This window comes from Vicugna pacos, chromosome 15 (assembly GCF_048564905.1).
Source record: "Vicugna pacos chromosome 15, VicPac4, whole genome shotgun sequence".
NCBI classification, from domain to species: Eukaryota; Metazoa; Chordata; class Mammalia; order Artiodactyla; family Camelidae; genus Vicugna; species Vicugna pacos.
Window position 1 is genome coordinate 6,160,964 of NC_133001.1, and position 64,991 is coordinate 6,225,954.

Consider the following 64,991-nt stretch of genomic DNA (forward strand, 5'->3'; position numbering starts at 1 on the left):
CTTCGCACCCTCTGCGCAGACACACTGGCCTCCTGGTGCTCCTCGATGGCGCCTGCTGTTTCCTCTGCCTGGAAAGTCTTCCCCCAACATGTACACCTGACTCTCCCTTTATCTGCAAGGGATTTCTTCTCCCCTTTGTATAAAACAGCCACACTGCCCCACACCTTCATCCGCGACTCTCTTACCTTGCTGGTTTTGTCTTTAGAGAGCCAACCATATGTGACACAATACATGTTAGGCATCAAGTCTGCACTACAAGGGTACAAGGCAAGGGTTTATCTATTTTGCTCACTGTCATATCCCTAGCGTCAAAAACAACGGTCCTAGCAGTAGTTCAACCAATATTTCTTGAGCGACTGAATGAGTGAGTGAGCTGAGGTGAGAGGGCAGGGAACATTTAGAGACGAGATTGGGCATCTGAGGTAATTTGCTGGTTGTGGAGTTCCGGGGGGCCCAGAGGAAGGGCTGAGAGGAGGGATGGTGATTAGATCAGAGGAAGGCAGTGCTGGGCCGAGGTTCCTGGGGCTGGAGAAGAGAGAAGGCCCCCAGGGAAGGGATGCTTGCACACCGTCTGATGGAATCAGAGTTGTCATGTCACATGTGCTTTCCCACCGGCCCTCTGCAGGGTGGGTGCTGGAGCTAATGAACAAGATTTGGCTCCACCTACTTGGGGTGCTCTCTGCCCAGCGATGGTGAACTTGTGCAGTGAGGGGCCTGGAGGCCTCTCCTTTAGTTTTTGACAGAGGCGGTGCTGATCACAGACCTCAATGTACCCAGTGATGTGCTGTCGATGGCAAAATTACATAGCCCTCCTGGTTCCACACTCTGATTTAATGTCCCTTCTTAGCCTTCTACAAAGGTATCCTTCATCCAATTTACAGATGATTTATAATCAGGATTTAGCACTGAAACATGAGAAAAAAATGTATTCTGGAGAGCCAGAAAAGAAAATAATATAAAGACAAAAGAAACAGTGTGAACAGGAGAAAAATCAGCACACTAGGACTTCCATTAACACAAGAGAAGAGAGAACCTGGAAGTGTCTGAATTCAAAACGAAGCTAGGCAGGGCCCCAAGCAACCCGGTGAGAAGTGAGGCTACCCAGATGCTCACTTCAGAGAGCACACTTCTTCAGAGCCAGTCTGCTCTCTGCTCCATAGCACTTAGGTGGGAAATCTAAATTACTGATGCACAATAAACCTAACTGACTATTGAGTTACTAGACTATTGGTTTATAGACTGCGCAGGGTGAACCGCCTGCCTTGGGAAGTCTGGCCATCTCTTTAAGACATGCAGCTCTCTCTAGTGGTAGACTGGTGCTTTTGAAGGTGTTGCCATGATTAGGTTTCTTGTCTCCTCACAGAAAGAATTCAGAGATGAGAGTCTGAGAAGGTAAAGCAAGGATTTATTAAGGGATGGATAGCACACTCTCAAGGGGAGGGCAGGCAGACTCAGGTGAGCAGCTGCCCTGAGTTTCTTTGGCAAGCTGGTTACATAGGGTGTAAAAATGAATGGGCAGAACATTCACTGGGGAGGGAAGGGTCTGGGGTCAGAGTCCCTGATTTTCATCCCAACTCCACCTTCCTGAAGGAAGGGGGGATTTTTGTCCTTATTTAGTCTGGATCAGAAGGCTCATGGCATCAGTGCATGACAGGTACTTCTACTCTGCAAGATTCATTTGATTGTAACGAGGGCACAATGAGCAAAAAGTTACATTCAGACTCTGGAAATTCCTGCCTTTTCTCGCCTTTCTTTGTCGGCCCCCAGGCCACTTGTTGCCCAAAATGTGTGACCGCATGTCAGCCCAGAGGTTCCTACTTTCCCTTCTCTGTCCAGGAGACACTGTTGTTTACATAAGGTGTGGTTTCCCACATTTGGCCTGTGTCCCCCTTTCTCTGCTCATATCTAGCTGTCTGTCTGCTCTAACAAGGGCACCAGTACAGGATGGTCTATGCAAGATGGGAACCCAGAGGTGCTAGGGTTGATGGCAGAGTAAGGTCAGGGTGCACCGTGCCCTGAACACACATGCCAGACAAAGCCCCCTGCCCCTTCTCCCTACACCTCATCACTCTCACCTGGAGGGGACAAGCCTTCTTAGCAACTCCTTCCTCCCTCTTCCCTTTCCTTTTCCCTCCTTTGGAACATTGTCTACAGTGTAGGAAACAAAGGGAAACATGATTTTAAACTATTCTGCTTGTTTTGGGGGAATCTAAATGAAAAGTATCCATCCGGTGCTGTGTGGTCAGCCGACTCAAGGTGACTGTTCTCTTGCTCTCTGTACCTCCCCTGCTGGACCAGTGCCTGCTTCACCTACACCTGTTTGGGACTGACCTTCCAACATAATTACCCCAGGCCCCAGCTAGTGATTGTTCTTATCAAAGGGGTGGGTGACGGGTGTGCCCTTCTGATGGTTTCCCTGGTAACTGATAAGCCAACCTGATGTCAATCCCTACTATGACTTCCAACCTCCCCCTGCCCCTGGGAGCAAAGGCTGCTGCCAGGTCCTGCCCACTACCCACTGCACACAGTGGGAGAGTTGCTCCATTACAGCAGGCAGGTAGCTAGACATGAGCAGAGAAAGGGGGTGCAGGCCAAATGCAGGAAATCATACATCATGTAAACCACAGGGGCCCTGGGCAGAGAAGGAAAAGTAGGAACCTCTAGGCTGATATGTGGTCACACGTTTTGAGGTGACAAGCGGCCTGGGGGCCAACAAAGAAAGGTGGGAAAAGGCAGGAATTTCCAGTGTCCAAATGTAACTTTTTGCTTATTATGGCTTCATTTCAATCTAATTAGCCTTGAAGATTAGAAGTATCCGTCATGATCCTTCTGATCCAGACTAAATAGGGACAAAAATCCCTTCTTCCTTCAGGAAGGTGGAGTTGGGATGAAAATCAGGGACTCTGACCCCAGACCCTTCCCTCCCCAGTGAATGTTCTGCCCATTCATATTTACACCCTATGTAACCAACTTGCCAAAGAAACTTAGGGTAGCTGCTCACCTGAGTCCGCCCACTCTCCCCTTGAGAGTGCTCTATCCATCCCTTAATAAATCCTCACTTTACTTTCTTAACCTCCATGTCCCATCTCTGAATTCTTTCTGCAATGGGAAAAGGACCTAGTCACCAGCAACAGCTTCAGGACCTTGCTTCAGACTTGTAAGACACCCCCCCCCCACGACTACCCATTAAACCATTGATTTCTCTGCCACTGACTCCAGGCTTTTTCTTAGGTCTTGAAGCTGAGTGACTACTGGAGGCTGGAGCAGCCTCCAGTCTTCAAAGTGAATCAGAGACTCAAAGACAAGTTTGGGGACAGGGATAATCAAGACACAAACATGGGGATGGTTCTTGCATAGGATGCAATTCCCATGTGCAATCACACAGGGTGCCCCTTAGGCAGAGCTCCTGGCAGCCCAGGGATGGGATGCCAGTGCCATCTCCTTAGCAGGGTCTGGGGAGTGTCTGGTGTCAGGTGGGATGGATACCTGGGCAGAGGCCACAGCAGGCTCTGGGGAGCAGGGGATCTTCAACAGGCCACCTGGGCTCAGAAAACAGGAGGACCACAATGTGCTGAAGACTGGAGGCCTTTTCTCAGGAGCCACTGGACTGTACCACTTCCAGAGACTCCCACTCCATCCTGGGACATAACGCCCAGTGTTGGACATCTCGTTCTCCCTGATGAGGGGAGGCTCAGAGCTAATATCGGTACTGTGACATTTCTTGCATCCAAATGTTGCGAAGCAAATTCATACTTGTTTCATGCATAATGTACATAAATTGAATAGGACACAAGTTCAAATGCCATTTTCGCAATGTTTTCATTCTATGGAGCATAAGGAAATTACCTTACAGCAACATTCAGGGCTAGAAAGTTGCCAAGGAAAGCATCACTTGGTCCTGCTTGAGCCGGCCCAGACAGAAGACAGAGCTGGTACCCTGGGGCAACTCCGGCACCTGAGATAAGGATATGTCTGGCATGACTGAGTAAACTAAAAATGGAAGCTTAGAAGCCCACTGGTACCCCCTTCCCAGTCCCCAAGGTCAGCAGGCTGCCATACTTTCTGAGGCAGGAGGGAAAGGGGCAGGGCACAGCCATTCAAGGAATGACAGCAATTAACAACAAAATGGTGGAAGATTCAACTCCCAGTTGGCTTTGAGGATTAAGATGGCGGGAGGTTTGACTTCTAGTAGACCTTGAGCTTCATTATGTGCTCACTGTAATATATTAGTATGATAAATGACATGCCCGCAGGTGCCATGAGAGTCCCAAGGCTAACCACAAAAGGTCAAAGAGTGGGCGGTGGCCCAGTTCCTGGGAATCCCAGCCCCTTCCGCAGGGTAGTTGGAATGATCCTCCCACTTGTAGGCATGTGAAGCTACTGAGCGCATAAAAACGGGCAGCACCATGCCTCGCGGCTGCTCTCTTTTCTGAATCAGATGGACCACACTCTATGTGGTCTGTGGCGTGTGTACCTACTTTTACTTTAAGCACCCAACCCCCACACCTCGTGGCCTTTCTCTGGCCTTCTAAAAGGGCCTGCACTCTGTCTATGGAGTATGCATCTCTATAAATAAGTCTGCCTTTACTCAACAGTGGCTGGCTCTTGAATTCTTTCCTATGTGAAGCCAAGGACCCACACTTGGCGGGGTGCGCCCCAGGGACTCAACTGAGACCTGGGGCACAGCCACCCTCTCGCCCCACATTCATTTTTCCTGTATCAGGACCACGGGTAGGAAAACAGAGTGCATGCACACAAGGATATTTATGCATTAACTAGAAGTAATGAATCAGATGTGCATAACGGCACCATTCATGAGTCTTTTTTTAAAAAACCAAAAAGTGACTTTTAGCCAGTAGCATTTTGTAAATTAAAAAAAGCATACACACGAAACAGTGTATGCTTCACAAAGACGTACAAATAATTTGCACATCAGCACGATAAGATGGTTGCCTCTTGTTGAGTGGAGAATGGGAAAGAGGATAAAAGGCAACACGAATACTAAAAACCAAGAGAAGTCCTTGCAAAGACTAGAAAATGCCCTGAATTGAGGAGGAGTGTGTGTAATCTAGTCTTCTGCCCCTGAGGCCCAAACCACAGAAAACAAAGCAACGACAAAGGAAGTGAAAGGTGAGACAGGGTGACAGAGGCTGGAAAATCTATTTCCAAGCTGGAAGCAACCTGGGTGCACATCACTGAAGGCAAGTTCACGTGCCCGCCGCACCGTGAGGCCAAACCGAAACATGAGCTTGGAGCTGAAAAAAGGTTTATTGCAGGACGAGGGGGCTTATGCCCAAGAAAACCCCAAACTCCTCGAAGGGTTCAGCAAAGTATATTAAAGGCCAAGTAAGGGGGTGGGGTCACAGGTTACAGGGTCAGCTCCTGCACAGTTCTGACTGGTTGATGTTGAAGTAACAGGGTGGTCAGCACCATCAACCCCTACGCACCAGCAGGTCTGGGGGCCGCATGCGCCCAGCCATCAGGTAATTCATTTCTTCCCTCTGGTGGTGGTTTTAAGCATCTGAAAAACTCAGGAAATACACATGAGGTACAATTATCAGGGTACTTCAGGGAGGAGCTAAAGCAAAGGATATGGGGGCGGGGTCTGACCCCGGAAGGCCCCACAGGGTCGTGCTGAGTCACATGCAGACTGCCCGCTCGTTTGGAGGGAACAGCTTGCCCCGTGGTGAGGAGCCCCACGGAAGAGCTGGGAGTTGGGCAGGGTCAGCCCGAGGGAAACCTGTGAGCACGGGCATCCTAAACACTTTCAGGGCCTCCGAGAGCAGGAAACCGTTTTAAAGTCTACAGTGAAAAAACTCCCTTCTGAGTATCTTGTCCAGTATTTAGTCTATGTGGACTTAAGGGTCTACATCCCCTGGGAGCTCAGTGAGAAGAGAGGAAAGCAGCTCTTTCCCAAGGCTTTGTGACGGTGTTAGCGAGTCCAAACTCGTTCTGCGACACTGTTTTACAAAAGCTGCGGAACGAGCAGGACTAAGCCCAGGAAACAGGGCACAGGGTTAAAGCCAAAGGAACAGATCGAATCTGCAGTCAGATTTGTTCTTTGCTATTACAGTGGGGCAGCAAGGCCCTAGGGAGGGCGGTGCTGCCGAAGTTGTCCTGAGCAGCCTGCTGGCCCCCCAGGGCTTAGCGAGGGTACCCGAGTCCCAGAGAAATCTGAGCGGGAGCCACTAGAGAATGGGCTGGGCCCCCATACTCTTCTGTAATGGGAGACACTGCAGAAAATGAGAGGGTTGGAGGCAGAAGCCAGGGTATTTCTAACCACTCCTCACCCCAGCTCTGTGGTTCCAGCTTCTGCACCTCCTCCCCGGCTTTTGGGCTCTGGCCCAGCCAGGGGGACTGAAGTGGCTTCTTTTGACGTGGCTAATCTCTGAGATGCTTCTCCATACTGTGGGACTTCTCAGCTCTTCCATCACCAAGAATATAACCAAGTCCCTGTGTTAAAATCTGTTTGAAATAACTAGAGATTTGTCTTCATAACCAGACCTTGGCCTGCGATAGACAGACCCATTGTATGGAGTTTCTGTCCTGTTATTATAAGTCAGACAGTAGCCAATACCCTTAAAGCTAAATCTTGATCTCCAACTGGACTTTTTTTTTTTTGTACATCTGAATCCAACTAGATGTATTATCTGCACAAATCTCTAGAAAATTACACAAAACATGTATTTGATTAGGGATATCAAATACACACAGAACATGTATTTCCCTCCTAAATGATTGTACCATTTGCATTTCCACCAACAGTATATGAGAATGTTGCCATAATCTTGAGAGAGATGATTAAGCAGGCTTACTGACACTGGCTGATTAACAAGGGAGAGAAAGTGCCAGACTGTTAAAAAAAAACCAAAAATCACAAGTTTTTCCTCTTGTCCCACATCTGGCTCCTTGATTCCAAGGACATAGCCATACAACAAGACATTTTGTTTCCCAACTGCTGCATTAATCCCAAAGACATACCCCGGTACCCCTCTTTCCTTGTTGTCTTTTGTCCTGCCGAGTTTCTGCTTTGGGGCTGAGCCCCATGGGAGGAAAGAGCCAGTAACAGGTGATCGGCTCCAGCAGAATAAAGATAAAGATGGCAGAGCCTTGCAGTCAGACCCCACAGGCCGATCCCGGGCCAGAGCTGTCTCAACAGGCTACCTGCTTCAGTGTTTTCTTTCTTTCTTCTTTTCCGCCTTTTTTCCCTTCTCTCTCTGAGCAATAAAGAAGCTTTTTTTTTTTTTCACTTTGTTGCTCTGCCTCTATCGAGAATTCTTTCTCAATCGGCAGGCAAGGACCCACACATTTGGTGGGCTTTCCAATTTGGGGTCTTTATCTGCTAACAGTCTCAGAAACAGTAAGTCAGAAAAACATGATCTAATTTATTTATTTTTAAAGAGGACACTTTTCGTTTGTGGGAGAGGTAATTTGGTTTGATTATTTATTTGTTTGTTTATTTATTTAGTGGAGGTACTGGGGATTGAACCCAAGAGCTCATGCATGCTAAGTGTACACTCTACCACTGAGCTATACCTCTCCCTATGGGATCCCCCAATGGGATCTAATTTAAACGTCCTTTCCTTCACCAACTAGCAAGGCAGGATTTTGCATCCTGGCTATCGTCAGCATCCTAGTAGCCTTGATCTGTCTCTTCCCTCAGTTATTGTCAAGCAGGGCCATGTCAATGTCAGTGAGCATCACAGGGGATTTGTGAGTTTATTTCCCAGGTTTGTATTTTGCTTATTAGGGAGAGGGTTTGAAAGACTGGCAAGGAGAGGACAGAGGTGTTTTTCAGATGTTCATGTAAGGGCTTTATATTCTGAATGCGAATCACACATGCCCACAGAGACTAGCCAGAGTCCCTGAGGGTTCTGCTACATCTCAGCTGAGCTGCTTTAGCAGCAGACTGCTGGGCCACTCATGGTGCTTCAGTTTAGGGGCTTCATGTTTGAGGTTTAGGGGCTCAAAGGCGGCCTAGAAAAGTTGCTTATCTCCCACTTCCATTGGGACTGAGTTTCTGGAGTAAGAAATATCTGAAGTCAAGACGACATCTTGGCCACACGCCTATCAAGCACATACAGTCAAAATCAAGACACTCATCAACTACTCAGATGGGCCAGAAAGTGCTAATATGCTCAAAAGATGACTACACTTTTGAAAATGCTCATGAATCACACACTGAGTATTTTGAAAAATGTTAAAATTTATTAATAATAGTTAACATCACACAGTTAATTCAACTAGTTCTTTACTGTACACAACAAGGTCTTCACTAAACCGAGTGCTCGAAGATTTGAGATGATCTGCCATTGAGCACATTTCCAGGCAAAGACTGACATGGGCAAAGCAGCATCTGCAAGGAACTGTCACCTAAGTGAGAACACAAACATTCAAAATGCATTTTCCAGCATTCCTTTTTGGAAAACCAACAGCACATCTTAAATAGCAAAACACACACATACACACACACAGCTCTACCTTTTAAAAATGTACAAGTTCATAGACGGTGCCTAATTTTCAAGTTTAAGTTCATCTCTGTTTCTTGGGCATCCCTTAGTGACACACAAATCTAGACACTGTTCTCAGGACAAGTTTGATAAATGTGCAAAAACTGGGTGCTACTGCGTTATGCAGTTCCATCTTTCGATTTTGAACCTGGTATCCTACTCAACAGGGTTACAAGGCCATTCCCTCTTTACTGCGAAGTATTCAGGTGTAATGTGTGTGCATATTTTAGGGCAGAAGTGGGCTTTCAGATTCAGAATGAACCGCGCTCTCAAAGCAGAGTAAGAAAGGTTTTAATGTCCCTCTCCCTGCCCCTCAAAGGAGTCTGAAATCCTTGTTAAAACAGCTCAGCCTAGGGAGGTCTGTGGACAACACCTCTTGCACAACATTTACAAAACAAATCCGAGGTGAAATTTGCCAGGAGGGCACACAAATCCAGCAGTGTTGCCCCTGAGGTTTTGTTTGTTGGTTTGACTGTTGAATTGTTTTGGTTTGCTAGCAACAATTGGACATTGTTTCCATGTGTTTGGTGGCTTCCTTTATCTTGTTAGGGAGGGTAATACGGCTCCAGGAAACTCTTGCCGGAGCAGCCAGGTGGTGTGGTTTCTTCAGTCCATAGCCCCAGCCTCCTTCCAAGCTGCTGACTCCGCAGGGAGAGGACGAGGTGGGGACAGCTGCTTGACCATTCACTCACCTCAAAGAGGCTTTCTTCTCTTCTGGCAAGTGAATGAGGTATTTCTAGTAACCAGTCAGTATCTTCATCTTCCACCCTTTAAACTACACTGATCTACTAATGAGGCTGAGTCTGAGATCCTGTGGATTTATATACATACCAAATTGACGTATAAATACATTACATACAACCGATCGGGTACGTACAGTGTCAGGATAAAGGAACAGATGTACTTCATGAACTAAATACATTTCAAATATAAATTAAAATGAAAATACAGTGTTTCCACTTCTGCAGGAAAAACAAAATTTTTTTTTAACAGACCCTCTGCCAAAGATCCAATGCTGATGGATGACTTGCGACCCCACGAGGAGATGTGATGACAAGCCCACTCATGGTATGCGTCAATTCCTGGCTTTGGTTTTGTTCGCTCAGACTCAGGATGCTTTAGTTCGGGAACAGCATCCACCGGTACCCACTGGGCAAATGCTTGTAGATGAGGTTGAAGAGGGGCTGCCGCATGGCTACCCGTGGGTTTCCCCTCCCTTGCCACCTCTCCTCCCTGCAATGGTCTGCCTGTGGGAGAATCCGGCTGGAGTTGGTGGAGACCCCCCAGGTCCCTGGGAGGAGGAACAGCATCAGCCTTCTTGCTGGACGATGCTCTCCACCTGGAAATGTCACGCGCAGGCTCCAAGGTGAAGCAACCGCATCTTGTCATTAGTGTCCCCATCCGGTAGGATGATACAGCGACATGGAATTTGGCCAGGGGATTACTACTGGTCAATTTCTTTTCTTTTTTTTTCAAGTTTTAAAAGAACCAGTGGTAATGGTTGTGAAGACTGTGAATAAATCCTAACTTCAAATTGCATTTATCTTGGGAGGGGCAATGCTTGGGCACCAAACTCTACGGCTGAGTTGACAGAGACAAAACTTAGTTCAGTAAGGTCCTCTCTGCCAAGGAAGAGCCAAGGGGTCCATCTCTGACACAGGGGGTGGCATCTTACAATTTAAGGCAGGAAAGAGGGGAAACCAGAGGAAGTCCTTCCAACTTCAGCGGCTCTACCGCTGCCCAGCCTCCCGGATGCGGCAGGCCACAGCAGTGATGAGAGCCGCCCCCTTCCCGCTGCCGTCCTCTGACTCCAGGAAGGACACGTCACACTTTGGAGCCAGGTCCTTCACCGTCTCGTGCATGACTTTGGCAAAGCTGGAAAAGTTGGGAGAAAGACAGAGGGGGGAAAAAAAACCTTATTCATGATTGGTTTATGTCCTCAGAGATGGGACCCTAAGAAGTGATCCTGGAAACTAGGTATTGTGTTTCAGAAATCTGAGGCTTGGAGAGACCAGCAACTTATCCAAATTCTATGTCACAGTGGGCGGGCGGGAAGGCAAGATTCAACTCTAGCACAAAAGTCTGAGATTCTGGCAAGCTCTGCTCTTAAAACTAAGTAGTGAAAGAGTAGTTTAATACTTGTGGGTGCCCCAAGCATGCCTTGGCAGAAGTGTATAACCTGTTTGTCAACTCTGGAGCGGAGGGCTACGCCCCACACATGTGACAGTCTACTTCCCAGAGGTACTGACTGACATCAGACCCATGTCTAACCCAAAATGTCATCAAAGGCAAAAGGCGCAGACTTAAGAGAGGTGCTCTTGGGAGTTTACAGGGGTCTCACACTCTCCCTGATATGGGACTAGAGAAAGATCATTCAGCATCTGTCCCACCACAGCAGGGTCAAGCTGCTCCTCGCCAGCTGCAAAGCTGGGGACAGAGGTTCCCAACGCCAAGCACCAGCGCTGGTGGCGGGACTTCCGCCTGCCTCCTGACCCTCATGCGGGACTCAGGTTCTTATTTTCACGACACTGATCAGCAAGAGAAACTTGGAACTTCTCAAGGCCCACTCCTTTCACTCAAGCTGTGTAGACTCTGGGCAAGTTCCTCAACTCCCTGTAACAATCATGGTGACAGCAGGTAACCATCCAGTCGATGAGTCTCTCCGCCCTGCGCACTGCCCAGGCAAGGGGCACAGCTCTGTCCTTTCAACCTGTAGCTGAGAAGCTTCCAGAGGAGGACTGAGGAACTTCCTGAGTTTAAAATAATTTATTCAAAACATACGTAGGTGAGGGAAGAAAAGAGAAGAGAAATAGTGATGAGAGGAGACAAAGGGGAAGAGATGGAGACAGATAGGGAACAGTGAAAAGAAAAGAGAATTCAGTATTTCCATACAGGGGGTGAGTGTGGCAAACTTCTACAAAAGGTCAGAAAATAAAATACTTTGAACTTGGTGGGTCTTATGGTCCGCTGCAACTACTCTGCTATTATAGTTGACAACAGTCATAGACAACACGTGAACAAAAGGGGGAGGGTGTAGCTCAGTGGTAGAGTGCATGCCTAGCATGCACAAGGTCCTGGGTTCAATCCCCAGTTCCTCCATTAAAAATAAATAAGCCTTCCCACATAGTAAGCTGACTATACCTCAATTTAAAAATAAGAAATAAATAAAAATATTAAAAAAAATAAGCTCAATTACCTGCCCCCCAACAAAATTTTAAAAAATAAATAAAATTTAAATAAAAAAAAAAACAAATGTGGATGCATCTCAAAACCGTGAGTGCTGTGTGAGAAGAGCCACTCACAAAAGGGAAGGTGCCATATGATTCCCCTGTAAGTCCGAAATTAAGTAAAACTAAACAATGTGGATGCATACATAGATATATGGGGGGTGGGGGTGGTGAAAGCAAGGGCCTTAGTCACCATGGCACTTTCTCCTGGTGAGGGATGTGATTCTGTGGATGTGAAGGCTGCAGCTGGGAGGGGCTTGCAGGGGCTTCCAAGCCGGGTGGCGAAACCCAGCCCTACTTCTGGTCATTAATCTTTAAACTATAATATAGACATTATATACACTCTTCGGAATGCCTGATAATTCACCATCAAATAGAGAGAGAGAGAGAGAGAAAACAGTAAGGAAAGAATGGAGAGCTGGAGGGAGACAGATGGGCAGGAGGAGTGGACATCAGGCACTCACTGAGGATGTAGCTTGTAGAGGGTCCCGTCCACGCCCACAGTCACTTTGAGGGTGTCCAGCCCACGGTTTTCTCGTATTTTGTCCACCACAGCAGCCATGCCGGCACCACAGAGCTGGGCTGCCCGCCGTGCCACCACGGTGCACACCTCCTTGACAATGATGCTGTCATCACAGGTGCTCTCGAGCCCCAGGTGGTGCAGGATGGCGTGGACCTGCAGCAGGGCCAGGCAGTCACTGGGGCGGGGGGAGACAGCGAGTGGTCAGGCATGTACCAAGAAGGCCGGATGGCCCACCAACCCTGAGAGGTGGGTCCTGTTCTTTTATTTTTATTTATTTTTTTAGTGGGGGAGGCAATCTGGTTTATTTGTAGAGGAGGTACTGGGGATTGAACCCACTGCATGCTAAGCATGTGCTCTACCACTTGACCTATAACCTCCCCTCAATGGCTCCTGTTCTTAAACTCAGTTCAGGAACTACTGGCCCACATGGACAGGAACACAAAGAAACAGCTCCCTGTGCCACTCTGTCCAAGCAACGTAACCCACTGCTGCTACAAAACTGACACTCAAGGCAGGGAGGGCACAGCTCAAGCAGTAGAGCGCGTGCTTAGCCTGCACAAGGTCCTTGGTTCAATCCCCAGCACCTCCTCTAAAAATAAATAAACAAACCTAATTATCACTCCCCACCAAAAAAAAAAAATCTGACATTCAAAACAAGAGGACATTCACTGTCCATGTGTTCCACTTGCTTGGAAATGGTAAAGGCAGGGATGATGCTCACAGGTGACAAGTTTTCAGCTGCAAAGCCCTTTCCTCTCCAGGCTCTCATTGTTGGAAGCATCACCAACCGCCATCAGACCCCTGTTCTACTTCTGCTCTCCCAGCTGGGGTGGTCTGAAATCTCCATGTGCACGAAGTGCAAATGACACTCCAAGGAGAAAAGAAACAAGACGTGCAAGCCAGAACATACTTTGCCTATTCACTAGTGCAGATACCCTCGGTCCCCACTCAGTGGGCCATCCAGTTCCCATTTTTCTATATGCCTGAGAGTAATAACACAGTATCAACTTTTAAAAGGCTCTGAAATTCAGCATTCTAATTTGGAGCAGACTTTCCCACCATTAGACTGGAGGAAGCAGGCTTTGCTCTAATGAGCTGCCACAAAACAGGTTTCTGTATTGCCTGACTTAATCCTGATTGCCTTGTTACTGGAGCCAGCAGTTAAGAAGGACCTTCGCGCCGAGCATAAGTGCTTTAGTGGATTACCTTCCTCTGTGCATCCCAGTCTACATTCTATGGGCAGCTCTCTTTCTTTCTGCCTTTGAAATTGGTCTAAAACCCAACAATACTGCTTTGCACAGGCACATGCCAGCTTCACGTGGTTTTTCAAAAGAATATTATATATTTTCGCTTAAAATGCCAACTGTCCATAAAGTGCTTTAAAACGGCACTATGGAATGTGTTAGCTACTAAACTGGCCTTTAAGTAAGCCACACCCTGATCCTACCTGAGCTGTGGAAATCCTTCAGCTCGCCAGTCTGTGAAAAGGAGGAGGTAAGTGGCCCCGCCCTATTCCAGGCCCTAAATTCTCACCTCTCAATCTGAGACAGGAACTTGGTTTCAAAGATTCCCCTTGTCTTGAGTCGCTCTGAGATGCGGCCACGGAAGAGCAGCCCACGCTTGGTGAAATCAATGACGAACAATCTCGCCCAAGTACATGCCACTGATCATTTTCTCAAACCTGCAGTGAGGGTAATGTTCATGGAGGTTAAGGAGGAAGGTGGTAGGTAGGATGTGCTGAGATAAACCAGCTCGGTCCCCTCCCCACTGCATTAGAAGGTGGAGGGCAGACAGATTTCCCTTGGTGGGAAAGGAAACGCCACTTGACTCACTGGGGCAGGATTCCTGGTGTCCACACATACTGCCTGATGCACAGACTGAGGTCCACGAGGTTCCCTGAGACTGACCCCACCTTGTGGGTTCATGACCCTTCCAAGACTCCTCAAGAAGGAATGCACATCCAACCCCCACACTTCCAGAAGGCTAGGATGCGGTGTCTCAATCCCTAACGTTGCTGAGAATTTAGCATGCTTTCTCTTCGACCTAAGCAGCTATCACTCAGGAAGCCAGTGCCAGCTGAAGCCCCCCAACCCCCCCATCCTGGCCACGAGAACTAAACATGGCTACTCAGTGAGTTGAGGGTCTTCTGGCTCTGCACAGTGACTTTTCAAAAAAGTCAACGTTCCCAGTTTCAATCAAGACCCCATCAACAGAAACAGACCCACAGACGTAGAATAAAAACATGTGGTTGCCGGGGAGAGCGGGGTGGGAGGGGGCAGACTGGGAGTTCGAGGTTGGTGGATACTGACAGGCATATGCAGAACAGATAAACAAGTTTATACTGCACAGCACAGGGAAATATATACAAGATCTTGTGGTTGCTCATGGTGAAAAAGAATATGGAAATGAGCACAAGTATATTCATGTGACTGAAACATTGTGCTGTGCACCGGAACTTGACATAACACTGTAAACTGACTATAACTCAATTTTAAAAAAAAAACCACCACTCAATCTGTCTCGTTCCAGTCTCTTTCATTAATGCTTCCTGCCTAACCCCTGGAGGCATTTCTCTGTGTCTGTGACCTCTACTACAGAGAAATATTTTGCAAAGAAGGCTCTGCAGAACTCTGGTCCCTGGTTAATCCAGTTAGGAAACACTACATGCAACCTCTTGCTCATGGGATGTGTGCTGGATCTTAACACCACGTCCCTCAGCTCAGAGCCCCACCCCCACGCCGGTCCTAGGGGCTCTGTGACGCTGGGGCTGGTTCCTTGTCCATTTAGACAGTAGACGGCGCTACATTCTTGGTGGATGGACGGAGGAGAAAGAGAGCTGCTCCCGTCTGCTTCCTGCTCTGGTCTGCCTCAGCCCAGCAATGCTTCCTCCCTCTGATGACAGCAGGTGGTCCAGCTGTCGGTTCTCCCGCAAGTCCCAGAAATAGGTTTTAACACTCTCCCCTGCCTGTCCTCCCCGCCCTCGGGGTGGGTGCTGCTCTTCCATGTGCTGGCGTCTGTGCTCCGCAGCATCCCTCTAAATCCCAAATTCCCTATACGAAATGCCCGCTGTAACAGAATCGTTGTGATCTGTTTTCCCCGATGGACTTCAAGAACATCAAAGTCCAGCAGGGGGAAAAGGACTTAACCCAGAACTTTCTAGATGTACTTGACAAGAAGCCCTTTCCAAAGAGATCTCTTCTATTAACGTCACAAGAGAACGAGTGTCCTGGGCTTTGCTGTGTAGAGGGTCTGATCGCTCACCACTAATCCCAGTTCCCGGATCAACACACCAGGGCCCATGGGCAGCTGGGTGCCTACCTCTGTTTGCCCGGGTTGAGGGACAGCTCATCCACAGCCGCATCAAACTCTGTGCGGAAGTCATCGAGGCAGCCATTGTCCCCGAAGGCCCCCCACTCCATGTTGACGCACATCCGCCCCTCGTCCCCTTCCACCAGCTCCACATTCCGCATCTCCTCCATGTAGCAGGCGTTGCTGCCCGTGCCTGCCGACCGCAGTGACATCCGTCAGGGCCTCGCTCAGCACCGGCCTCCCACCCAGCCTGGGCTGTGTGTCCCCCACAAGGGAAGGACAGCCCGGGTCCTTACCAACGATGAGGCCAACTTCACAGTGAGGGTCTTCATAGCCACAGGTCATCATCGTCCCAACCGTGTCATTCACCACAGCGACCACATCCAGGTCAAACTCCTGAGCAGGCGACAGCAGACCCCCAGTCCCCAGATGAACCACAATACTCTCCCTTCGGACATTCGCAAGGGAGATTTAAATGTGTATAAAACTTATCTTATATGGCAGGGCTCATTTTCTCTTTTCATTCAGGCTCACCTCCTCAGAGACCTTCCCCTGGATATGCTGTTTACAAGAGTGTCCCTCCCCAGCCCACTCGCTGTGTCTTCACCCAACTTCATTTTCCTTCACAGCTCAATAGCACCCGACATCAGCCCATGGCTTTGTTTATGGACCCAGAACTTGCTGCGGTCATTTCCAGATCCAGGGCTTGCTCACAATGGATGCTCATGAACTGCTGGGGGACTAAGCTGATGCTCCTGATCCTGCCTCTGACCAAAGCAACCACACTCAGCACCTCCCCCAGTTTGGGAACACACAGACCACTTCAGGCCTCCTGCCACGCCTCTCCCACCTCCCGCCGGTGGATGGCTTCCTTCAGCAGCGTGACCACGTCCTCGCCCTCGCAGCCGGACGCCTTGAAGCCTTTAGTCCACTTGAGGAGGATGCTCTAAAAAATCACACGTGGACAGGGATGAGGGGAGCAAGAAGGGCCCTTGGGTCATTCCCAGGGGCCTAGCTGTGCCTCTGTTTCTCAACCTCACAGGTTAGACAGGTGCCCTTGAATAACCAATCATCTCCCTAGCATGCACGAGGTTCTGGGTTCAATCCCCAGTACCTCCATTAAAAACAAATTTAAAAAATCCAGATTACCTCCCACCAAAATAACCAATCATCTCGCCCACAGATGATCCTAAACCTGTTTCCCCTACTAGGATTACAGAGCGCCTACTATGTACCAGGTACTGGGCTAAGCATATCATATGTGTACGTCACTGAATCCTCACGGCAACCTCGGGAAATACTCATCATTATCATGCACATTTTACAGGTAACTGTGGCTCTGGAGTAACCTGCCCAAGGCCTGCAGCCTGGAGGCGAGGAGGATGCGCCCCCGGGCCCGCCACTTCCAAAGGATGGGCTCGCAAGCACCACACAATTGCCCCTGCCAGGGAACAAAGTTCTGTACGCCCGTTTCCTTCACTGGGATAGGCGATTTGCCCTGTCCCTCTACTGAAGGGTCGATTTGTGTCTCTTAATTTTCCAACTCTGGTAGGAAGCAAGCAAGCAAGTACATTTTGCTGGGTCACAGAGCCTTCCAGGAGCAGATGCATCATGGCTTCTTCGAATGCGGCATTTCATGCCCAGAAGTTTCGCATCGCCAGTCAACCTGTATGTGTCACGCTGTGTTCAGATCTCAGGAGACTCCAAAAAACAAAGTACAATCTCAGCGGTAACCTGGTTTACACACCTGTATCCAAACGACCGTGTGCTGACCGCCACCTAATTTTCTTGTCTACAGATTAGCTTCACATCTCTGATGAAATTTTGAACTTGGCACTTTGAAGTTTACAGAATGTTCGAATAACACTGTTGCAGGTGGTCCTTAATAATTAAGGCAGGCAGAGGCCCCAGCAGCTGCGGAGAGCTGCCCGGCGCCACCAGCTCGTCCAGGCAGCTTGAGGCCTTTGGACCTCGGCCCCTGCTGGTTTTCCCATCAGCAGGGTGATCTCACCAGGGCAGAACCCAGCTTACAGACAGAACAACAGACGGAACCCCTATTTCTGCTTCATTTGCTCTTAATTTTCACAATTCTAGACTGAACACGTGCTCCTTACAGAAACTTAGAACATTATAGAATAAAAGCCAATACAATGACCTGGAAGTTTACAACTCAGGCACAAACAGAAACAGTTAACATGTCTGAGAGTCACCAGATAAATGTATAAACACATATATACACATTGCTATGCTTGAAAATTAAGATCGTGTCTGTCAAAAATGTTTCAGTAGGAAAAATCGAGAAGCATATACACTAGAATGTTATGTTTTTATCTTTCCTTTAATCGCATTTTTTGTATGTTTCTATATTAAAAAGATTATACTTCTCTTAAAAATATGTTTTAGTCTTTCCACCGATGACTCTTCCCAAATCATTGAAATTTCTTCCAAAAAACCAGTCACTGATACAGGGCAGTGAATGACTCATGGTTTAACTATTTCCCACCTGTTGTAACCATTAGGTTTGTTTCTAACGGCTATTGTAATAAGTAGTGTTTCATTAAATATCCCTACAGTCCTTATCCACATGTTTGATAATTCCTTTCGGCAAATGGATGCAAAAGAGAAGGCTTTGAAAATCCAATGCCTTGACACCGAAAAGAGTAACACACTGAGACAAAGGTGGACAAGCTAAAAGCCATCCAGACTAGTAACACCGGGCAAATGCTAACAGATGTTGGGAGATACTGGAGTAGGTGGGGTGTTTAAGGCAGGACTTCTCAAACCTTCCCTGTACTAGTGCACGTGGCGAATTTAACTCTCAGAGGGGAGGGGTGCGAGGTATCTACAAAACTCAGCTGACTGATGTAATTAAGGCTCGCTGTTCCGGGGACCCCGTGGGAAATGCAGGCCTTTCCTCATCACTGCTCCAAGCCCACTTTACCTGGGACGGTTCCCACCTACGTGGCCTCCACACTGCCAGGCCTGCCTGCCTGCCTTCCCCAGCAACTCATTCTTCTGACCAAGTGTTCCTCGTGCCCTCCGGGTATGTGCTCAGATTTGCGTCACCCTCAGGGCTTCATCGCCCTGCTGGTGCCACGTTCCAAAGAGCAGCTCGTACAGTTCTGAGCTTGCTTCATCCGTCCAGTTTGTTTGTAAGCACCTAAAGCAGGAACTTTAGCACCTCCTGTACCCCGACAACTCCACCCGTGGCATATGTCCCCTTGTACCAAGCTTCTGTAACACTGATCAAGACACAGAGGAACAAATGCTTAAATAATAGTATTCTGATCTCTGACATACCACTCAGCCACCCTGAGCGAGTCTCAGCATTGCCTATCCAGCCATCCTAACTTCAACACACCACGTCCAGCACATGTGGGAGCACCAGATCTTTACCATCTGCTTCATCCAGCCAAGGCAGCTGACAGGGAATGAAAAGCAAAGGTGAGACTAGAGAAACACCAGGGCATGCAAACAACAGGAGATGGAGGGAAATGTCCTGAGCCCAAAGCAGGGGCCCCAGGAGCAGCTGAGCGCTAACTGACAGCCTGGGCTCAGGTGTCAGGAAACCAGAATGAAATCACGGCTTGGCCGCTCCCATGCTCTATGACCTGGTGCAAGAAACCCGGCATTTCTGAAGACCTTGTTTTCCTTTCTGCAAAATGGGTATAAAAACAACTACCTTGTATGGTTGCTGTGAGGGTTAAATGAGATACATGAGAAGCCTAGAATAAAGGGCTTAAAAGATGACAGTTGTGAATATTTTGATTAGCATCATCATCATCATCCCAAAGACTGCTCCCTACTTGACCCACCCCCACCGGCTCTGACTTACCTATTCCCATCCCTCCCCCAGGACCAGTCACTCACGCCCTCCTTCCTTTCCTCTCAGCTCAGCCTTCTCCCCCGCCCCACACTCTGGCCCATCAGAGTCAGGACAGCCCATAGGAGACCCTCCAGGAAGGCATCTTACCTCGTCCAGGCTGTTCTGCTGGCAGGGGAAGGAGAAGGTGAACCCCAGAGGCAGGGACACGCCCTTCATGCCCATGTACTCCAGGAAGTCGGCAATGCACTGGACAATGTGGTCAAAGAGCTGCAAGGGAAAGTCGGGCTCTGATGGGGGGGACGAGGGGCGCCCCCACCTGGGCAGGCTGCCCCCTGAGCACGACCAGTCTGGGGTCTCCACCAAGGAGGTACGCTAGCTCGGCACATGCAAACCTCAGTAAAGGCCAGCCCAGGGCCCTGGCCGGCCGAGCCCTCCCTGGGAACACGGGGGAGCAGAGAAAGCACTGTCCTCCCTGGCGAGAAGGGGGTGTCCCCGGGGGCCCCCACCCGCGGTGCCGCCGCCTCACCTCGTCCCCTGTGCCGTGCATGACCTCCTGCGGGATGGAGTAGATCTTGTTGTGCATCTCCACTCCGCGCCGCTTCCCATTCCGCACGCGCACCAGCAGGACTCGGAAGTTGGTGCCTCCCAGGTCCAAGGCCAGGAAGTCACCTTTCTCTGGAAAATAAGCCCAGGAAGATGATGCACTGGGGCCAGACAGCGACCGTCTAAAGCACCGTCCCCTCACGGGGAGCTCTCCCCGGCGGCCCTGGGCAGCCCCGGGGCGGGGTCTGCGAGCGCCACCTAACGGTAAAGACAGTAAGGCCCCCCGGGGACCAGAGACCCGCGGGCTCTTTAGTGGTTCTCGAATGATGTCAAGTGGAGGGACCTCAGGAGTCCCCAAAAGCCCCAGAACACAGGAAGGAAATGGTGACACAGTAACTCAAAAATATCCAAACGCACAATCTGTGCTAAATCAGAGGCCGCCTTCTGTTAGGGTCTAGAATACAGAAGCAACAGCAGAGTCCAGCTCTTTAACGGGAACTGAAGGAAAATCTTTCTGAATGGGGAAACCCTCCTTTGCAGGACAGTCACAATGCACTACGTGCCTCACACACAGGCTCTATGCAACCCTCAGAGGGAGGCGCTGCATTCCCCTCTGATGGCAGAGCAAGGCCTGGCTGAGCTGTATGGAGTCAGTCACTGGCTCAGGGCCACACAGCCAGGATTGGGTAGAGCCAGGACCAAGCCCCAGTCTCCAGTTCTGAAACCTGGACCAGCCGAGCTACACTGGCCTGCTCAAGAGTCATTTTTCTGAATTGGAAAAAGACCTCCATTACTTGGATTGCAAGACTTACAGTAAGGAGTCAGCCATCTTTTCCTGTAAAGGGCTGAGCAGTAACCATCTTGGGCCTTGTGAGCAATTGTCTGTTGCAATCATACAACTTTGCCATGGCAGCACAAAGCAGCCACAAAGGCCATACTTATGCAATGGACTTGGCTATGTACTAATAAAACTTTATTTAAAACAATAGGCAGTGGGCCAGATTTAGCCCCTGGACTTTAATTTGCCAACCCTTGACCCTGGAACCAAAATTCCTGGCTTTGAATCCCAGCTCTGCCATCTCCCAGCTGTGTGAAGAGGTTTCTTAATTTCTTGGTGCCTAAGTTTTGTGCAAAATATTCATAGCTCATTAGCAAACCAAATTAACTACCAATCTCTATTAACAGGTGAAGATTAAATGAATTAATATGTGTAAGCTGCTTAGAGACGTGTTTGACACAGAGGAAGCATTCATGAAGTATTTACATATTAGTACTGTTCAGATTTTAGCAGAGGAATGCCTTGGTTGAGCTCACTGGTCATTAGAATTTCCCAGGACTAGAGCCGAAAAACCATGTTTAACTGTCTGGTCCAAGCACCCAGCGCTGAGGCTCAGGGAGTCCTCCCGGAGTGTTCAGCATCAGGACAGAGGCCCACCGTGGTGAGCCGGGTGGCTGCCCCGCCACATACCTGTGCCATCAGGGGTGGCACACACGTAGGTGGGCAGCATCTTGACGGGGGCAACAGCATGAGTCTCCTTGCTCAGACCTCGCTCCATTTCTTCCTTCATCCTCCTCTTGACCTCCAGCAGCTGCTCGCGGCTCAGCTTCAGAGACTCCAGGGTCTTCTGGCGGGCTCGGTGCTGATCGGCCAGCCGGTAGGCCACTGCTGTCACCATGGCAGCCCCCTTGCCGCTGCCATCCTCAGAGCGGAGGAAGCGGATGTCACAGTCAGGCACCAGGCGCCGTACGGTCTTGTGAAGACGCTTGGCAAAACTACAGTCACAGAAGCAGTGTCCACAGTTAGGGTCAGTGGTACAAATGGTTGGGGCCGTACCTCACCGCCTCAGCCCACAGTGGTACCCTAACATCCTTTCCCTATCTTCTTTCCTGAGTAAGGGGTGACTGTCTAAAAGCTCAGATATTCAACTGCGGCCACCCAGCTAAAAGGAAAAGCCCCTTCTGGGAAGCCACTATCTCCTGCGTGCAGTCACGGAAGACCTCCCCCCGTTCCCACAGGCCACAGCCCCTCTGTCCAACTTAGTGGTTCTTTGATGGGGCAGCCCAGGGAAACCAGGTGATTCTGACACCAACTATTGTTCACGTTTCATTGCTCATTTCATTGGATGCTGCCGAGGAAAGGCCCAGAAAGGAAAAAGTCGAAACGCTCTTCTTGACTTTGGCCCCTAAAGTTTCTGAAGCACTGGATGAGGAGACCAGGGAATGGAAGGGCTGAGACCTTCTGCACCAACCTTCAGCTAATGGAGGCCCACTGATGGGGCACTCATGCGAGGTGAAAATGATGGGACGGTAAATGGGCACAAGAGAGATATCCTGCAGGTCCCAGCTGAAATTTGAATATTCTAGCCCTTATGACCAAAGGATCAAAACGTGGAGCGTAGAGCAGGATTACCTCAATAGCCAAGTGAATAAAAAAAAAAGAGGGTGGCAGAAAGTGATCCCAAATACCAGGAGAGCTTTGAGTAGACCCCTGGTCATTGGCAGCCTTCAGAAATCGCCTCCACCCACACCAAGGACGATGCACTCCCAGCCCCCACCTACCCAGCTGGGAACTTTTCTTCTACCAAGAACCTCAACGCTGTGGTCCATCTCCACCAGCCCACAATGCAAAACAGAGTTTCCAGGGAGTCCAGACTGGCAAGTCTCCCCCCGCCCTGAGAGCTCTGTCACTGGCGGCCCCGGCATGCCGGCTCACTGTGGGTGCTTCTTGTAGACAGAGCCGTCCACCCCGATGGTGGAGCGCAGCCGCTCCGTGTCTTTGTTCTCCTTGATGTGCCGCAGCACGGCCTCCAGCGTGGCTGCACACAGGCTGGCCGAGCGTGTGGACACGATCTGGCAGACCCGGTGAGTGGCCACGCAGTCCTCCTGGGTCGGGTCCAGGCCCAGCCGCATCAGGATCTCGCGGGCCTTCTGGATGCCATCCTTCTCCCTGGGAAACAGAGACAGCACGTGGGCAGGTGCCGCCCGCTGTGGCCAGGGGGAGGGGGCCATGCAGGCTGGCAGGGAAGGCCCACAGCGGCAGCAGACGCCCTTCCCCGGTGAGGGCAGACGCCCACCTCACTGCTCTGCCTGCACCTTGAGGGGGCTGAACCAGGAGGAGGGGAAACACAAGCCAAGCTGCTCTCCCAGACACACACATGCACACAGAGTACTTCCGGTGCCCCTTGCTCCGGATGCTCCTAACTTTTCTCACGCACGTACTATGTAGGGACAAGGCCCTTTTCTTGGGGCTTGAAACACCAAGTTGTGTGTGAGCTCACTTGTGCTCAGGTCAGAGGGAATGATGCCCACTGAGCTGAGCAGCCCACCCCATTTCCTCTCTATAAAGTAATCAGAGTCTGTTACACATCACAACAGAGTCATCACTGCTTTAAGTTGTGTCTAAAGACGGTGAGAAAGGGCACTCTTCTTAGTGGAACTGAGTGCCTCACAAATATGACTCCTTTTATCCCCTCTGAGCTTTACAAGGAGGCACAGTTCCTTCAAGAATTCTACTTAGTCACTGGAACGGTCTCACTGCTCCCCTGAGCACCAGAATCACCTCCTCTCCACCATCTGGTCCCTGAAACAACAAAGCCTCCTCAAGCGACAAGTGGAAGGTCTCAGGGAGAGGAAACTCGGCCCAGCTCTTTGGATATTGTTAATTGAAAAACAAAAAAATCAGGCCATCTTCACACCCACGCCTGCTGCTCTGTGAAAATGCAGGCCTCAGCTCTACCTTTTAGAACTAAATGGGTCCATCTCAGTGTCGTCCAAGGACCGATTTTTCTGTCATGAAGCAGGGGGTCAGGACAGAGCCCTTTTTGAAACTCGCCAATAGGGAATGAAATGTCAGAGCTTCGGGAAGAGGGAAAGGAAGTAGATGCAAGGGAGCAGTTAAGAGGCCCACTGGGCGCCTCTAGCACTAAGCTGAGGCCCCTCTGCCAGGCAGGAAGACAGGTGCAAAACCACAGGTCCCTGCATGGGGGCCGGGTGTCCCCAGGGACCCCGAGTCACTTTGGTAGGCAGCACGTTCAACACAGACGAGCGTGGAGACTACCCGGCAAGTGACGTCGAGCCGTAGGCCCACCATGGCCCACGCCGGGTAAGACCCTCCCGTCATCCACATTTGAAGGGTGCCTCTTCCTCACTCCCCAGACTGCCTGCCCAGGGCGCTTCTGAAGACCCAGTGAACAGAGAAGGGCCCACAGCTTACCCTTCAATATCTGAAACATCCTTGGTCTCAAAGTGGCCTGTGGCGAGGAGTTCAGGGCTGAGCTTCCCCCCAAAAAGCAGCTCCTCCTTGGCCATCTTCACTAGAATAAGCCTCACCAGCTCCCCCATATACATTCCACTGATCATCTTCTCAAATCTGCAGGGAGATACACATATATATATGCATTCCTGGGACACTGTGCTGAACATCAGAAACTGACACATTGTAACTGACTGTACGTCAATTTAAGAAAAAAAAAGGAAATCTTATGTAGAACCTCAATATTTATTTACAGGGTGGGGGGATGATCTGATTAAATCTGAGGCCCAGGCCCAGCAACTTATCACCTCACATAGCCCTTCCCTTCACAGGCCACTTGTGGATTCCTGAGAAAACTGTGAAAACCTGGGACGGGAGGAGAATGGCGCAAAGGTAGGTGGGCAGGTCGGGCAGGTGAGAAGGACCTTAAATGGTCTTGGCAATCTGAGGCAGGCTGGAAGCTTCCAAGCAGGCAGGTGACAAATAGCTGAGAGGGCAGCTGGGTAATTTATTTTTGTCAACACTAGGTGACACTGTTTTCTTTAGAAGACACTGGCTCAGACTATGAAACAGGAGAAAGCAAATCCTCACAATTCTTTCTAGCCAAAAAGGCTCTTTCTTGGTATCTTAGAAAGATACCAAGGGTCCTGGAGAGAGAAGGCAGTCGGGCTTCTGGACACTAACACACCAGCCTTCAGGGAGGAGGCCCAGACAGGGGTGTGGAAGGGATTCCAGTGTCACCAGGTGTGAAATACAAGAGGGGAGGCCGGACCCTCAGGAAGCGACCTGCTCAAGACCGAAGGCTGGGAGCTAAGTGCACAACTGACCAAGTGCTCGAGCAGAAGGTTTGTTTGCAACGTCTACGCACCAGCACGGGCACACTGCCCCGCTTCAACAGTGAGAATTCGTGTGTCTGCTTTTGCACCTTCTCCCAGAGCAGTTGGTTCTATGAGACCGAGGGGAGGGGGCCAGTGGGGCTCTGCAGTGTGGCTAGTAAAAACTCTTATTTCACTTTGCTATGTATGTATATATGTATGTGTTTATATTTTTATTTTTTTGTTTTTTAAAACATTCTTTGTTTCAGTCAAGGCTTGGAAAATATTTATCTAGAAACATATAAAGAGTGAAGAAAAGTTCCCACTCAGCCCAACTTCAGGGACAGCTGACACATTGGTATATATCCTCCCAGCGTATTTCTTGCTTTGCTTTGCTTTGAGCAGCTTTTCAGTCCATAAAATTTCTCACTAGCCATGGCCAGCACAGCCAGTCGCCTAGGGAAGTTCCAAGTAAATGGGCTAACATTTCCACGTGTGAGAGAAGCTTGTGACTTAAATAAACTATGCTTTCAGGAAGCAAGGAAAGCCCCTTCCCCCCATAAAGAAAAGGGTTCTTTTTTACAAAGCTGGTTTATAGGGATAGAGTTTCCCCTCTAAGTGGGGATCAGTGGTAAAAGGTTCTCTGCAACAGTCGCAGCACCAGTAAGACCAGAGAGGGCCTGATTGCTCAAAACATTTTGTAACTGCCTTCAGAGCTTACAGCAACCCCTGTTTCAGGATCTTTAGTAAGGACATTGGGCAAACGTCTGTGAGAGTGAGATAATGTCTTGTAAGAGTCAAAAGTAACTAATAACCAACTCTGACCAGGCTGGAGAATGTAACATTCAGGGTCCAAAATGCTACGGTCCCTCCTCCAGTCCACTCCAGGGCCCAGGCTGGACCACAGGTCCAGAGAAGGTGGCCAAAGGGGCTCCTTAAAACCAACTTTTCCACAGGCCTTGGGTCTGTCTCCTGCTGGGTCGGGAGGCCCTGGGGCCCCTGGGACCTGGCCTAGCTCACAGGCAGCCCTGCCAGGGGTCTGAGTCAGAGCCTCAGCCAGTGCTTAGGAGCCAACGGTCACAGCCCCATCGTCCGGGCAGTGACGGGGGTGGGAGCTTTGAAAGGAGCATTCAGACGCCTAATCTTGGCCATCTCAACGTGACTTTTCTTACTTGGAGCACAGACTGTTTCTATGGGCAACTCATAAACGGAAGGCGGCATGAAAGAGCAGGGCCACACACGTAGTAGACTACGACCTCCTAAAATGACAGCTCTGAGAGATGCAGCCAAATCATTACCTATAATCCAGTCTGTCCGCCTGCACGACATTCCTGCAACCAGGGCGCAGGTGCCTTGGCAACTTTGGGGGGAGGGGTGGTGCTATAAGACTACATATAAAGTGAAGCCGAGAACCACCCTCCACCTCAGCTCCTGAGCCACCCCCAAGCCCGCCGCCCGCGGGGGGCCTGCTCACAGCTGCTTCCCGGGGTTCAGAGAGCCCATGTCGATCTCCTGGTCAAACTCGGTGTGGATGTCGTCCAGCGCGCCATCATCCCCAAAGGCCCCCCACTCCATGTTGATGCACATCTGCCCCTCGTCGCCCTCCACCGTGTCGATGTGGCGCATCTCCTCCATGTAGCAGGCGTTGCTGCCCGTGCCTGGATGACACAGGGGACTGCTCAGCACCGTCCTCCCCCAGCCCCCAGTGCCCATCTTGTACCACTGTCCTGAGACTGCCTAGGGGCGCTGGTGGTCCTCGGTGCAGACTCCTGGGGCATCCCAACACGGTCCAACCCAGCACCACCCCCAACTCCACAAGTCCTGGCTCAGCCCTCCAAAGTGACTGCATCATTAGCTTCTAATATGAATTACCGAGGAACACCCAGGCCTTGGATCCCTCCTCCGTCTCCAGCCCACCCCAACCCACACCCACGGGCCAGCACTGGCCCTCACACCCAGTGCTCACGCACCCACAATGAGACCGATCTCGCAGTTCTGGTCGTCGTAACCACAGGTCATCATGGTCCCCACTGTGTCGTTCACCACGGCCACAATGTCGATATCAAAGTCCTGCAGGGATAAAAGAGGGGCTCTGTCTTTCACCGTCACAGAAAGGTTACAGACGTGAAGACAGAGCACGGGAAGACACACAGCTCAAGTGCGCAGGGCTGCCCTCACTGACCCTACTCAAAGCCAAAGAAGGTTAGAGCTGGAAATCAGGTCCAGAGCCCGTCTACCAGCAGCATCTCGCTTCCCACCTGCTTGTCCTCACCACGGAGGACCTAGAGCAGTCCAGCACACAGCATCCCTGTGCTGGGAAGAGCCCGTCTTGTCATCCTTGACTTCCTCTCATTCTCTTTCTTCTTTTCTTTCTCTCTATCCCTCCCTCCCTCCTTCCCAGAAGGTCTTGTGTGACAAGACCTGTATCATGTCCTTTCTCTGCCCCATTCCACCCTCATACCAATAGCACCCCCACTTTCTTGTTTGAAAATGACATTCAAGTCTCATTCAGGTTAAGAGCTAAAGGGTTCTTCTTGCACCAAGGCTAAGACTCGTTATCCATCATGCTAATCTGAAGGCCCCAAAGGCATCTGATCAGTGACCCGGAGGTCACCGGGGTGCTAACTCTGTCAATATAGGTATGTCATTCTGCAGCACACCTTAAACTTACACAGAGCTGTATCTCAATAAAACTGGAAGAAAAAAAGAAAAAAAAAGATAAGATTATTGGGTAAAAATAGCAGAGGAGAAAAGAAGACCTCTCCTTAAGAATCACAAAAGGGGGAGGGGATAGTTCAGTGGAGTAGAGCGTGTGCTTAGCATGTACAAGGTCCTGGGTTCAGTCCCCAGTACCTCTGTTAAAAAATATGTATTTTTTTAAATAAATAAATAAACCTCATGACCTCCCCCAACGAAAAACAAGTTAAAAAAAAAAAAAGAATCACAAAAGATTCTCATGCTGATTTGAGGGCAGAGAGGGAAAGACTTCAGAGTGGGCCCCAAAGAATGAAAAGAGCTTCCAGTCCCCAAGCTCCTGTCTGCCCATCTCTGCTGCCACCACTCACCCCTCTTCTCTGGATGGCCTTCCGGATCAGAGTGACCACATCTTTCCCTTCCACACCACTGGACTTGAACCCCTTGGTCCACGAAACCAGGAAACTCTGGAAAAGGAACAAGGAATATTGATTCCACACAAAACTCAGGCCACGCCCCTCTAACAACCATCATTAGGACCCCTCTGCCATGAGGCTAAACAGGTCATGACTGAATTTGTGTATTGCTTCCTGTCTAGCCTAGGAAGGAGAAACTCGGTCAAAGACCAAGAAAAGAGATTAAATGAATGATTTACTGCCCTGAGAAGTGGAAGCAGCAGGCTACTGAGCTGCCAAAATAAGATGCTCGTTTCCAAACATCCTTAACTGTCAAGGGTCCTTATCACAGCACTTCAGAACAAAGGCGCCCCTGACGCACTTCTCATTCCTGTTTCCCTAAGAGGAATAAGGGTAATGTGCAATGTATGTGGGGTTGCACATTGTCATTTGAGGGGAGAGTGATAAAGACCCCCCTTCTCTGGTGCCTCTTTAGCATCCCCCCAACACACACCTACACACATGCACCCAGCAATACTCAAACGTTGTCCACAGCATCCATCAGAGCCACCCCCTACACCACAGTAGCAGGTGGCTGAGAGTTCTTCCCAGTCCTTCCTCCCAGCCCAAAGAATGCAGCAACAAAAGTGTCTGAAGAATTCATCTTACCTCGTCTAGTTTTGTTTGGATGCAGGGAAATGAGAAGGTAAAACCCAAAGGGAGCTTCTTGTCTTTGATCTGTAGCTTCTCCATGAAGTTAGCCAGGCATTCAGCAATGTGGTCAAACAGCTAAGGGCACACAACACAGGAAGATGAGCAGGGAGGCAGAACGGTAGAGAGATTAAGAGCGGGGACTTTCGGCTCAGAAAGGAACTAGCTGAATGTGTGCAGGATATGCATTCCTTCTGAGGCTTTAATTTGTTCATCTGTGAAATGGGGGTGATAACTGTACATGCCCATGAGCTCCCAAAAGGATTAAGTGAGTTAATACATATAAGGACTTAACACCAGCTAATGATTATTAAATACTGCCTGCTACTTAAGGCCTTTATCCAAACCACCATCAAAATAATCCGATGAGGCAGGGGAAATCACAGCCAAAGCCAATCAGACGGTCATCGCAGGCCCTGGGAACAGAACATCCTTTGGTGGCTCTGTCAGAACCTCCCTTGACATGGGTGCACAGCTGACTGTCTTACCAGAAAGGGCAGCCCATCTCACTGCCAAGAAGTGTTTTAGCCTCCTTGTCTTGTGTGACTGGGGGAGGGGACGGGACATTCTCTGTTGGCATTCTATAAACGAACTTCACAAAAATAAGTAACTTTTATATTTTTCCTCCATTCTAGAAAACTAATTTCCTGGGGACAATTCAAAGAAGTTATCGTTGTTTTTCTGACTTCAACATGGAATATCCAGTGAGTCCATAAAGGGCGCTGAAGAATAAATAGGGTTTGGGGGATGGACAGCCTCCCACCTGTGACTATTCTAAGCAGGACCAAAAGCTCCTGGGGAAAACCTTAAACCTAAAAAAAAAGCTGTAGTCACAATTACCCCACAAAGCCCACAGTCCCGTGGCTTTCTTCTTGCCCACTCAGCATTCCCAAAGAGAAGTTGGTGACCACTCCAGACACGCAGAGGCTGAGAGCAGGAGCATTCTGGTACAAAAAGGAAGCAAAAGTCAAAGAGACTGAGCAGATTCCAAGGGCCAGGTTGACCAGATGGCAAAATCGAGAAACCAAGGGAGGTTAACAAGGACAACATTCGTTTTTCTCTCCAGGCAGAAGCAAGAAAGTTTCCACTAAATCAGGGCTTCCCAAAATGTGGTCCACTGCAGCATCACCATGTTCTAAAGGCAAATTCTACGGCCCAAACGAAAACCTGCTGAATCAGAAATGGTTGAGAGGTGCACTGGCTCCCCAGATGTCTCGGGTATGCTCAGTGGGAGGGATCGGGGAAGACGAGGCCACCGCCATCTAGAAGGCGGCCGGCGGTAACTGAACTTCCTGCATCAGTCCTGGCCATTTGTTGGACCACGTGCAAAATTAACCTCAGCTGATGCTGAAACGCTCAATCTCCAAACCAAAACATTCTCAAGAGCAAAGGCTGGGCAATGTCAGGGTTCTCTCACTGAGAAGACCCCCAAAGCACCGGTGCCAGCTCCCTGGAGCAGAGGTCAAGTCTTTTAATATGTAAATAGGATTTCTAGATAGATATTCAGCAAGTTCTACTCTTCTGTTTGGAAGCCGATCAGAGACAAAATTTATAATAGAGTTAAACAAATTGCCAGCATCCTCTTCCTGGTTCTCTAGTCAAAATGGTCTTTAATACAATAGATCTTTTCTTCCTTAACTTTAATTTTTTTTTTTAGTACAGTAGATCTTATCCAAAAAATAAGGGAGTTGCAGAAGCTGCGCAAAGAGATAAGGCCAATCATCAGAGGTGGGGGGCGGGGAGCCAAATGGTTCCCCCTACTCAGCCCCGATCACTGCTCTTTCCAACTGCACTACCAACAGGGGGAGGCAGAAAGAAAAGAGGCAGTGAAGAGGCATTAATTAATGTGTTGCCCCATATAGCAGCCATGAGAACTCTGCGGCTATGTCAACTAATTAGAATTTTTAGGGAACCTGGTGCTAAACCATTCCTAGATGACCTGTGTCTGGGTCGGGTATTCGTACACAGCACAGCAGCTTCCTCCCTGCGATCTACTGAACGTCAGCCCTCGACACAAGGGTTTGGAGAGAAAAGAAAACATTTTTAAAAAGAAAACTAAGATTTTTTAAAAAAAAAAAAGAAAAAAGCATTAAAAAAAATTAAAAAGTCACTTCCTCAATCACACTAGTTGTGTGTCAAGTGCTCAGTGCTACAGGCAGCTGGGAGCTGCCGCACCACACAGGGCAGATACCGAATACTCCACTACTGCGAAACGTTGTACCGGGCGGTGCTGGGTGAGAATAATCTGCAGCTCTTTAAAAGTGGGGAAAAGGAGACCATCTACTTCCTTTACTGGAAGACTACTCCTTTCCTGTTAGCTGGTGATCTAAGGGTAAGATACGGGAAGAAAGAGCTAACACCCTTCTGCCATAAAAAGGCTCAAAGGGCATCATCTTCTCGATAGGTTTCCTTTTCCTTATTGGTCTCAGAATCTGCTCACCCTCCTTCCCAGGACACACTTATAGCAAATTGCTATTACAATTTGCAATTCACTGCTCTCCAGTGGAATTCCATGCATCAGGAGACAGATTTTGTCCAGGGACCCCCCCTGCCCAGGTTCACAGGCCTTCAGAAACCTCTGCAAAGCTCTGAGTTTTTGGTCTCGGTTTTAACTAAACTTTATTTTTTAAATCCATTTGTTTCCTCTAATTAAAAGATTGATACCTAAGATTTAATTTAAAAAAAAGGAAAGGAAAAAGGAATGTAGCGCCAGTAATCCCACCACTGAAACAGCCGCTGTGAGTTTCTTCCCATCTTTATACCAAGTGTTCTCTGCTGCTTTAGGACAATAGAGATCTTTCCCTTCCAGGATTAAGCACCTATATTTTCTAGTTTTCTTTGTTTCACTTTTTATATAGCATTTTTCCCCATTTATTTGAAGGCTTTTTAATATCACAATAGTTTCATAGTTTCTTCCGGAACGGTCTCAGATTTTTCCTGGACTGAAACATTTTGTTTTTATATACTGGGGCTGTGTGACGACCTCAGCAGCGCTCAAATCCCACAGTCCCTGGGACTTAGCCTTCCTTGTCCAACCCCAGCATTAAAACAAGGAAAGTAGTAGGTTTACCCTGAGGGCCACCCCCAAGGACATGGAAAGGGTCTAAAAATATCTCCCCCACGTGTTCTATTCTTGGTCCAAAATTCCTTTCCCAGGAGGTGGCCTGCTGTGGCGGGAAGAATAGTGCACTAGGGATGAGAAGGGCCACCCCTTCCAAGCTCTAAGTCTCAAGAGGAAGACTGTCTTACTTGGATTTCATTTCCTCCATTCACCCTTTGATTGAGTGCATAGTAGGCACAATAAACTGCAGCAGGAAGAGCCAGCGCTCAAGCCGAGAGTGATCCCTGTAGCCGAGAATGATCCCTGTAACGGAGAGTGATCCCTATAATGGAGAGTGATCCCTGTAGCCGAGAGTGATCCCTGTAGCTGTTCTAATATCCAGGAATGTCTTCAGTGGTTCCTATCCATGGGCTGAAGGCAGCTAGAGAAGGAGTAGAAAGAACATCCCAAGGGAGCTTTTGCAGAGCCAGTGAAAGGGGACACCTAAGAGCAGAGAACAATGGCCGGACCTGCGGCCATCTCCCACCAGCCGGAGACCCCTGGTGTGGTGCGGCAATGCGCCCTCTGTAGGAGGGCTCTCTGGGGGCACTCTCGAGAGGCGGAGACTGCCCTGCAGGATCTCCTGTCTCCAGAAGCATCAGCCCCTTTGGGGAGTTCTTCCTACTTTGGAAGCAGGGACAGGTAGTCGGGACCCAGGACCACCACGTTGCCTAATTCCAGGTAGCACCACCATTCCCACAGACCACATCACGTGGCCTAAAAAGTGGAAGGAGCCCCCGAGAGTTGCACGAACAAGCTCCAATCATAAGGATCTGCTTTGTGTCTTGCCTCTGGCCCCTTCCACTCCTGTAAGGCCAAGTCACTCAGTCTTTCAAAGCCCAATTCCACAACTGTAAAGTGGAAACACAGGTGCACTCAGCCTTAGGGCTAGTATGAGGATAAAATGAGAAAAGCCATACAAAGCGCTTTTGCTCAGCCTGACGCACAACAGGTTATCAGTGTCAGCCCCTCCTCCTGATGGTTCTCATCCACTTCAACACAACATGTATTACTTTCTCTTTTTTTAAAATTGTTTTTCTTTTCTTTTTCTTCTGCGGGGGTGGTAAATAGGTTTTATTTAATTAATTTATCTTTTAACGGAGGTACTGGGGATTGAACCCAGGACCTCGGGCATACTAAGCATGCACTCTACCACTGAGCTATGCCCTGCCCCACAACACTTGTTACTTTCTGTGGGTGGGTATGTATGTCTTGGTGGTCCAGCTGGGCTTGAAGCCCTGGAAGGGAGGGACCAGGGCTTTAATTCCCAGCAAGGATCAGTGGCCCAATGCCTAGGCGATGCTCAGTACACGTCTAGACACTATTGTGATGGCAATTTCATACTTGCTCATTTTCTTCTAGCTATTACTGAAAGGATTCTTAGTTGGATTTCACGTTTCTTCTCCATCTGCTCTTTTACTGTGTGTCCTGAGTACAAAATGTGGCTCTGGAGGCCACGGAGATGCGGGGATGAGTAGGCATGATTGGGGCTGGTGCGGAAGCACATGGCACCACTGCAGTGCTGGCAGGACAGACACCCCAAAGCCGGAGTTTAGTGTTTTTCTCAACAGACTCCCACCCCTCTGTGCAAAACCTCTTCTGCTTTAAAAGGTCAAAAAGAGAAAGAGAGAGCGCAATAACCAAAAAAGGCAAAGGGGCACGTTCCATTTTCAGGCCATGTTATGCTAACACCTGTGAGTCGGGGGGCTGTAGAATGAGCACCATGGCCAGTGACAGTGTCGAGCCAATCATGTGCTCTACTGACGTGCTCGTCAATGACACCACTGACCATTAGGTGTCTGGGTGTGTTGGCCCAGCCTCCTGACAGCAGGCTTTCCTCAATAACCAGCACACGCAAGCAGGCCTCAAATCAGATGGAAGATCAAAATCCCTCCCATGTTTGAAATTTGCACCTCTCTGGGGGAAGTGATGGGAATGTTCCGTATCTTGATTGTGGTGGTGGCTTCATACGTGTACACGTCTATCACAATTCATCAAACTGTACCTCTGAAATATGTGTAGTTTACTTTACAGAAATTAAACCACAATAAAGTTGTAAAAAAGGAAAAATTTCTCCCACAGAAGCACATCCAGACCCAGGGGCTTCATTCACATGCTCCCTGCCCTCTGGTCACGTGCACCCCTCCAGATGGAGGCCCCCTACCTAGCCTCCAGGCGTGGAAGGGGGGCACCAGGCAAAGAGAGGATGGGAAACCCGAGCCTCAGTCAGGGTCTCCCTCTTCTGGACCACAGAGAAGGAGCGGCCTCTGCTCCCTGGGGCCCAGAGCCCGGGGCCATCCTGAGAGAATGGTCATACCTGTGTGCCGCTGCCACGCATGATGTCCTCGGGGATGGCGTAGATCTGGTTCTTCATCTCCACCTTCTGGAGCCCATTGTCCGTGACTTTCACCCAAAGCACCCGGAAGTTGGTCCCTCCGAGGTCCAGAGCCAGGAACTCTCCATGCTCTGCAGAGAAAAGAGCCACTGTTGGTTCAAGAAAGACAAGGTGTAACTGTTTCCCAGAGACCAAAACTTAAAACCTAAGAATCCGCCACAAACCCTGGTCACCTCCAGGCGATGAGGTGGCCAGCAGGTCTTCCCTTTGTCTGTACATCTTAATGTATTGCTGGTTCCTTTCCCTAATGCCAAGCATATCACTTCTAGAATTCACGTGAACAATGAGACAATGTCATAGCCAGCAATGGGAATGCCCACCCATCGCAAGAGCTGACTATTTCCCGAGGGCCTTCAGCCAAGTCCTCACCGAGCTCCCAGGGCCCATCACCCCCGCACCAGGAGACCATGCCTCGGCTTTGTTCTTCACAACCCCCGGGACACCCAACAGGCCGCTACAAGCTTGCGGGCCCCTGGGCCTTCTGCCCAATTACGACCCCTGTACAAAATTCACTCTTTAATGTTTGTATACAGTGATGGCAACGTCCCTGGCTGGGCAGGATGAGAGGGTCACGTGATGGAGTGGAATGGGATCCAGCTGGCTATGAATAAAGTAGCCGAGCAAATAAGTCAAGCAGGTGCCCCTGACCCTCCAAAAAAAGACTCCAGGCTTATTCAAATGTGAGAGAATACTGACCTAAGAGTATTTAAGACAAGAGTCAGGCCACTCAGCTGTGCCACTCAGACAAGCCACAGCGCTGAGATGGAGCCGGCAGAGGGAGACGCCACGGACCCAGGTGGGTCAAGATCTCAGGTGTCACCAGGGAGGCACCGTCCAGTCCCCCCAGGAAACAAGCAGTGCAGAACAGGAAACATCCAGATTCCAGACAATAGTAGCAGTTAATGGGACATGCACCATTGTATGGCCCAGAATGAAAGTGCTGAAGAGGCCAGAGCCAGGGCTGGGGCTGGGGCTGGGGCTGGGATGCGGGCAAGGGCTGGGGCACAAGATCCACTCAGCAGCCTCCTCCACCAGTAGTGGCTCCACCAGCGCCCTGCCACACACCTGCTGGAAGCAGCCAGGATCCTTTCCTGCAGGATTCTCTCATTGGCATGTCTGTCAACACTTGGCCCCCTCCTGATGGGACACTGGCACTGAAGTAAGGGAGAACGGATCAGAGGGCCAGGACAGTGCTCTGACCACATGACACAAGAACTGCTCTGACCCAGGTCCTCTCAGCTGCAGTAACTGGCCCTGCGAAAAGCTACCTCTCCCAGGCTCCCTGAGGGCGCTACCCACAGGCTGTAGTCAGAGGGGCAACATGGGGTGGTCATATCCACCCACGATGCCATGGGGACTTGTCTCTGCACAACCATGGTCTGGTGGGAATGACCACAGAGACTGGGCCTGGAGCCCACGTTACCCACATCAGAACTCCAGCCCCCTTTTGGCTGCAGCAAACTCCTGAGCCTCGGAGACTCGGCAGCCTCATCTCTAAAATGGGAACATCATACCTCATGTGGTTGATGTGAGGAGGAGAACCAGGTAACGTGCCTCAAGCACCCAGCACAGTGCCAAGAACTTAACACACTCACAATAAGTACTAGAAGCTCCCCATCTGGGGTCTCAGCAAACACCGCCAGACACCCACATTTGAGTCTCCCAGGCCCAGTGTTAGGGCTGCCTCTCAGACTGATAAAGTAAAAGCAGCTCTGACAGGGAAGACTGAAGAAGGCTGTCCAAGAAAAGCCATTGGAATCTTCCCCAGTGACTTCAGCATTCCTCCTCAGGGGTACTCATTTTCCATCCCTTCCCTGGCACCTGGAGGTCCCCCCACCCCTCCAGCTACAGTTGTTAGATAACTGGGGTGGCCTCAACCCCATCCAGGGTGACTTGTGCCCCTTTTGTGGCCATGGGTGACTTTTCCAGGCACTCCTGTTCTGAGCCTCCCCTACGAGTGGGACGTCAGCCAGTTTGTAGGGAAAACTATGTGGTAGTTGTCATGGGGGATGAAAAGGAAATCAAAGAAGAACCACCTGCATCAGCACTCTGCAGCCCAGGACACGTGCAATCTGCTGAATCGGCGGCCACGGGGGATTGAGGCGGCTGAGGCTGCCCCCGGTTGGTCAGGAGTCAAGGCCAGCCCAGCTGGATTCACTGAAGGGGACAGCTCCATCAAGAATGGCGGTTTTGCAGTATCTGCTGATGGGCTGAAGGGAAACCACAAATAATAAAGTGCTGCTGATAATTCCGTGCCCAGGAAGGAATGTCATGCCTCCCTCTCTTTTCAGACTCTATCAAAACAGACATTCGTCTGCATCCCTCCTCCCAGGCGCCCCCACCACAAGCACACACCATCACAACTGCCAGAGCCAAGGGCTTTGCTCTTTCCAGGGTCCAGTATCTCTGAGGCAGGCCCAGCACTGAGATTCCTGGAGCTAAATCTTAATCCTAAGGTGACCCCCCCTTGGGACAGTGGGTGGGCGCCCTCCCCTAGCGCCCACTTCACACCACACATAGTCGGGCCCTCGTAGAGCAGTGGTTAAGAGCTGGACCTTAGAGATGGGTGGCTAGGCTCTGTTTTGAAATCCAGCTCACCTGCTTTACTACCTGAATGGCTTTCTCTGTGGACCTCATCTGCAGAACAGGGCTCACAATGCAGACTTCCCCGGGGGTCATGAGACTCACAGAAAATACAGAACATGTTACATGCGAATATACAGGTACATAGCAGGGTTCCTGGGTACACAGCCACAAGGCAGAGGACCCAGGAAGGTGCGGCGAGATCCTTCTGCTCAATGATTACGGGCGGTATTTGAGGCAATGTAGTAAGAAAACATCTCATGTTGCATTTGCTCCTTGATGGTTCATTTGTTAAACAAAATGCTAGTGCCAACTGGAGGATCTGTGTGAGAGACAGTAAGGCCGGAGGTAAGATTCCTTTTATTGTTGAGCATGCCGTTACGTCTAGAAAACAATTTGAACTTTGTAAAACTAATAAAATATAAACAGCCGATTTTAAAAGTTCAAACAGTACAAAAATGAGACAAATGAAAAGCAAACATCTCTCTTCTTCTCCACACCCCAAAAGTAACCATTATTAATGTTTCTTGAGTGGCCTTAGGTACATACATGAAAACGTATGTAAATATTTTATAAAGCATATATACATACATAAAAATGTATAAAAATAGGAGGCTTTTAACTGCCATATTTTAAGAAAAAGGTTTGAATTGCCGGTTCTAAAGATTTATAGCTTTTTAAAAACAAAGGTTTTTAAATTGAAGTACAGTCAATTACAATGTGTCAGTTTCTCATGGGCAGCACAGTGTCCCAGTCTTGCATATACATACATATGTTCTATGGTTTTAATTTGGAAGAGGTTACCAAATTATCTTCCTAAAAAGTCTCTCCAATTCCCACATAAACCAACAGGCGAGCTCCCCTCTCACCAGTGTCCTATGTTACGTACAATTAATCTTTGCCAACCTCCTAGATCAAACTGGTCTCATTTTTTTTTAAACTTGGTATCTTTCTTTTGCATGGGTTAACACATTTTGAACTGTTGACTGATTGTGTGAATTCCTTTCTCTGTGAATTTTCTACTCACGTTTTGCCTTTTTAAAAATAAATAATCATCATTTCTTAATAACCTAAAAGAGCGCTTCATATATTAACGAAAATCATTTTTTAGTAAGTTTTTTTTTTAATGGAGGTACTAGAAATTGAACCCAGGACCTCGTGCGTGCCAAGCACACGCTCTACCACTGAGTTCTTCCCCTCCCCTCTCAACGAAAATAGTTTTGTTGGTTGTGTATTTGCAATTACTTGTTTCCAGCTGGATGTTTGTCTCTTAATTTTGTTCATGGTGTTTCTGCCATACAGAAATGCTTAATTTTTATGTTGTCAAAATATGTATGGTGTCTGGGTTTATGGTGTGCCCCCAAAAGTTTAGAAGATTACATTAATTCAATGCCCTTTCTAAATCTCTTCAATTCCTTCTAAATGTGGTCAAAACCACTGCTAAAATCAAGGAAGCAAGGTTTCACCGTTGATTTATTTAAAAGATCAAATTCATCTTCTGTTTTGACTTCTATCTGGCTTTTTTGAAAAAAATGAAGCCCAGAACATTGTCTTCACCTCTTGTCTCTGGGGCAGAGTTCAGATTTTTGCGCTTGCCTCTGGATTACGGTGGTAATGTAAAGATGCGAAGACAGAGGCAAGTATGAGGAAGGTTTAGTTTATTTATTTAAGGCCCCATATGTAGATAATTTTAACAGAAGAGAAATATTCGTTAAGTGATGGTCACTTTATAAATATTATCTCAGTTAATCCTCAACAACCCTATTGGGCATTATGATCCCAATTTCCAGGTGAGAAGACCAAGGCTCAGGTCAAGTAATTGAAACCAAGATTTAAACCCAGGTCTAGCTCTCTAGAAAAAGTTTTCTACTGCAATGAGCGAGGAGGCTGCTGCTCCTGAGAAAGCTGTAAATCCTCACATAAGGAATTCTTCACTAACAATGCCAACAGCATGAAACCCACAGGCTACCACAGACTCTAAGCTGGCCTGGGTGGCAAAGGAAGTGACTGGCTCAGAAGCTGAGTCATTTGGTTAAGATCACACAGCGGGAAATGACTGCTGGGTTTGTCCCCAGGTTCACCTGACCCCAGAGCCCGTGCCTGTCCCCGAGCACCACACCCACAGCACCTGGGATGCTGGTTCCTGGAAGGCGAGGATGACCTGGCACAGAACCCAGGATGGAAGCAAATGAGCCATCAAGTGGTGAAAAAGAAGGCAAAAACGCCCGAATCTTTATCAGCAACTTCGGCCCATCCCTCTGGACCTGCTAGATGGCCAGATGCTCTCAGACTTGAGGGGGGAGAGATGGCAGACACACATTCACCAGCAAGAGGGTCACGGGCACTTCTCCCCAAAACAAACCCAGGACCCACTAAAGCGTTTTGATGCAGCCACCCATTGGGGCTGAAGCAGGGAAAACAAATGTGGGGTCAGAGGAGGGCCGTGCCCAGGTCTCGGTTGAGCCCCTGGGACGTGCCCTGCCAAGCGTGGGCCTTTGGCTTTGTGCAGGAAAGAATTCAAGAGGGAGCCACAGTTGAGTAAAGATAGATTTATTTAGAGAGATACATACTACCTAGAGCGCAGGCTGTTTCAGAAGTCCAGAGAAAGGCCACGAGGTGTGGGGGTTGAGTGCTCAGGTTAAAGTAAAAGTGGATACGCACTCTATAGACAGAGCGTGGGCCGTCTCCTAAGAGGAGGGAGCGAGAGTGCCAAGAGGCGCAGTGCTGCCAGTTTTTATGGGCTCGGTAGCTTCACATCCCAACAAGTGGAAGGGCCATTCCAACTGCCCTGGGGAAGGGGCTGGGATTCCCAGGAACCGGGCCACCGCCCACTCTTTGCCCTTTTATGGTTAGACTCGGAGCTGTCATGGCGCCTGTGGGAGTGTCATTTAAAATGTTAACATATTACAATGAGCATATGATGAAGCTCAAGGTCTACTGGAAGTCAAATCTCCCGCCACCTTGGGCCTCAAAGCCTGGCAGAAGTTGAATCTTCCATCATTTTGGTGTTAACTGCTGTCATCCCTTGCATGGCTGTGCCCTGCCCCCTCCCCTCCTGTATCAGTGCCATCTCATACAATTATAGCATCCTCTGTTCCCACCTTACCAGACACTCCCCAAGCCCCTTCTGATGAAAGTCTTCCTAATTAAGAACGTCCCCTGCAAAAACGGACAAAAGAAGGGGTAGCAACCCTCTACAAAGAGAGCTTGCAGTGAAACGATTAGCTCACAGCTACGAGGGACTGGCAGCAGGTCTTGCCATCCGCCATCAAACTGCCCGGCAGCTCCCATTCAAGGGTCCCCTCTGGCAGAGCGTGCCTGCTGGCTCACTTCCCATCCTGGGCTACCATTCCTCCCACTTTCAGTGAGGCGCTCATCAAATACAGAAGGCCAGCAAGGTCAAGGGGTTTCCGTTTCTCCTGGGAACTCACCTGTCCCAGGGCAAGGCTGAAGAGGACTAAAACCTATGTCACTGCCTGAACACGACAGTCACCATCAGCCCAGTCAATGGGACATCAGGCACGCGTCTGAGCAGGCCTCAGCGCCAGCCCTCTTCAAATCCCACACGGACAGCGTCCCCACCATTTGTCAGGCATGAGGAGTGAGGCCGGCTGAGTTTTCTAACAGTCTATTTTCAATCACTTGGTACTTGCCACTAATTAAAATAGATCGCCAGCTGTTCCTCCCATCAGGAGCTCGGAGCCGCGTGCCAACCAGGGCACCAAGAGTGAATTGAGGACAGGTCTGGCTTGGTTTCGTATTTTTAACAAAATACAAAACAAAATACAGCGGTGCCCTTTAATCGAAGGTAACTCTGTTCAGAGGTGGCAGAGCCCGGCCTGGTTAAGGCTGGAGCCAGAGCCCAGCCCCTCACCCCGGGGCCCCTTCAGCTGATTAAATGGACTTCTTCAGAACCATAAGCCCCAGAAGCTTTTAAACAAGCAGCTTTGACACAGCATGCCCAGAGTTCTGGGGATCCACGAAGACGGCATAGTCTCGCCTCCCACACCCTCACTTCCAATTCCGTTTCTTTTCCCTACTCTTAATTGTCTTACATATGGCACTCAATTAAAAGATTCCATTCTGTTTAAAGTTGGGAGTGGGCTCCACTACTTGAAAAATGTTTTAAAAATCACAATTTTGAGCATCAAACACTGAATCTATTCTAGGACCTGCCAACAAAATATTCCCCATTCTGCTATTAGTTATTTCAACACTAAGCACTGGAGACAGTCACCAGAAGCTTCTTGGCTGCCTGGTGCTGTATGCAGCTGAGTCCCCGCCCGGACAAGGGGGTGGGAACAGTTAGATGCACCGCGACAAGTACACGACAGCAGTGATACAGAAGGAATGATACTTCTGCTCCGACAAGGAAGGCTTCTCAAGAGGCAACACAAGGCAGCCAGGGCTTAGTGGATGGGGATGAAGTTGCCAGGGAGAGGAAAGGGGACACACAGAGGGGCGTGGAAGCTCCTGGCAGGTCCAACACAGGGCTCCCATGACATGGCTACAAGCACACAGCAAATGCCAGTGCCCAGGACTTTGGTTTTTAAGCAGAAGGTCAGACTGGCAGTTCCAGATGGGCTCCAGTAGCACTGAAGATGAGCAACTGTAGAGCCAGGAAGGCAGCTGAGGAGTCTTCAAGAGAGTCTAGCCAAGCAGTGATGGAAGCCTGGGCTCCAGGGCCATGCAGGGTAGTCAGTCTCCCTGGCTTACCCAGGACTGACACAGAACTTTCAGCACTAAATCTTGGAGAGTCCCAGGCAGACGGGGATGGCTGGTCACCCTAGGGCCATATTAGATAGATCCAACCCAGGGCCACCAGCCCTTCCTCGTCACCCAATGCCCGAGGCATCCAGCCATACTTTCAAATCCAGTTCCTGTTTATTTGGTCCCAAAGGGACTTGCTCCTACCTGCCTTGCAACAGCAGGAATATTTCCAAGGGCCCCAGGTGATTGCACTGAACATTCTGATCTCCCTACATGGACCAGCTCCAGGCTGAGAGGGACCCGTGCTTACCCTTGGTCTGCAAAGGCCTGCTAGCACACAAGAGGCTGCTCTGAGAATGCTCGGCATGAACCCCAAATGAGAGGACAACTCAACATCTCCAGGTCCCAGCTGGATGATCCAGCAAAACTAATTTTGCCAGACACAGGGTTCAAAGCACATTATTTCTCAAGGACCTGGAAACACCCAAGTCACTAGCACATCTGGCTGCTTCTTTTTCAGCTCCAAGATCCCAGATACTCCAATAGTTTCCACTCAGGAGCTCAGAGGTGAAAAACAACTCCAGGTTATTAAAAGTACTCAATCACGATCAGTTAATTCTGCTACCTGGTACAGTCAAGGAAAGGGGTAATGTGATAGTCGACGTTACTGGCTTTCAAACCATTTTAAGCAACAGGATGCTGAATGCCAAAATGTAGGAACAGAGAAACAGAGCTGCGCCAATGGAAGGGAGGGGCCTGGAGCACATAACCACTTTGTAAGTGCCCCCGAAAGCTTCCCAACCCAACACCACAAAGTACCATCCTGGGACTTCTATGCCCAGGGAATGTTTCTTAAACTTGAACTATGGGCCACTCACAGAGGGCTGTTATCCTCGCTCCACAGATGTGGAACCAACTCATCAAAGGATTAAAATGTGATTACATTTCAATACTGTGTAGGCGTTGAGTGTATTAAGATTTCACGCTGGCAGACCTGGATCTAAATCCTGTTTTCACATGTATTAGTCAGTCATACAATTCTGGATATTAGAAATCTGATACCCAGATTCCATCCTCTGTTAAAAGGAGACAGTAAAAACTTCCTCTCTAGCAAGTATCTCCTCATCACTCCCCTGGACACAGGGACACAGACACACATACACAGTTTCTGGTCAAGATTCAATGCAGTGAATGCACAAGGTGTTTGGCCCAATGCCTGGCACGTGTAAATGTTTGATCAACTCCAGCTACCACTAAATGGAGACTCTATCAATACAATCCTCAGTTTATATTGCAGGAACCATATAAATTCACGTATTACATCGCACGGATGCTAACTACTGAACTATGTCTCCACCGTGGAGCTGCTGAGACAACGCTGAGCAACCAAGAAAGGGGTCCTTTCAGGGCAATACCAGCCGCCATGCAACCTCCCACCAGCCTAGTCTCTCTTTATCATATTGGGTACCTGCATTATATGCCCCAGTGCCATCCTGTAGTCATTCCATCTGTGTAAGCCTTAGCTCCCCAGGATCATTTTCACTCTTCAAAGGTGGGGCACAAGGCTGCCCAGGACACCGCTGCCCCACAGAGGACCAGCCTCAGAGAGGACTCTTAACTGAATGAACTGAACAGCCAGGCTTCAGTTACTAAGAATGAATGCATTGTGCCAGCAGGTGAGCATAAAATGCGCCACTAGCAGTAGGTCTAAGGGCCCCCTGGCACTGGAACACAGCTGGCTGGGTTCCAATCCCAGCGCGTCCACTTGTGCCCTAAGCGACTTTGGGCAAATTGCTTCATCTCTCTAAATCTAGTTTCTTTTTCTCCAAAACAGGGTTTAGGGTGTCTACCATTGGATCACGGTGAGAATTACTGAGTACTGAGACAGCTCCAGTATAGTGTTGAATACAGCACCTGGCATTTGATAAATCTACGTTTTAAAATTATCATCATCATCCCCTGCTCTTTAGGGAGTTAAGTCTAGCTAGAGGATGGAGATACACTCATTGCGGGGAAAAAAATTCACCATTCAGGGAAGTGGGGAAGGATCAAAAGACCAACACGGAAAAGCTTTCACCTCGCTTTGCCCCTGACATACGTATATCTAAACAACCTTGCCAAGACAGTGAGGGCAATCAAGACATTACAAAGATAATCTATTTTTAATGAGAACGTGGGGTTAGAATATTTGTAGATTTTCAGCTGGGTAGTACTTGAGCTTCTTACCTTAATGGTACAAAGCCAACCCCGATTAATGATCAACTTAAGAAGATAAAAATCTGACTTGCTCTAGGAACTTCTGTTCAGCAACATGAGCCAATGTAAAGCACGAATCTTATGACCATGGAATCAAGACTCCCTGTGCTGACCTAAATGTCCATCGACAGATGACTCGATAAAGAAGCTGTGGTGTATTTATACAATGGAATACTACTCAGCCATAAGAAATGACAACATAATGCCATTTTGCAGCAACACGGATGTCCCTGGAGAATGTCATTCGAAATGAAGTTACCCAGAAAGAGAAAGAAAAATACCATATGAGATCACTCATATCTGGAATCTAAAAATAGAACAGACAAATGAACTTATGTATAAAACAGAAACAGACTCACAGACATAGAATGCAGACTTGTGGTTGCCGGGGGGAGGAGAGTGGGAAGGGATAAACTGGGAGTCCAAGATTTGCAGATACTGACTTGTGTATGTAAAACAGATAAACAAGTTTATACTGTATAGCACAGGGAACTGTATTTGATATCTTACAGTAGCTTATGGTGAAAAAGAATATGAAAATGAATATATGTATGTTCATGTATGACTGAAGAATTGTGCTGTACACCACAAATTGACACAACATTGTCAACTGACTATAACTCAATAAAAATAAATATAAATAAATAAATAAATAAGTAAATTTATTTTTTTAAATGTGGGAAAAAAAAAAGACTATGCTAAAATTCCAACTCCACCACTAAGTGGCCACAGGCGACCTCGGCAACCTCTTTTAGCCTCAGTTACCTTATTTTTCAACTGGGAGTGTCTCTCTTGTAGAATTTGCATAGAGATTAAGACAGACAATGTAAACAGATTATCGCAGGTGCTCACGAAATGGTGTCAATTATTCCTGCATTTCCTTTTAAGACGGAACTGTCGCCTGAAGGCCAGATCCCTGCGCTGTATGTTGTGGGCCCCCCCACCACAGGACTGCGGTTGGGGCTGGTCCTGCAAACGCATGCGTGACATGCAGAGTCACAGCTTAGGCCAGAGCTGCCCACAGAGAGGTCAAGATGGTGAGATTCCTGGCAGATACTCACTGCCAGAAACAAAAGGGGTTGGGGGGAGGTACAGACAATAAATATTGGTGATATGGGAGGCCAGTGGAGCTCTCCTCCATCACTGGTGGGAGCATAAAATAGTTCAACCACCTTGGGAAAAGGTCTGGGAGTTTTTTAATAAATTAAACACATCCCGAAGCCTAAGACCCAGAAATTCCACTCCTAGTTTACTCAAGAAAATGAAAACATATGTCCACGAAGAAGCTTGTGCGAGAATGTTTATAGTCGCTTTCCTCATGATAGGCCAAAACTGGAAACAGCCCAGGTGTCCACAGCATTTGGGTCATATAGGACTCCAATCAGAGCCTGGAATCAACAGCCTTCAAACTACTGATATACATAACATGGATACAGCCCATCATGGTGGGTAAACGAAACCTTGTGCAAAGAGTAAATACTGTAGGATTGTATACATGGAAAGTTCTAGAACAGGCAAAACTAATACAGTGGAAAATTTAAAACAGGGATTGCTTCTGGGGGTTGGGGACAGGGATCGCCTGGGAAGGTGCACAAGGGAACTCCTGGGCTGACGGTAACGTTCTCACGTTGACAGAGGTTGTATTAAACAGGTATATGTATTTGTCGGTTCATCAGATGATACTTAAGATCTGTATCTCATACGAAATTTTACACCAAAAGAAAAAAGAACAAATATTGAACTCTAGTTAATAATGTGCATGCTGAAGTTTTAGGGTTGAAATGAACTGATTTCTGCAATTTTTACTCTGCAATGCCTCAAATAAAACAAGATGGACCAATGACTGGAAGGATGGCAGAGTGTGATAAAATAAATCTAGTAAAATACCAATGTGGAGTCTAGGTATTCTGTATGTGGATGTTCATCACGTAATTCTTTCAACTTTTTAAAACTGCTTGGGAGAAAAGAACAGGTAGGGGGCATTTTTCATATACATACCCCAGCTGACAACAAATTCAGTGATCTTAGTAAGACATTCCTGAACTGTTCATAAACATTTCATTTTTATCTGTGCCAACCACGTTTCTTTGCATTGCATGGTCCACACGATCTGTAAAGCACAGATGTTTCAAAATCAGCCCCGAGAGGGGTCAGCAGCTACCAACACTTCCTTCCTTCTCACAGAGAACTCAAGTCGTCATTTGGAGGTTCATTTCTCTTGTGTGGAATAGAGGCCACCATCATAAATGAATGGCTGAAACTTGCTGAAGTCTTCCCCACATTATCTCCCAGGTCGTTGATTACCTGGGACCTGTATAAAAGAAAGCTGGAACCCGGTCCTCGTTCCAAGAGGCAGAGCCTCCAGCGACAGGGATGAACCCTGCTCCCTCTGCAAGAAAGGTATTGGGAGGTTCACCAACCCTCTCTCAGTAAAATGGGAGCTGCTGCGCCTCTTGCTGTGGTGGCTGAACTTACAACACGTAAGAGGTTACACAAGTGATTCTCTCAATTCTCAGAGAGCTAACCCTCTGATGTTTCCTCTTTTTACAAATCAGAAAATGGAGGACGAGGGCATAAATGAACTGCTCCAAAACACACAGCTTGAATTCAACCCTTTTTTTTTCCCATTAACATTTTTCTATAAATAAAGAAGATTCACTTTGAATTTGCTACTGTCTTCACACCTAAACTTTTTTTTAAATTGAAGTATAGTCATTTTACAACATTGTGTTAATTTGTAATGCATAACATGTTTCAGTTATACATGTCTATCTGTATATTCCTTTTCAGATTATTTTCCATTATAGGTTATTACAAGATAGTGAATAGAGTCCTCTGTGCTCTACAGTAGGACCTTGTTGTTTATCAGCTTTGTATACAGTAGTTAGTATCTGCAAATCCCAAACTCCCAATTTATCCCTCCACCCTCCCATTACCCACCAGTAACCATAAGTTTGTTTTCTCTGTCTGTGAGTCTATTTCTATTTGTAAATAAGTTCATTTGTGCCATTTTTTAGATTCCACATATAAGTGATATGCAGTATTTTTCTTTCTCTTTCTGGCTTACTTTGCTTAGTATGACAATCTCTAGGTCCATCCATGTTGCTGCAAATGGCATTATTTTATTCTTTTTATGGCTGAGTAGTATTCCATTGTGTGTGTGTGTGTGTGTGTGTGTGTGTGTACCACAACTTCTTGATCAGTCATCTGTCGATGGACACTTAGGTTGCTTCCATGTCTTGGCTATTATAAATAACACTGCTATGAATACTGGGATGTGTGTATCTTTTCAAATTAGAGTTTCCCCTGAATATATACTTAAACGTAAGACAAGACACTATAAATCTCCTAGAAGAAAACATAGGCAAAACATTCTATGACATAAATCTTAATATTCTCCTAGGGCAGTCTACCCAGGCAATAGAAATCAAAGCAAAAATTAACAAATGGGACCTAATTAAATATATAAGCTTTTGCACAGCCAAGGAAACCATAAACAAAACAAAAAGACAACCTACAGGACGGGAGAAAATATTTGCAACTGATGCAACAGACAAGAGATTAATTTCCAAAATAGACAAAACAGCTCATGCAACTCAATAGCAAAAAAACAAACAGCCCAATGTAAACATGGGCAGAAGGCCTAAACAAGCAATTCTCCAGTGAACACGTACAAATGGCCAATAAGCACATGAAAAGATGCTCAGTATCGTTGTCAATTATCAGAGAAATGCAAATCAAAACTACAATGAGGTGTCACCTCACACCAGTCAGAATGGCCATCATTTAAAAGTCCACGAACAATAAATGCTGGAGAGGGTGTGGAGAAAAGGGAGCCTTCCCAACACTGATGGTGGGAATGCAGTTTGGTGCAGCCATTATGGAAGACAGCATGGAGATTCCTTTAAAAACTAAAAATAGATTTACCATGTGACGCAACCCTTTTTAAACCTAGAACTCTGTCTGATCGTCACTTTTTACCACACGCTGTCCTGAAACCACCCCTCATTTCTGGCAAGAAGTAGCCAATTTTACAAATGCTTGTCTAGAAAAAAAACTGGGTGAGGAGCATTAAAGACAGTAGCTTTCACACTGCAAGCTGAAAAAAAAATATGAGTCCGTTCTGACTAGAAACACTTTTAAAGGCTAGAAGGTAACAGAGCTGACTGTGTCACATTTAAGACCAAACATTGGTTCCTGAAATTTGTTTCAGTTGTGTATCAGTATTTAGATGTATGTGTTTCTTGCTGTGGGGGCAGAAAAGTTAAGAGTCACTGATTAAGTCCCTCTGAATCAGAGGTTTCAATATGAGGTTTAATTTCCCAGATATGAAAAGTAATGCTGGAGGTGGGGGAGGGTGTAGCTTAAGTGGCAGAGTACATGCTTAGCATGCACGAGGTCCTGGGTTCAATCCCCAGTAACGCCTCTAAAAAAATAAATAAATAAGTAAACCTAATTACCTGCCCTCCAAAAAAGAAAAAAAAAAATTTAATTAAAAAAAAAAAGTAATGCTGGAAAGGAACGGGAGAGCAAGAAGCACAGTCACCAGTAGCAGCAACAGTGCCCAGACTGTGGCCTCGGCCCCAAGCAGGTGCACGAGCCAAGCCTCACCAGCGGGCACGTGACCACATCCGAGGGGAAAGGCAGCTGTCCCTGCACACAGCTGCTCACTCTCAGCACCTTACCAGGTGCCAATAATAAAGGAGAATTTGCATTTTTGACACGCTTTATCTATTGAAGACTCACTGGTTCCCATGGCCACATTCCGTAATTCACAGCCCCAACTAACAAAATATAAGCCAGAAGGACCTGATGTTGACCACTTTTATCACGCTCCCTCATGTTCCCGTCTCCAGTTCCATTTCCTCTCTTTCCTTCCAGAAACAACCCCCTATCATTTATCCTGTGCTGATTTTCCAGTTTATATCCTAATAATTTTAGGATGCGTGCATGTCCATGAGCGATGGAACAGCATTACTGAGGGATTTTTTTTAATTTACATTCAACAACTACAAGGTACATGCCCTTTTGCCATTTCTCACTCTAATGTTTTTCAGATGTACCCATATGTATACACAGTCATTTTCGTGCTGTATAGTATCCCATCACATGGACGGTCCCTAAACTGTCCCCAAGATACTGTCATTATAAGCAGCACTGCTGTGAACATTCTTGGCCACTTCTCCTCCAGTTCATATGGGGATGTGTGCAAGGTGTAGTCGGCAGTAGAATGGCTGAGTTATCACATACACGTAGTCGCAACTTAACTAGTTATTGCCAACCTCACATCCTAGGCTAACCACTGACAATAGTTCAATACAGGTCCTTGAGACTTAACACACCACATACACACATATACATGATTTTACAGAATACGAACATAGATGAAGCTATCTCATGCTTTGTGATGAGTTGCAGAGGACAGCTTTTTGCATTAATTGACCAATGACCAGTGACCGGTGTCCATCAGGACGTTAAGGATTTTTCCCTCATTACGGTAATTCAAGGAATTTTGTGCATAAATACACTGACAGGCTAGTTCCAGGACATATGTAGAACCGACCGGGACTCCTGGACCCACCTCTTACTTTTACAAAAGTGAATGGCTGAGTCCCAGAGGGCTGGGTGAGGAGCTGGTCCACGGACCTCCCCCGGCAAGTGAGGAATAAAGGGGCCGGAGGCCACAATTCATAGTCCGGTCCCTGGCTCTCCAGAGGGCACTAGCTCTGCTTAAATGAGGAAAACATTCCGACACCCAGTGTTGCTTTTACACACCAGCAATATTCACACTGTAGAACCCAAGATGTTAAGAGGCACTCTGGGTATCACAAAAGTCAGGTAAAATCTCTCTGCTTCTGCGCGGAAAGCGAGATCAGACCCAGAGACTCAACGACCCCACAGTACAGCAACCCGGGCCAATTCTCTGAGGAGAGGGAGGGCTCCACGCCTCCAGTCTCAGGAAGGCAATGAGAATAGAAAAAGTTGGCCCCACACCTAATTCTCCCCAGCAAACTGATTCACCGTGCCTATAGCACAGGCCAGGCATGCAACTCCAGCCTCGTTTCGAAAGCTTTCAACTGACCACGCGCTGGGTGCCCTGGTGCTGAGTGGATGGGCTCGCAAGTGCACATCCGCACGTAACGTATCCGGTGTGATCTCTGACGCCTGACCTTTGGCATATATGAGTTTGAATCCTGACTCAGCTTCTCATTAGCTGTGTGACCTTAGGCAAGTTACGTGACCATCCAAGCTTCCAACTCCTCACCTAAAACAATACATAAGGTCTCTCTCTCTCTCTCTCTCTCCCCCCCTTGTCTTCTGAGACGGCTTGCATTCTGTCTGTGGAGTGTGTATCTACTTTACTTTAACCACCCCCCCACACCCCCGACCCCATGTACATCTCTCTAAATAAATCTACTTTTATTTAAAAAAAAAAGTAAAATTTGTACCTAGATTATAGGGTTTTGTGAAAAGTAATGTGTTACTATACAGAAGTGCTCAGAAAAGCCCTTAAGCCCATAATGTATATTTAGGAAATATTCAGGGTGCTGACTTAGCGCTAGTGCCTGAAATAAAAACAAAGCCCCTGGCCTTAAGGAGCGAGTAAATTTATCAGAATGTCAAATAAAAACAATAAAAGCGGGTGTGGCTGCCAGGCGGAGGGAGGGGCAGGGAGAGTAAACGTGCCATTTGAGGGATACCCAAAAATTGGAGGGGGCCTCCCACCTCGAGGAGCTCTTTGAAGGGCTGAGACACACACTCAGAGGTCACACCCTCAGTGCTGGGTCCCAAGTCTTCAGCAAGTACCTACTGATTTCAGGAAAGGCACAAAGTCTTATTGGACAAACCAGGTCCCCAGAGGCTCTCAGGCGAGTAAGCCTCAAGGACACAGAGGTGATGGAAACGCTGAAGGCATGCGGTGCATGAACAAGCCCTGTCCCTTCCACACCCCTGTCCCCTGGGCTTCTCTGCAGCTGGTGCACCAGCGAGCTCCCTGGCGCTCCCCTCCCTCAGGTTCTCAGGCTCTGTGCTCCTGGGTCCTCCGCTGCCCTGCCGGCTGCCCCTTGGGCCCTTTCTTCTATATTAAGGTAGCTGTCCCACACCTCTCATCCCTCATGGCCCCCGTAGGTAACCTCATCTCTAAACAGGAGGCTCATTATGAGGACTAAATGAAACAAACTGTGTGAAAGGTTCCCTTCTCTGAGGATGCTGGCACCCCCCAGGCAGCTGGACGCAACGCCCCAGCATCACATTGGAATCCTCTCCGGTCCCTGCCCACTACACTCCACCAGGGCCGTGCCCGACGTGGGAACGGACACCCAGCCGCTCCTCAAACCAGCCGCCCATCGGCCACCCCTCCACTCTGCATACACTGCTCACGGTGCGCATCACGGAGACATTTCTGCCCATCACACCCCCTCAACACACCTCCCAGTGTTTCCTGAGGAAAGACTCAATGTTTGAGGCTGCACACAAGGCCTCTGGATGGAGCTCCAGCCCAGCTTCCAACTTCAGTCTCCACCGTGAGCCTTTTCTCCAGCTTGATCAGATCGCTGGCTGGGCGGTGCACCGGGAAAGGCAGATTTCATCTCCCAGTAAGGGGTTAACAGAGCTTGACGGGCTCCTGCTGCACAGCTTCAGCGCCCTCAATACTCAACAGGCACCCAGGCTCTTCACGTGCCCCCAAGTTTATCTGGGTTCTTTTTTCCCATGGAGTTCAAGAAACGATCCAGGACCATGCGGAGCCCGCTGTTTCTCCAGCAAGCCTGTGGCATGTGCCACTTAGGTGGGCCCAAGAGTGACCGCCATGGCCCAGGGCGGTGGCTGTCTCGGGCACGACTTAGGGTCATCGTTCATCATCATCTCTGTGTGTGATCTCAGTGAAGCTGTAAAATCCCAAACTGAGCCAAGCAGCCTTTCTCAGCACTCAGATGGGAGACAAATGGCTGACAGCAGCGCCCCGGGGCGGGGGGGGGGGGCTGACAAAGACAGACTTCTCCAGTGATGGCCAGGGCTGCCTGCTTTCCCAGCCTGCCTCTCGAGCCTGTCCCACAGACCTCTGGTAAATTCTGTGTGCTTAAATTAGCCCAGGATGGCTTCCGAGGCTTGAAACCAAAGAACCTTCACTAATAACTATATATATATATAGTTCTTTGGTTCCCTGAACAAAGTCCCCCAAACCTCCCCCAGCAACGGAGCACCCAGAGCCATCCTCGGGGGTGGTACCTGTCCCATCTGGAGTTGACCTCACAAAGGTGGGTAGCATTTTTACTGAAGCCGTGGGGTGGGTGGTAGCTCCAAGCCCTTTCTCCATCTCCTTGCGGAACCGCTTAGAAATCTCCAGGAGGGTCTCATCAGAGAGCCGCATGTGGTAGAGGTACTGGTCAACCTGAAAGAGGGGGAAATGAGAGGAGTGTTTGTGTTAAATGAACTACGGCATGCATCTATGTCAAGGACCATCACTTAGCTCTTCAAAAGAATAAAGCCTGGTATGTACAGAAGGTCCAGAAGGTTAAAGATCATTTAACCAGAATCTATGACAGGACTTTGTCCTTCAAAAAATTAAAATAAAAAATGACTAAAAATTAAAATTAGAAAATGGCTCATTTTTTAGTGGGGGAGGGTACAGCTTCGCATGCATGAGGTCTTGGGTTCAATCCCCAGTCCCTCCTCCAAATACAAAAATAAATAAACCCAATTACCCCCTCAAAGAAAAAAGAGAAAAAAACATTCCTCTTCTATATTCCCCCTTTACCACTGGCACCACCATCCACCCAAAATAGAAAACCGAGTCATCCTCAACAACTCCGTCTCCTGTTCTCAACAACTAGTCGTTGCGTCAGGTTAACTCTGTCTCTGCAGTCTCTCTGACTCGTCCCCTCCTTCCCACCCCCACTGACCCAATCTTTAACTCAGCCTCCAGCCAAGCCTAGGTTACTACAAGAGTTTCCTGGCGTCCCTGATCCAGACTCTCCCCTTTCAGCCTAGTTCCACAACTGGCTTCCCAAAATACAATCACATCACCTCCCTGCCTGAAAACCTCCAGTGGCTTCCCTCCCACAAAACTGAATCTTAGCATAAACTACAGGCCGTTAAAAACCTGGCCTCCTTATGAATCTAGTCTCATCAATCGCCTCTCCTTTGATCCCAAAGTTCTCTTATATTCCAGCCACCTGAATCCACCCCCCTTAGGCTTCTGCAAATGTTGCAAGCGTCACCAGGTCCATTCTCTCTTCACCTTCAAGGCTTGACTCAGTTATCACCTCTTTCCCAAAGATTCCTTTGATGTCTCCACATGGGGCTAGTCACTCCCCACTCTGCCCTCCCGTGGCGCTTTGGAAATATCTCCACTACAGTATCACAGTTTATTTAAAACGTTGTCTCACTTATCATCAATTCTTCCAGGGCAGACAGATTTTACTCATCGCAGTCTCTTAAGCACTGAGCACAGACAGCCCTCGATGCTGAACAGAAGCCTGGACGTGCACCGCGCCAGGCTCTGGGGCACAGGCTGGCTCTGACAGGCTTCCCAGAGACGCCGTGAGGGACATGAAGTCCCGCACATGTCGCTCCGTCGTCCCCACAGAAGCACCTAAGAAACCACAAATGCAGGGACAGCGCCAGGGACTGGAAGGTGGTAGCGACACTAAAACTCAAGTTCACACGCATCCAGGGTCAAAGGAGCACAGGGAGACCGCGAGGCCGTAGAAGTGCAGATCTTCTGGGAAAAGAGCTTCAGTGAGGCTCTGGGAGGGACAAGGGTCCAGTCGCTGCTTCAGTGATGCCCTCAGACAAGCAGGCATGCGGGGAGGTCAGACTGGACAGCCCATCTGCCCATCAGCCAAGGGCGACCAGGACTAGCCAGAACCTCTAAAGAAAAATTATATAAAACCAAATTCAGTGTCTCCAGGATGGCAAGGACCCTAAGATTTGAATCGGGTAACTGCTCAGCGCTCACCTCCTCAGGGGACACCGAGGGTCCAGTTTCCATGCCCTTGGTGTGGGACAGAGAGCCCCAGCACCCCCGGCTGTAGGCAGGCTGAACACCCAGGGAGTCCTCCACCGCGGTCCCTCCCAACCTGTAACTCCAGGCGGCCACCAGCGAATGGGACAGCCGGCAGAGTGCAACCCACAGCAGCTGGCAATTCTGCCTTATGATTTTCCCAACTAGTCTGACTCCTCCCTGACCACTTCTTTTCCTTTGTACCCTCCTGGTCAATCAGGCCCAACTTATCACTTCTTCCTCGGTATTTCTCCCGCATCCTTCCTTCCTCCTCCATCACCACTGTCTTCACTTTGGTCAGCCACTCAATAGCTTTGCAAATTAAGGCAAATCATCTACCCTCTTTGGTGCCTCCTCTACAAAATGGGGTCACGGCTGCTCTGCCCACCTCCCAAGAAAGACTGCCTTCTGTAATCTGTAAAATCTCACACATAAATATAAGGCATTACTGTTACCATCAACATAAGTCCTCTTTGCTGATCGATGAAATAGACCTGGCCCCCTGCCTTGCTGCTTCTCCATTTCCAACCACATTGCCCACCATAGTAAGACAACCACACACTCTAAAATACTGCTTTGCCCAAAGTCTTTCATTGTAAGTAATCTTACAATCTCACTGTAAGAAATCTTACCATTTCTTGCTTTAATCAAACAATCCTGGATCTGACAAATGCAGTGTCATCTCTGCACCACCGTCTGCTGCTCAGGATGCTTTCCCCAGTTTTGCAAGCCCCACCCACCCTTCAAAGTCCAGCTACAGCCCCACTACACCACACTGCAGAAGGACTAAATTTAAGAGAGGGATCTGGAACAACATCATGGAAGAGTAAAGGACAATGCAGTCTGGGGAAACTAGGGAGAAACACCGTCATCTCACACTTTAAGAGTCACCTATTTAAAAGAGGATTGCATTTTCCTTTTCTGTTGAATTCTAACAGATAACCTAGGACCAAAAGTATGGAAGCTGCAGAGATGTATTTCAACAAAACGAAAAAGTTCCTTACTGAGAGATTCCAAGATGAAACGGGATGGATGCCTTATATACATGCAGTAATTTCCCCACTATTAGAAATGTGCAAGTCCAGACCGGCCACTGGGCAAGGATAGTTTAGATTGAACTCAACTGTCACAGGGGTAACCAGACTAGAATCACAGCATGTTAGATCTGAAAGGAATCTTAGAGATCTTCTAGTCCAGTCTGCTATTTTATAGGCCTGGACAGGGAAGCGATCACTCAGAAGCAGCCCAGTTTGCTGTGGAGAGCAGGGCGCCGAGCACGGTCTCCTTCAATCCAGTGATCCACATCCTTGCTGCTCAAAGTGTGTGGTCCACGGACCAGCAGCTTCAGCGTCACCTGGGAACCAAATCTGTATTTTACTGAACAAGAAACCCCCCCTCCTCCCCTCGGCCAGATGCATGCGCCACTGAAGTTCAAAAAGCACTGACCTACACTACACCCTTCCAAACCTTGAGTTTCCGATGCTGGAACTCCATTTCCCAAACGGTTTCATATGTTAAACGGAAACAGTGCCCAAGAAAAACAGTATTTTCCATTCAAATCTGGGAAACTCTCCATACGGTTTACTTCCAGTGGGAAGTTCAAGGTAAATATTATTAGCATATTGAAAACTGAAACATTCTACAGCAGAGAAAACTCTAACCATGAAGTTTCTAAACATATTTGAGCACAAAACGCCTTTTGAAAACAGTTACCGTCAACTACTATCCTTAACGTCCCGTGGCTTGGACTTTGGCAGTGCGTCAGGTAGAGTGTCAGTCTCCACCTCAGAGCTCCTCGACTCTCAGGACCTTAAGCACACTGCATTCGTAAGTCGTCAATATGGGAGTGCTGCTCTGCTCACTGTAAAAATGAAGGCAAGTTTCCACATCACCGCCTCTTTAACAACAGCAGAGTTCCTTGTCTGAGTGATTTTTTGGGAGAATGCGCAAGACGACTTCCCAAGGGTCATCCTTCCAGGTAAGGCGGGGCCCAGGAGTGAGTAGGAAACAGACACACTAAACGCACATCCAGGCCCCCAAGCTTGAATCCTCTATTTGGGCTGTTTTTTTGTTATGTTGTTTTGGGTTTGTTTTTTTTTTTCCGTTTGACACAACTTCTCAACTATGCGCCCCAGGAAACCTGTAGCTCGAAATGGGTTCAGGGATGCCTCGGACGCTCCCACGAATGGAGAGGAACCCTGGCAGTTTCGGAAGAACTGGAGGCACAAGCACTCTGACCCCGGGAGAACACCGCCAGGCTAGGGAGCTCGGGCGGGTGGGGCCGGCCCAGACCCCGGCGGGCGCCCACCCCCGCCGCGGGCCCCATCCCCGCCGCCCCCGCCCCGCCGCGCGCCGAGCCCCCAGTGCACCGCCGGGAGCCTCGCCGACACGGGGTGGGGAGGAGACGGTTGCCAGCGTCGCCGCCTCCCTACCTGTCCTGCCAGGGGCTCCGCGCCGGGCTCCGGCCCCACCGGCGACCGACGCCCAGGCCCGAGCGGCGGGCCCGCCCCTCCCGCGTGGGCTGCCCGACGCGCCGCCCGACACCCGCAGGCCCCCCGCCCCGGGCCCTCTCGCCGCTGAGGCCCAGAGGCGCGCTGGGTCCGGGGGACACGCTGCTCTTCCCCGAAGACCAGCCCGGGTTAAAAGCTGCCCCTGGACGCGGCCGTGGAGACAGCGATCAGGCACAAAGCTGGACACCTGGGGCGAAGCGCGCGCGTGCGCAATGCGCCTGGGAACCCGATTAGGCCCAGAGGAGGGCGGCGCGCGGCGGCCGGCGCGCTCCCCAGGCGGGCGCGGACGGCGCAGAGGCGCCGGGGGGCTCCCTTGCGTTGGGCAGGTGGGTCCCCCAGAGGGTCGCTGAGCTTTTCAGTGCTAAGCAGCTAATGAAAACAATAGTGATAAACCGTATTTCGTCAGGTAGCTTAAGGAGAAGATTAAATTTTGCTGCTGCTCTATATTGCCCATCGTATGAAGATACAGGCATTCTCACGCCCTTATGGTGGAAATGTAAAATAATGCAAATTTACATAATGACATTTTGGCATTCTTTAATTAAAAGAAAAGAAAACATTAAAAGTGCAAGTTCCTTGACGCAGTGCACCCACTTCTAATGATGTAAACAAAAGAGGTGAAAAAAAATAGAACATGTGTTCAAAGATATTTGTACAAAGATATTGGGAGAGCCAGGATTTGATAGACGATGGGTTCGAATTCGATTTCCTGGCTGCATGAGATCTTAAGTCGGTGACTTTACCTCTCACAGCCTCTGCTCTTTTGAAAAACGAGGATGTTAATGATGAAATCTACATGACTAGGTTGTTAGGAATATTAAGTGAATCCATGTAAAGAGAGAGCTATTGGAGGGTTAGGTTTATCCCAGTTAACTTCAGATTGAAACACAACCTGAGAGATCCATGAAGTTGCTGGTGGGGTGGAGGTGGGGAGTTAATGGTAGAAAGGGGGAACGGGGCAACGTATCCATCACTGCCCCTTTTGTCCCTATTTCATCTTCTAAATATGTCTTGTTCTTATTCTTGATAGAAAATGCATTGGCGTGATTCAAAAATCAAAAGAACATGAAGACTGTGCACTGAGAAACCTCTCTTCACCCCTCTTCCCATCCATTCCTTGCACACCGCACGTAACCCTTGTTACTGGTTTCTCACTTGGCAAATATGAATATATAGTCTTACTCCCCCATTTCTTCTTTTTTTTTCAATTTTCAGTCTTTTTAATGTTAATCATTCTTCCATCTGCACTGGTTTCCCATTTTGGCTTCCAGAAGTTAATTGGTCATTTGAGTATCTTCTGCTATGAGGTGCCTCTTCAAATCTGCTCATTAAAAAAACATAATTTTGTGTTTTTTTGTGATTTGTATAAATTCTTTATATATTTTGGGTAAGTCCTTTTGAAATGAGTGGGACTCTGTGGGACCTTCCCAGGACAGAGTGTCAGAGGGTCGGGGGTCTCTATCCTCTGTCCCTGCCTCGCTGTGTCTGAGTGTGGGGTGTCCTGGTCATCTTTCCCTGATGCGCTGTGTCTCAGTGTGGGGTGTGTTCTTCCTCTTTCCCGACTCGCTGTGTCTGAGTGTGGGGTGTCTTTGTCCTCTTTCCCTGACTCGCTGTGTCCAAGTGTGGGTGTCTGTCCTCTGCCCTGACTTGCTGTGCCTGAAACATAGATAGACAAATGCACTAGCCTCCTCCTCCTCCTCAATTAGGTAGATAGACACACCAAACAACTCCTCCTTTAGATAGGCAGACAGAGACAAATAGACAGACATACTAGACTTCTCTTCCGCCCGCATTTGATAGAAAAATAGACAGATGCACTAGGCTCCTCCTCCTCCTACAAGAGATAGACAGACAGACTACAGTTCTCCTCCATTAGATAGATACATAGACAGACAGACAGACAGAGGCAGAACCACGCAGGGCTTTGGGGCTGTCACAGACACAGGAAGGCACTGTAGCCAATGTACCAAAGTGCCTATTGGTTTCCCATCCTTTCTCTCCCCGACAGTCTAGGAAACAGCGCCCTGCAGCTCTGTCCTTTATTGATCTTTTTTGCCCTATGGTGAACACCTGGGCAGGAAGAGAGGGGTGAAGTTACTGTTTTTGATTATGAAAACCTATATTCACCCTTTATGTCCATGTATAGTTTTTATCTTGTAAACTGATCTGTTATTTTCCATACTTCACTCTTCTAGAAAATAACTGTCCAGTAAGCAACTGTCCTCAGTTACCTATTCCATGTATATAAAAATATATATGTACTTGTAAGTGTATAATAATGCTTAAATGATTCTGAGTAAAAGAGAGAGCTGATAAAGAGAGTGGCTTCCAACTTGAGGGCACCTACAAGTAAGTGGACAGTCATAAGCTCTTGGGCCCTGGCCCCCCCGAACCCCCCTTGGTTTTGTCTTTCTCTGTCCTTCTTGCCACCTGACCCCACATCGGGGGACTTCTGGATTATAAGCCTCAGTCCGCGCTCAGACCAACCCGATGGCCACGCATCGTGACTGCCCGGGGTCCAGCTGCGTTCCTCAGCCACAGAGTACTCAAGACCTCCCTTGTGGCAGTCCTTGCTACCCAGGCCCTACCAGAGCCAGCTTCTGTCCACAGGGGTGAGCCCCAGGGGAAGGAAGGAGTGAGCCTTCTGTCTCTCGCCAGCTTCTAGGCCTAGGACAGGAGTTAGGGAACATGGGGAGGGGAGTGAGTGGGTCTCAGTGGAGTAGCGGCCAGCCCACACTTCCCCGGGCTGCAGGCAAGCTCGCTGACACTCATGTGGGAAGGGGACAAGGGTCTCAGCACCAGCCTCAGTGCCAGTCAATGTTCCTGGTCACCAGCTGCAAGGGAGTTAGTGCTGCCCAGCAGTTCCCCACATCTCGGACTCCTTTCTACTCTCATGAATGTTCTCATGATATTTTCTTTCTCCAGGTCCTCTTCGGTGGGCAGCCACTCTCCCCAAGATGCTGTCATTAGTTGTCTGCAGTCCAGAAGTTTCTGCATAGATACAAGTCCTCCTGTCTGCATTCCTCTCCTGCCTTGTGTGGGTTTCAGCCCTCAAATGCCACCAGATACAAATTAAATAAGTAAATAAATTCCAACAGAAATGTCTTTGAAAGCTTATTGCTGTTAATTTCCAGGATTTTACGTATTAACACCTTCTAAGAACACACTGAACCTGATAAAATCTAGCCAGTAGATCTTGGGAGACAAAAGTTTATAAAAATAGTAAAGAAAAGTAATCATAGGAATTACAGATACTGACCCATGTTATCATAGGTTGGCCCTAGGTTTGAAAGGATCAGCAACTGGGTTAATTCATACATAGAATTTATACAATTATAGAAAACATTAACAGTTCTGTGGGCTTTAAATCATCAGAAGGCCTATGAAAGACAGGAGAGTTTACCTGCTAGTGAAACTTCTCTGTTTTAAGCCATTTATTTGTTTTGTCAATTAAACTCCGATGAAAAAAAGGGAAGGGTTCCCTAAGGGGAGGTGGTCACCATTCTAGAGTAGCGTCACCCACATTCAGTCACTGAATAAGTGTCTATGGGGGGATTCGTTTTCCTCAGACTAAGGTGGAAATATCATCTGTGGACATGGGCTAAGACTGTGTACACAGGGAAGAAAGCACATGAAGTGAAAATCACACCAGGAGATCAAACTGCTAAACTGATAGAGAAGAGAGGCAGGGCTCCTCAGAGAGACCTGTGAAGTCACTGTATTCTTCCCAATAAAAGTGACACCAAAAAATTGTAAAATTTAATTTTTTTAACATTTTTTATTGACTTATAATCATTTTACAATGTTGTGTCAAATTAGTGTAGAGCACAATTTTTCAGTTATACATGAACATACATATACTCATTGTCACATTTTTTTCTCTGTGAGCTACCATAAGATCTTGTATATATTTCCCTGTGCTATGCAATATAATCTTGTTTATCTATTCTATATTTTGAAATCGCAGTCTATCTCTTCCCACCCCCCGCCCCCTTGGCAACCACAAGTTTGTATTCTATGTCTGTGAGTCTATTTCTGCTTTGTATTTATGCTTTGTTTGCTGTTTTTTTTTTTTTTAGATTCCACATATGAGCGATCTCATATGGTATTTTTCTTTCTCTTTCTGGCTTATTACACTTAGAATGACATTCTCCAAGAACATCCATGTTGCTGCAAATGGCATTATGTTGTCAGTTTTTATGGCTGAGTAGTATTCCATTGCATAAATATACCACCTTTTCTTTATCCAGTCATCTGTTGATGGACATTTAGGCTGTTTCCATGTCTTGGCTATTGTAAATAATGCTGCTATGAACATTGGGGTGCAGGTGTCATCCTGAAGTAGGGATCCACCTGGATATATGCCCAGGAGCGGGATTCCTGGGTCATATGGTAAGTCTATTCCTAGTCTTTTGAGGAATCTCCATACTGTTTTCCACAGTGGCTGCACCAAACTACATTCTCCCCAGCAGTGTAGGAGGGTTCCCTTTTATCCACAGCCTCTGCAGCATTTGTCATTTGCGGCTTTTTGAATGATGGCCATTCTGACTGGTGTGAAGTGATTCCTCATTGTAGTTTTGATTTGCATTTCGCTGATAGTGATATTGAGCATTTTTTTCATGTGTTTTATTGATCATTTGTATGACTTCCTTGGAGAATTGCTTGTTCAGGTCTTTTGCCCATCTTTGGATTGGGTTGTTTGGTTGTTTCTTATTAAGTCGTATGAGCTGCTTATATATTCTGGAGATGAAGCCTTTGTCGGTTTCATTTGCAAAGATATTCTCCCAGACGTAGGTTGTCTTTTTGTTTTACTTATGGTTCCCTTTGCTGTGCAGAAGCTTGTAAGTTTCATTAGGTCCCATTTGTTTATTCTTGCTTTTATTTCTTCTAAGAGAAAATTTTTGAGATGCATGTCAGATAATGTTTGGCCTATATTTTCCTCTAGGAGGTTTATTGTATGTATCTTGTCTTACGTTTAAGTCTTTGATCCATTTTGAGTTCATTTTTGTATATGGTGTAAGGGAGTGTTCTAGCTTCATTGTTTCACATGCTGCTGTCCAGTTTTCCCAACACCATTTGCTGAAGAGGTTGTCTTAATTTCGTTGTATATTCTTGCCTCCTTTGTTGAAGATTAGTTGACCAAAAGTTTGTGGGTTCATTTCTGGGCTCTCTATTCTGTTCCATTGGTCCATATGTCTGTTTTTGTACCAATACCATGCTGTCTTGATGACTGTAGCTCTGTAGTATTGTCTGAAGTCTGGGAGAGTTATTCCTCCAGCCTCTTTCTTTCTCTTCAGTAATGCTTTGGCAATTCTAGGTCTTTGATGGTTCCATATAAATTTTATTATGATTTCTTCTAATTCTGTGAAATATGTCCTGGGTATTGCATTAAATCTATAGATTGCGTTGGGCAGTGTGACCATTTTAACAATATTGATTCTTCCAATCCAAGAGCATGGAATAGCTTTCCATTTTCTTAAGTCTTCTTTAATTTCCTTCATCACTGGTTTATAGTTTTCTGTGTATAATTCTTTCACCTCCTTGATTAGATTTATTCCTAGATATTTTATTACTTTGGGTGCTATTTTAAAGGGGATTGTTTCTTTACTTTCTTTTTCTGTTGATTCATCGTTAGTGTAAAGAAATGCAACTGATTTCTGAACGTTAATCTTGTAACCTGCTACCTTGCTGAATTCTTCAATCAGCTCTAGTAGTTTCTGTGTGGATGTTTTAGGGTTTTGTATTTATAGTAACATGTTATAGCTGAAATCTTTGATCATCATATCTTTCTTTGTAATACAGCCTTATGACTTAATGTCAAGAGAACAGTTTTTCTCAACAAGGTAATTTCCTCGTTTATAATCCAAGAGTTTCCATGTGACCCATCATGTCCTCCTTTTTGGCCTTGGCTTCCAAAAAGCGCAGAACTGAACGTTGTTCAGTTGCAAAATGAAGCTGGCAGAAGTTTGGAGAGTCCCTCCCTTCCCCAGAGGTTTTCTGCAGGCGCTCATTCAGCAGGACACAGGGGTGTCGTGTCCCAGCCGTGGGCCCGCTCAGCTGTTTGTCGCTTCCCGTGGCTTTGCAGGGACATCGCTGCTGGGCTCGGTGCCGTGGAGCGGACCTCGTGTCCGTCCCAGGCTGCATCCCATCCGGTCCGTATTTGTCTGATGCCGTATGTTTTTCCGTTGCTTTATCCTGTCTTCCTAGGTCTCTGTTTTAGTCGTGTCTTTTAAAAAATTGACTGTAAAGCTCAATTCTTAAAAAGAACCCAATCTGAGAGTCTTTATTCTGTATGAGTTTAATCTTTTACAATTACAGTGACTACTAATGTATTTGAATTTAGTTTTAAGTTCATTATTGTATTTGTTTCTCTTCTAATCAAGTTTCTAAATTTTTTTCCTTTCAAGTCCCTTTAATTATTCCTAAGTTTTAAAGTGTGATTTCTGGACATAAATCATGTCATAAAAATTAAGTATTTGTTAATTCCACAAAGTGTTGTTAATTAGTACTTCTCTTCCTGAGAAAATGTAAGGGTTATAGGATGCATTAAACTTCAGCTCCCCTTTCACCTTCAGCGTTTTAATTGTTCAGTAGGTGTATCACATTACATCCAAGGCACGCTATTTTTTGTGTGTCTTTTTAAAAGAAAAATGCCCCCAATTGCAATATATAAGATAACATTCTGATTCTGGAGTTGTTAAGACATGAAAAAATACCTCTTAGGATTGGTAAAATATAGTTAATAATTTTAAACTTTCCTTCAGTTAATCATTATCATCACAATCATTATTTAGTAAGAGACCATACTCACTCAGAGACATAGTCCTTTTTTTTTTTTAAACCAATTTGTTTTGTCATTTCTACTTGTAACCCCTCCCTCCTGGGTACCTCCTTCAGTAAGTTTCTTCATTAAGGTCTATGAGTTTTGTCTGAAAACTCTGTTTGCTTCAACACTATTTAAGATAATTTAATGGGGCTTAGCTTTTTAGGGAATATGTTATTCATTTATTTTTTATGGAGGTATAGTCACTTTACAATGTTGTGTCAGTTTCTGGTGTACAGCACAACACTTCAGTCATACATGAACATACATATGTTCATTTCCATATTCTTTTTCACTGTAAGCTACTGCGGGATATTGAGTGTATTTCACTGTGCTCTGCAGTGTAAACCTGTTTATCTGTGTTATGTGTACCAGTCAGTATCCCCCAGGATGTGTGTTATTTTATCAGCACTTTGTCTACAGACACATGTTCTGTTGTCTTCTGACCTTTATTGCTGACAATGAGAAATATTAGTGCAATCATGTTTCTTTGTAGCTAATTTGTCTTTCTCTTTGGTAGTCTTTCAGACTTTTATCTTTGTTTTATAATTGTAATACATTATGTCTAGGTCAGGATTTATTTTTGTATGAATAACTTGAGATTATGGCCCTCATTCAACCTGAGTTTACATATCTTTAAGTTTTGAAAAATCTTTACTATTTACCATTGAGATTGTTCTCTCCTTTTCTTTCTTCTTTTCCCCTTGGAAAAAGTCCTGCTAAATGTAAGTTGAACTTTCTCATTTTGTTTTCCCAAGTACCACAACTTACTTGGTATGTTAAAGTCTCTCTTTTTTACTGTTCACATTTTTAATCTTCCTGTTCTGCCTTCTGGGTGGATGACTCAATTCTCCTCTTCAATCCACAAATCCTTCCTTTAGCTAAATGTCCCATGTTTTTGAATTGTCCGTTTAATACACTTCCGTGATCACTGCTTCGCACATACTGACTAATCAGATCCCTGCACCAGCCGTGTGGGGGCAGAGCCTTCACTGTGCTGCACAGATGGGGGCACAGAGTTTAGGAACATCACCCAGGTCGGGTACCCAGTACCCAGGGATTAGGGCTGGAACCTGGGGCCCAGGCTCTTCACACATCTGCGTTGAGGTTTTTACTCCTGTATCTGTTTTTTTCATTGTCAGAATTTATATTTTTGGTGTCTTCCAAGGCTTTCATTTTGCTCATTATAGTCTTACCTCCTGGGTTTCTTCCTTGAGCTGTAAGAAAATTTCCTTCCTTTATGGATTCATTCCAAGACTTTTTTATTGCTGCCATCTTTTGGGGCATGTGTTTTGCCTCTTAAGCTGTCTGCACCTCTCCCTCATGGTGACCTCGTATGGCTTGTTCTGACCGTGAGGCCACTTTCAGGAGAGGGTTTGTGGGGTATCCTGTTGCCCTTGGCTATGGAGATGTCCTCAGAGGGCAGTTAGCATCTGTGTCCCTGAGGTTCCATGAGTTCCTAGGGCTCTAGGTGAGTTTTATTGTTCAGTTCTTGACCTGTGATATCCATTCCTGAATGGTGGGTATACACTTTTTTTCATTTTACTGGAGGTACTGGGGAGTGAACCCAGGACCTTGCACACGCTAAGGATGCGCTTTACCACTGAGCTCCGCCCCACCCCGCCCCGGGTGGTACAAATTTGATTTCACACCTGCTCACGACGGCAGGCCGGGTCTGATTTCCTGTGGGGTTTCTTTGTGCCCAGAGCCTTGTGTGGGCAGTGGTGCTGGCCTCAGGCCTGGTGGCTGACAGGCAGGGGCCTCCCCACCTTCTGCAGGAAGCTCAGGTTCAGTGGGCTGATGTGG

General features: G+C 47.8%; 1 protein-coding gene across 1 annotated transcript; it reads right to left on the reverse strand.

Annotated features, from left to right (window-relative positions):
* Positions 1-8,186: 8,186 nt before the first annotated feature.
* On the reverse strand, positions 8,187-56,407 carry LOC140685649 (hexokinase-2-like). The gene is given in 19 exon segments (XM_072937556.1): positions 8,187-10,385; positions 12,202-12,435; positions 13,794-13,895; positions 13,897-13,941; positions 15,579-15,762; positions 15,866-15,965; positions 16,420-16,515; positions 19,543-19,662; positions 19,922-20,070; positions 21,407-21,711; positions 22,652-22,885; positions 24,152-24,307; positions 26,480-26,663; positions 26,976-27,075; positions 28,071-28,166; positions 28,764-28,883; positions 34,223-34,371; positions 52,076-52,238; positions 56,285-56,407. Coding segments are annotated over 18 exon segments (2,661 nt in total). The 5' UTR covers positions 52,218-52,238; positions 56,285-56,407; the 3' UTR covers positions 8,187-10,240.
* Positions 56,408-64,991: the final 8,584 nt, after the last annotated feature.